The sequence below is a fragment of the Rattus norvegicus genome, chromosome 6, assembly GCF_021556685.1.
Source record: "Rattus norvegicus strain SHRSP/BbbUtx chromosome 6, alternate assembly SHRSP_T2T, whole genome shotgun sequence".
NCBI classification, from domain to species: Eukaryota; Metazoa; Chordata; class Mammalia; order Rodentia; family Muridae; genus Rattus; species Rattus norvegicus.
Window position 1 is genome coordinate 22220827 of NC_141539.1, and position 72089 is coordinate 22292915.

Below are 72089 nucleotides of genomic sequence, written 5' to 3' on the forward strand. Positions count from 1 at the left end.
ATGAATCACAGCAGTGACCAGCACGGAGCTATCCCTGAGTGTGCAATAGTGACACTCATAGCTAGACTTAAGGCCCACTCAGCAGTAGGAAAATTCTTCCCGACAATAGAAACTTTGCCAACTATATGGGATTAACGAGATGATGAATCTTAAAAAGGAATCTACCACCTACCAATCTAGTCAGCCAGAAAAAATCCTAACTTCATTCTATACCTTAACATTACAGCCATAGACAAATGTAACTCACTCCTCATCAAAAAATTCCTCTTTACAGCAAGCAGACATCACCTCAGAAAACCACAACTGTTCAGAATGCAAACATTAATAGACTGTACAGACACAACTCCTGGACCTAAGGCTCAGGGAACATCCCAGAATATGGGGATGGGAGAGTGTAGAATGTGAGAGATAAAAGTTCAGGAGATCTGCTGTGAGATTTTTGTCTGCTAGAAATGACATAAAAGATATACCCATGACACCTCAACATTGCAACTGCTTAAATGAGACCTGAACAATGACAATATTGACAGACGTGCTAACAAAAGGGGGAATCTCACAGGCTCTCACTTCTGCACCAAGAATTACAGAACTACTAGTGACTGCTGACAGAGCAAGAGTTAGCCTCTCCCAGGGATGAGACCCCTAACTGGTTAACCAGTACGAGGTGGTCAACCCCAAAATTATAGACACACAAGCAACAAAGATGGACTCGTCAGGCTGTATGCATTGACATATGTAGGTATGTATGTGTGTATGTGTGTATGTGTGTGTGCATACATGTATATGTATATATGTATGTATATGTATATATGTGTATGTGTATGTGTATATGTATAAAATCAAAAGGGCCATCAATTTTAAAAGGAGTGAAGGAGATTATGGGAGAGATTAGAGAAGGAAAGGGAAAGGAGGAAGTGATCTAATTATATTTTAGTTTTTAAAAACAGGAACTGTCTAACAGGTTTGTGCTCCCTAGAAACCAAAGTATAGGAAGAAAGCTTATGACTAATACCTGAAAGAGAAGGTCCAGTTTCAGAGAAGTGAAAGAGAAAGGAATAGGAAGCAGACGAGGAAGAAGAGGAAAGCCAATGCGAGGTATGTTCCCGAGGTGTCCAGCTTTGCATCAGGTGACAACTGGTTCTCCATATCTGTCTCTTCTAGAAACACCACTTCTCAGAGCAGACCGTTGGAGGGAGGTCTGCAGCTAAGCCTTGGTCTCCCCATAGAGCTCGTGTATTTATTTAAGTGCTTTATAAAAGGCCTGTATTTCTGAATTGTGTCACCTGGACCCTTTGGGCAGCCTCTGGAGAAACCAGATCCTTCTTCAGTCCAGTTATGTCAAATTTGACTGAAAGAAAGGTAATAATGTAGAACAAAAAAATCCAAAAGCTGAAGACAAAATTTATGGTGTTGTTGATTTCTTTTTTTTTTTCTTCCAAAGGACACAAGTTTATTTCTAACACTCACATGGTGACATAACTATATACAACTTCAGTTCCATGGTGCCGGGGTCCAGCCTTAACCCAGGATCAGAGATTTAAACTGGAAGCAGGGATATCTAGAAGGCGCATAATAAATATACACAGACTATTCTTTGGGTACAAACTGACAGGCAATTTCAAGGCTTAAAGTTTCTCTCTCTCTCTCTCTCTCTCTCTCTCTCTCTCTCTCTCTCTCTCTCTCTCAGCTTGATGCTGCACACACTCTGCATTCTCTTGCTCACTCTGCTTTTCTATTGTGGTTTTCCTTTCTTGAACTCCCACACTCATGCACACCTCTGTTCATTGCCCTTTCATTTCACACACATTCTTCATACATACCTCACACATATCTCACACACACCACATACACTCTCCTTTCACTCACACACACAATCTTCATACAAACCTCACATTCTCTCTTCACTCACTTGTCACATGCTCTTCTCGTGCTCTCTTACTTGCTCTCACATTTATTCTCAGACTTGCTCTCTCATTCACTCTTCACATTGTCTCTTCACTCACTCTTCACATGCTCTTTCTCATTCACTCTTCACATGTTCTCTCTCATTCACTCTTCACATGTTCTCTCTCATTCACTCTTACATTCACTCTCTCATTCACTCTTCACATTCTCTCTAGTCTTTCTCTTGCCCCAGTCAAGATTATTTTACTGATAATCCAAAGCAGGTAGAAAATGACATTGTATTATCACTGCCAAATCAAATTCAAGGGAATAACCACATCCCACAAAGAACTAAGAACTACAATTTTTCCCCAGTGTTTCAGGCTTCCCCTATTCCAAGGCCTGTGGCCAAAATAATAATAATTGTAAACTTATCATTATTTAAACTTTAACTTTTAACTTATTATACTTCAGAGCTCAAAGCTCTGAGGTCAGCTCCTTGCGTTTTCCTGTGAAGCTCTAATGATAAATAACATAGGACAAGCTGCCAGGTAGTCGCCAGAAAGAATCAAGTTAACCCTTAACTCAGTAATTCCGCTATATAACTTTCTGTTCCTTACACACAATGACTCGCGTAAGAGTCCCAGCATTTTGACTTAGTTTTACAAAATTATACAAATATATAATTTTTTTTATTAACTTGAGTATTTCTTATATACATTTCAAGTGTTATTCCCTTTCCCGGTATCCGGGCAAACATCCCCCTCCCCCCTCCCCTTCCTTATGGGTGTTCCCCTCCCAACCCTACCCCCATTGCCGCCCTCCCCCCAACAGTCTAGTTCACTGGGGGTTCAGTCTTAGCAGAACCAAGGGCTTCCCCTTCCACTGGTGCTCTTACTAGGATATTCATTGCTACCTATGAGGTCAGAGTCCAGGGTCAGTCCATGTATAGTCTTTAGGTAGTGGCTTAGTCCCTGGAAGCTCTGGTTGCTTGGCATTGTTGTACATATGGGGTCTCGAGCCCCTTCAAGATCTTCCAGTTCTTTCTCTGATTCCTTCAACGGGGGTCCTATTCTCAGTTCAGTGGTTTGCTGCTGGCATTCGCCTCTGTATTTGCTGTATTCTGGCTGTGTCTCTCAGCAGCGATCTACATCCAGCTCCTGTCCGTCTGCACTTCTTTGCTTCATCCATCTTGTCTAATTGGGTGGCTGTATATGTATGGGCCACATGTGGGGCAGGCTCTGAATGGGTGTTCCTTCAGTCTCTGTTTTAATCTTTGCCTCTCTCTTCCCTGCCAAGGGTATTCTTGTTCCCCTTTTAGAGAAGGAGTGAAGCATTCATATTTTGATCATCCGTCTTGAGTTTCATTTGTTCTAGGCATCTAGGGTAATTCAAGCATTTGGACTAATAGCCACTTATCAGTGAGTGCATACCATGTGTGTTTTTCTGTGATTGGGTTACCTCACTCAGGATGATATTTTCCAGTTCCATCCATTTGCTTATGAATTTCATAAAGTTATTGTTTTTGATAGCTGAGTAATATTCCATTGTGTAGATGTACCACATTTTCTGTATCCATTCCTCTGTTGAAGGGCATCTGGGTTCTTTCCAGCTTCTGGCTATTATAAATCAGACTTCTGTGATCATAATGGAGCATGTGTTTTTGTTGTATGTTGGGATATCTTTTGGGTATATGCCCAAGAGGGTCCTCAGGTAGTTCAATGTCCAATTTTCTGAGGAACCTCCAGACTGATTTCCAGAACGTTTGTACCAGTCTGCAGTCCCACCAACAATGGAGGAGTGTTCCTCTTTCTCCACATCCTCGCCAGCATCTGCTGTCACCTGAGTTTTTGATCTTAGCCATTCTCACTAGTGTGAGGTGAAATCTCAGGGTTGTTTTGATTTGCATTTCCCTTATGACTAAAGATGTTGAACATTTCTTTATGTGTTTCTCAGCCATTCGGCATTCCTCAGCTGTGAATTCTTTTTTTTTTTTTTTTTTGTCTCAAGGTTTATTCAGTACAATGACAAGAATCAGTCCACAGCACACGCATGAGGTACCTGACTCAGAAGCAAGTGGCAGAGAGGCTCACAGGCCAGGTTCACAATCTGTCTGTCCCTCAGCGTGTCTTGGGTGGTGGCTCCTTCCTCTGGATCCTCTATCTCGATGCAGCCAGGGGCAGCAGTAAGTTATCCTCTGGTCAGAAAGCAAGACAGCACAAGGGTCTTCATTGTCACAGCATCAAGGTCTGCCTGCCTGCGGCAAAGGGGCCATCACAATCTAGCCAATCACGCTCTAACATTACATCATTAAATGGTACTTCATTCTATCTGCTACACACGGAGCTGACAGGAGCTGGCTGCTGCTTGCTGTTAACATTCACCTCAGTTCTGTTCTTATTTCCTATTTACCTGCTCTCTACAGTGGTGAACACACTTTGGTCTTCCCAGTCCTTGACTTGTTAACTAGCTGAATGGGTAAAGCAGCTTGGGTATCTGTAGGCATGATGTTTTTTGGACACTGTGGCTGTTGGGTGATGTTTTTTGGACACTGTGTAACGTTGGCTGTTGGGTTCTTCAAAGGCTGGTTTCTTGGCCCTCATCTCTTCTTTCAACCTGAGCATGGCACTGTAATGCTAATACCAAGAATCTCCTGCCTCGTTTGTGTAAATAGTTCCCATCTTTTTTTTTTAATTTAGAGAATACTTTATTAGTTTTTGTAATCAAACCCACGTATATAAGACCTTACATATTTAATACAGTGTGTTACCCCTGTACAAATGGAAAAAACTTAAGTTCAACATTTCTAGACCAATATGGCTGTTAATTTCTGTACAGTGCCAACTCAACACAGTAAACGGGGATACTTTTTTCCAAAGTTGACAGCACAGGTAAAGTTTCAAAAAATTCAAATTATATATCTGTATATATATATTTATATTTATATAAAAAGACCAATAATAGCAGTGTGTTATGCATCAACAGCAGCAACAGCTTTTCCAGGTTCTGCAGTCATCTGAACAAAACTGTAGAGACATCCAGCATACTCCATTAAAAAAAAAAGTAAAAAAACAAAACCCGAGAAAACAGCACAGTTCTGTTACTCTTGTGGTACCTGGCACCATTTTTTTTTTAAATTAGCTTCTCAATCATCATCTGGAAAGAAAACATTCTGAGCAACATCATTAAAAACAGCTCTGATAAAGCACGGTCACTACTACGTATCATAAAGCAGGTACAAGCTATTTTACATCCACAGAGGTATGATACAGTACATACATACATACAGTACATATCCTACATCTATAATACTAGAGGATACAATTTAAAAGGCATTATTTGAGACTTGATTCTACTTTTCCAGCAGAGGGCCCAAAGGATGGTGTGACACAGCTTTGTAAAGAAACATACTCTAGACAGGATTTCCTTTCACTAGTGGCACACTTCTAAGGATTCATTCTCTCCATGAATGTCAGCTAAAACCGTTATTAAAAAAATGAAATATCCCTAGAACAAAACCGTATAACCACCGGATTCACATGAAGATGACCTAGTGGAGACAAGCTGGACCTCACCTTACCAACAAGCTATCAAATCTGTTATGTTTAAACAGTGAGACCTCCAAGGAAGGAGATGCCAAGTAGTGCTTCAAAGCTTCGGACCACAATCAAACACAGCATCCTTTTCAACAGAAGCAGAAGCTCATCTGAATATGCTCATGGATGCTGACATCAACATTTAATCATCTCCTCACTCATCCAGGAAGAGGGGGAGATCAGTTACTACTGTACTTTATTGTGTTCAACCAAATCACCATGTTACAAAAATAGCAAGCTGCCATAATAAAAAATAATGCTCCTCTATCCAGCACCAGATAGCATCATTTTACTTTCAAGCCTAGAAATTGCACACTTGTATATAAACCAATCGAAGATGAGGATTGAGAGTTCATCTTGGTGGATTTTTCCTTTGATGAATATGAAGTGTCCTTCCTTATCTTTTTTGATGACTTTTAATTGAAAATTGATTTTATTTGATATTAGAATGGCTACTCCAGCTTGCTTCTTCTGACCATTTGCTTGGAAAGTTGTTTTCCAGCCTTTCACTCTGAGGTAGTGTCTGTCTTTGTCTCTGAGGTGTGTTTCCAGTAGGCAGCAGAATGCAGGGTCCTCATTGCGTATCCAGTTTGTTAATCTATGTCTTTTTATTGGGGAGTTGAGGCCATTGATGTTGAGAGATATTAAGGAATAGTGATTATTGCTTCCCGTTATATTCATATTTGGATGTGAGGTTATGTTTGTGTGCTTTCATTCTATTTGTTTTGTTGCCAAGACGATTAGTTTCTTGCTTCTTCTAGGGTATAGCTTGCCTCCTTATGTTGGGCTTTACCATTTATTATCCTTTGTAGTGCTGGATTTGTAGAAAGATATTGTGTAAATTTGGTTTTGTCATGGAATATCTTGGTTTCTCCATCTATGTTAATTGAGAGTTTTGCAGGATACAGTAACCTGGGCTGGCATTTGTGTTCTCTTAGGGTCTGTATGACATCAGTCCAGGATCTTCTGGCCTTCATAGTTTCTGGCGAGAAGTCTGGTGTGATTCTGATAGGTCTGCCTTTATATGTTACTTGACGTTTTTCCCTTACTGATTTTAATATTCTTTCTTTATTTTGTGCGTTTGGTGTTTTGACAATTATGTGATGGGAGGTGTTTCTTTTCTGGTCCAATCTATTTGGAGTTCTGTAGGCTTCTTGTATGCCTATGGGTATCTCTTTTTTTAGGTTAGGGAAGTTTTCTTCTATGATTTTGTTGAAGATATTTACTGGTCCTTTGAGCTGGGAGTCTTCACTCTCTTCTATACCTATTATCCTTAGGTTTGATCTTCTCATTGAGTCCTGGATTTCCTGTATGTTTTGGACCAGTAGCTTTTTCCGCTTTACATTATCTTTGACAGTTGAGTCAATGATTTCTATGGAATCTTCTGCTCCCGAGATTCTCTCTTCCATCTCTTGTATTCTGTTGGTGAAGCTTGTATCTACAGCTCCTTGTCTTTTCTTTTGATTTTCTATGTCCAGGGTTGTTTCCATGTGTTCTTTCTTGATTGCTTCTATTTCCATTTTTAATTCCTTCAACTGTTTGATTGTGTTTTCCTGGAATTCTTTCAGGGATTTTTGCGATTCCTCTCTGTAGGCTTCTACTTGTTCTCTAAGGGAGTTCTTTATGTCTTTCTTGAAGTCCTCCAGCATCATGATCAAATATGATTTTGAAACTAGATCTTGCTTTTCTGGTGTGTTTGGATATTCCGTGTTTGCTTTGGTGGGAGAATTGGGCTCCGATGATGCCATGTAGTCTTGGTTTCTGTTGCTTGGGTTCCTGCGCTTGCCTCTCGCCATCAGATTATCTCTAGTGTTACTTTGTTCTGCTATTTCTGACCGTGGCTAGACTGTCCTATAAGCCTGTGTGTCAGGAGTGCTGTAGACCTGTTTTCCTGTTTTCTTTCAGCCAGTTATGGGGACAGACTGTTCTGCTTTCGGGCGTGTAGTTTTTCCTCTCTACAGGTCTTCAGCTGTTCCTGTGGGCCTGTGTCTTGAGTTCACCAGGCAGGTTTCTTGCAGGGGAAAAGTTGGTCCTACCTGTGGTTCCAAGGCTCAAGTTTGCTCGTGGGGTACTGCCCAAGTCCTCTCCGCGGCGGCAGCAACTGGGAAGATCTGCGCCGCTCTTTCCGGGAGCCTCCGTGCACCAGGGTTCCAGATGACATTTGGTGTTTTCCTCTGGCGTCTGGATGTGCACAGAGTGCAGTCTCTTCTGGTTTCCCAGGCGTGTCTGCCTCTCTGAAGGTTTAGCTCTCCCTCCCACGGGATTTGGGTGCAGAGAACTGTTTATCCGGTCTGTTTCCTTCAGGTTCCCGCGGTGTCTCAGGCGCAGGGATCCTGCCGCTCCTGGGCCCTCCCCTACGGGAACCCAGAGGCCTTATACAGTTGCCTCTTGGGCCAGGGATGTGGGCAGGGGTGGGCAGTGTTGGTGGTCTCCTCCGCTCTGCAGCCTCAGGAGTGCCCACCTGATCAGGCGGTGAGGTCTCTCTCCCACGGGGTTTGGGAGCAGAGAGCTGCTGCGGGCCGGGATCCGCGGGTGTGGGACTTCCGGTAAACACAGGAAGTGCCCGGTCCTAGAGGAATTTTGCCTCTGTGTGTCCTGAGTTCTCCAGGCAGGTTTCTTGCAGGGGAAAAGTTGGTCCTACCTGCGGTTCCAAGGCTCAAGTTTGCTCGTGGGGTACTGCCTAAGTCCTCTCCGTGGCGGCAGCAACCGGGAAGATCTGCGCCGCTCTTTCCGGGAGCCTCCGTGCACCAGGGTTCCAGATGACGTTTGGTCGGTGTTGTTGATTTCTAAGGCCAGTTTTCAGCTTCGACAAAGTTAGATTCAGTCTGTGACTAATGGTATCAATTCAGCTCTGCCCCTGCAGTGGTTTGATAATGACCTTAATGACCTCACTCATCCATCTACATCAGCTTGATAACATTTATGGGCATCTGGAGAGTGCTGTAAAAAGTAGGTATTTTTGAAGTTAAGAGGTAAAATACTGACTGAACTAAAATTTTGAACAGAACTTCTGGACTAAAACACTCATAGTCAACAAGTCTTTCCCTCATGAGCTGACTGACCCCAGTCTTCAGCTTTCTAGACTCCCAGGTGTCAATGGTGTCTGGAAGAGGTCTCCTCCGTCACTGTCAGCTTCCTGTGGCAGGGAAGTTCACCTTTGTTGGTGCACTCTTCAGGGTCCTAAATTTTTGAACCTCTACAAACTGGGATGTTGAAAACTAGTCAACATTCCTTATTGATGATGTTGTGGGCATAGAGGTAGAAAAATTCCTTGTTGTATATTGTCCTATGTAGTCAAGTACCCTCATGCTCCAACACACACACACACACACACACACACACACACACACACACACGAGAGAGAGAGAGAGAGAGAGAGACAGAGACAGAGACAGAGACAGAGACAGAGACAGACAAAGACAGACAGAGAGGAGGTGGAGGGGGGAAATCTCCTGAGCCAAGGACTTCTATCTCTAGATGAAAACAAACACATCAGAACCTTTTTCCGATGCCTTTATAACCAACCTAAAAGTAGCTATGCCATATATGGGGAAATTGAAGTCCTTAAAATCCAAACATAGCATCAACAGAGAAGGATCCAATTTCTGTTTCTTTAGAAAAGGAGGACACTAATACCAACATCATGGGTAAGACTTTCAAAAAGTACGGCAATAAGTTACTTGACACGACTCTAACGATCTAAAATAGATTGTTGACATTCTTAAAAGAACTAGTTAAATACCTAATTGCCTTTGTTTTATATAATTTGCCCCCCTAAAAGAAGTGAAACCCGTAGTCTTCGTGGTGAGTTCTTCCGTCAGCAGAAGATGGTAGTGAGAGACAGAACTCATGCATCCATCATTATTCTATACTTCTTGTCTCCAGCAAGAACAGCTAACTTGGGGGAGAGATGTGGGATTCATTTTAACAAGGAAATGGGCCCAAATGCACCTGCGGCCATCATATGAACAGCAGTGAAATCGATGGCTGGGAGTTAGTCACAGCTCTACATGGATTGGTCCAGTAACATAACTCACTACATGTCAGTCAGCCTTGCTTAGCCGAACCCACAACTATTAAATCCACGCATGCTAAGGACCTTTTTGTGCCCGCAGTGTTAAGTAGGTGAGAGGCAGAAACATTTCCTGGGTTATTCATAAGTGATGTTGTCTATATTTTATCAGTTTTAAATTTTACTTTTGCTACCTCTGTAGTGTTCGTAATGTTGAGGGGTTTTTTGGGGGGGGAGGGGAGGTTGCTTTAAGCTACTTCTCTTTCTCTTCTTGTCTAGTATATGGTCTTAATATTGATTGTCAAATAATCTAAACTCCCCACTGGCAAATTTGAATATATCGGGAAGTTGGGCCATGTTCCATGTGTGGCCTTTGAAATATGAGCCCAGTGCAGTGACCTCACATTGCGTGAGTAGGCCAACCAAGTTGAAGCTGAGGGATCCAGCCACGACAGGCAGTCCTTTCATCCAGCATGCTTTAAAACCATCATAAATTATTGCTGTTGGATGTTTTGCCAGGATTCTGGAGGCAGTTTTCATGGGTAAGAGGATTTGAGGAGTATCCGCTACGACCCTACTACCCAATTAGCTAGCCAATATCTCTCCTCTCTGTGACCGTGGATTTATACCATGGCTTCTGCCTCATGCGCAGAACAATCATTTTACTTTTTGAAGACTGGAAAGGATTAACTGTGGGTGTCAGAGCAGTAAAGCTAACGGCGGAAATAAGTCAAACCACTTCAAAACTACTTCTAGAGTTTCAGGCTATATAGATGGAAGCCCCGAAACTGACAGAAACCTCAGTCTTCTTACTTTCAGTTTGGAAGCCTAAAGTAGGCAAGAAGCCTGACTGTGAAGAAGACCTATGCCTTCGTGGATAGCAAATGCAAGTAACATCCCACATTAGCTTGACTTTAAGCTAATGAATAGTTTCCCTTGATTCCTGTGATCCCCGTACCTTCAGTCCCCATCTTCCAATGAGACTCAGAAGTTCTCTCCATCAGAACAGAATAGCACCAGTCCTCACATTACAGGGTAGAAGAATCGAGAGCCCTGTCCTCTGCCCCTTTAAGTAAACACATCTCAAACAGTTGGTTTGATGGGGCAAACGTTCAGCTTTTCACGTGATTTTTGCTGGAGCACCATGATCAGTGCATTTCTTTGATGCATCAAAGAAGTTTCACAAAATGCACTCATTGAGGAGCTGGGGCCCAGGCTGCAAACATGGTCTGCTTTGTTCTTCTGGCAACTGGTTCCTGTCTAAAACATTTCTCCATTGTAAGGATCTGTCTTTTCTCCTCCAGCCACAGCCCTCAAGCTACTGAAGTTATGAATACACTTCTATGAATATTTCCCTTTGAACTCACTTCTCTTGAAGCAGAAAAAGAGCCGTATGTATGGCGAGGTTATCACTCATAGGCAAAACATACAAACTGTTCCCTTAGGGGCTGTCAGATGCTCCAAAATGCACATTGAAAAATCCCAAATGAGGGAGAGTGTGTATACCTCTCCAGCTGCAGTTCTCAAAAAGTAATGTTTCTGACTGGCGTGAATTACACAAAACATATTTCAGAGATTGCTATCAAAATCCATGCCCCAAATGTCTCTCTTTATGACATCATGGTTGCTTCCCTTTGATCCAGGCAGACTCTTGGTAAAATAGAAGGGTGACTCCCGCAAAGCAAGGAAGCAAGCCTTTGCTGCATTAACCTGCTTATGTGTTTGCTCTCCCCGTATCTCATTTCAACACATCCTCCAACCCCCTCTAAAATAATTCTACGAATGCCAACTCAACAGATTATAGTAGCTCTCCTATTAATTTCACTCTGCCTCAAAAGGAGCTTAATCATTTTGAGGTAGAATTCTGCATGCAGCAATGCCAGCTCTCGTTCAGACTCCTGACTAGATTTATTTTCCTGCTGCCTATTAATTGCTTAAACCATGAACCATCCATGCAACGATTTATTTTCTGATGTAAAAAAAAGTATCTTCCACAAAGTCCTTTTAACTATTTTTCTGTCATATTAAAAAGAATTAGGGGGCTGGGGATTTAGCCGGGGGCTGGGGATTTAGCTCAGTGGTAGAGCGCTTACCTAGGAAGCGCAAGGCCCTGGGTTTGGTCCCCAGCTCCGAAAAAAAAGAACCAAAAAAAAAAAAAAAGAATTAATCTGGAAAACTCAGCTGCCTTTAATCCTGCTTTATGGCTTAGATTCCTTAGTCCTGGAGCCGCTCACATTGATATCAGTCTGTGTTCAGGCTGGTGCAAAAATAGCTCTCGTGAGGCCGGGAAATAAATCTGCACAGAGATGACATGCCTTTGATGGCTAACACTGTGAAGTGAATCTTAGCAACAAAGCATTTGAGAACTGTGACCTGGGCTGAGGGAATGCCCTGTGAAATGTTCAACAGGCAACTGTCACTTTGTCTAACATGAACAATGTTGTGGAAAGTTCTAGACCACAGAGTATGTATGAGCATTAAGGCCAGATACTAAATGTCTGGGTTCAGATTCCACTGTGGCCATATACTGGTTCCATGACTTTGAAGAATATACTTAGCTGTTCTGTGCATAAAATAATGGTAATGATACCACCCACCTCTTGAGGTGATGTGAGGATTGTATTGGCAAGCACATGTGAAGTACTTTTAGCATTTTCTGTCACACAGAATCATGTCACTCAGTAACTATTTGCTCTTGATGGGGAGGTAGCTCGGTTGACAGAGTACTTGCCTAACATACCCTTGATGTTCCATCCCCAGCACTTCATAAACTACATGCAAAGAGGCATGTCTGTAACCTCTGCTGTAATCTCAGTTGGAAATAGGATAGCCAGAAGTCCAAAGTTATCTCACGTACATAGTGAGTTCAAGGCCAGCCTCACATACATGAGACTGTCTCAAAAAAAAAAAGGAAGGAAGGGAGGGAGGGAGGGAAGGGGGGAGAGAAAGAGAGAGAGAGAGAGAGAGAGAGAGAGAGAGAGAGAGGGAGAGGGAGGATTAGGTGGGGCTGGATTGCTCAGTGGTTAAGAACACTTGTTCTTGTTGAGGACCCAGGTTTGGTTTCCAGCACCAACATGGTAGCTTGCAAACATGTGTAACAGTTCCAGAGAATACGATGCCTTTTTCTGACCTCTAGGAGCATCAGACACATACATGGTGCACACGTACACATGACAGGCAAAGAGTTGTACACATAAAATAAGTAAACTAAGAAAAAGAACAAATTTAAAGTTAGGTTACAGAGGCGCAGTATCTCTTATAACCTTAGAAACAGCATTGCAAGAGAAACTCTAGAAAAATTTAATGGTGTAAAAAATGAAATTCCAATGTTTTATATAGCATAGTAATTATATCATTGTGAATAATTATGTAATCACATAACTAAAATTATATACTTTCTCTCCTGCCTAGAACTTATATTTCAGCAAGTAAATCACTTTCCATTACTTCCACTGTTATTAAACTTAAAACCAAAAATATTTCCAAACGTATCCTGTTCCTGACACTCTCTACCCACTCTTAGAAGAACAACTATTCACTCCATTTCCGCCCTGAATGTAGGGAACAGTGGCCCCCAACTAACTTCATTTTTATGAAATGATCGATTTCCCTAAGTGTTCACTTGCTCAAGATTGATACATAATAGATAATTGTTTTCTGTCTCTGAAGATAACTCAGGATGCCTATGTGTCTCCAGGAAAAAAAAATGCTATTATCTACCAAACTAGAACACCAGAAAAACACACACAAAAAAGTTTCATAGTTTATGTGCTATTGTTATGATTTCTTAATATTAACTCTTGAAGGTATACTCTGTGGTCTTTTTCTGTTTTTATCTTAACCCAAGATACAAACAGGAAATACATGTCTTATAATTACATTAGAGGGGGAACCCTCCAAATTAGAGATATAGCTTGATTCTACCTATTAAGAAATGTGTGCAGTAAAGCATGAGACTAACCAAAAAGGCAATAGTTATTCTGTTAATGCAATGGGATTATACCTTGTTTGTAATGGTTTTTGTCACCAACTATACCATCTTTACAAAAGTAAATTAAAGGTGCAAAAGTCTAGAAAACTGGACCATGCACTAAAACGTACACTTTCTCATTTATGCACAAGAAAAACAAATTCACAATATACAATTTAATTTAGACTTTAATTCCCAAGAAATAAACTCCACAAAGCTTTTCTAAAAGAAACTTTAGGACTGTCAAAGTACATGTCTGTGTTTCATTACATATTATATAACACACTATATAATGTCACATATAAAACTACCACTATACAGTACAACGTCATTGTACTTAAGAATTGTTTGCAATTCTATGGCATTGGTAAGTGAATCTAATGTCATTTTAAAGTTTTCATCCAAAAGAGTTTCAAAAATTATTTTTTATTTCTTTACATGTTTCTTGTCTCTAGAGGAAACTTAGTGAGGGCATCATAGAATTCTACAATTTGCTGACCGCATATTCAAAGACACCTACAGAATGAATCTATAGGACACACAACATTTATCTGGCGTCAGATGGTTTAAACGATGTCTTGAAGTTGTTGCAGAAGCAATTACCAGAAACTAAATTCACATATTACAAGTGAAGATATTCCAACACAAAGACCTGAATGATTTTGTTGAGATTGTCAATGGTTGACGAGTGCAGATTTTCTTCATTGTCATCCATGGTGTGCCAGACTTCAGGGAAAGGAGAAGCTATCAGGTGAAGAACTGGGACACCTGTAGGAGAGGAGCAACTCATGAGTAAGAATTCCCAGGGGGTGAACTAGAAAGTGACATTTGCCGGTAAAGAAAGATCCATAAGCCACTCGGTAATTCATTGCTTCACAAGCACATTAAGGTTTGTCAAACAAAGGTCAATTAATCCAGTAAGGGAACGATAAGTCACCCATTGCCTGCAAAGCTCTTGGTTCAGGAGTGGAAGGCAAGACCTTGCCTATGTGGAGTCTATATTCTAGTGGAGAAACAAATGGACACATACAAGACATAGTCATAGGCGATGCTAAAGCTTTTCAAACATCACAAAACAGGGTATGAGGATAAGGATGGAGGGCAGGCAGGGGGACTGGATGAATAAGGAGCTATTTAAAACCAGGGAAGAGCCTCTCCAGAAGCTAACATTTGGATAGAAGCACAAACCCAAAAGAAAGCAGGCCAGGCACAGATCTAGGAATGTAAAGATCTCAAGGTTACCCTGAGCACGGAAAGAGCACAACAGCCAATGTGGCCAAACCACAGAAAGAAGTGAGACACAAATGAGAGATGATTTTGAAACAGAATCAGAAAATGGAAGTCTTTATTAGGCCATGATAAAGCTTTCCGTCTTACTCTATATGACAGCAAGCCAGGAGAATTAAAACAATTAAGTATTAACATAATCTGATTTACTGTGTTAAAAGATAATTCTATTTTATGTGCAAAAAAAAATGAGAAGCAATAGTAAAAATTTAGAGACCAGTAGGAAGGCTACTTAAAAGTCACTAACTTAATTTAGACTTTCACATTGTGACACAGGATATCTTTCTCTTTTTTAATAATTTATTTGGTTTTGTTTCATGTGCGTTGGTGTTCTTCCATGTGTGTCTCTGTAAGGTGTTAAATCCCCTGGAACTGGAAGTACAGACATTTGTGAGCTGTCACATGGGTGCTGGGAATTGAACCCAGGTCCTTTGGAAAAACAGTCAGTGCCCTTAACCACTGAGCCATCTCGCTAACCCCCCCAGAATATCTTTCTTACCAACCAGGCCACATCAAAGTTGAATGAAGGGCAAGAATATAGCTTAACTTTATGCAAGGCAAGGCAGGATGCCAGAGGATTCTGGGGTTTCCTAACTATGTTACGGTTATGAAGAAACAAAGATGCTGTCAATATTTCAGAATGTCTGTCATGAGAAAAGAGAAGCCATGAATGGATGGCATCGTGGCCAAACTAACCAATTCATTTAATGATTCCTATCACTCCTAGATTGCTGCAGATTGGGAGAAATGGGAATTATTGTGTAAGTTCAGCATTGTATATAAGATTCAACCTAAGTGACCATCATTAAGACTTAAACACCCACGAGTGCACGATTCAGAAGTGGAACTCAGAGAAACTCAGTGGAATTTAAGACAGCTCCCAGCATGCTGACTTGAGCAGCCGGATAAATGTAGATCATTTACTGATAAGGGCAAGATGAGGAAAGGGACATTCCATGACACATATTCTTCCATATCAATGAACAATAATGGGCTCTATCATTTCATCTGATAATCCAAAGAAAGGAGCTGATAAAGGAATGGTCTTTTGTTTCATTTTATTTCATTTGTATTTATTAGCTTTAATTTTTCATAAGATATATTTTGATCATTTTTCTCCCTTCCTCAGCATCTCCAAGATCTCCCCCATGTCCCTACCCTCCCAATTTCATTCTCTCTCTCTCTCTCTCTCTCTCTCTCTCTCTCTCTCTCTCTCTCTCTCTCACACACACACACACACACACACACACACACACACGAAATGGAGTACATTTTATCTTGATTAATGGTTAACATACCCAGGGTCACTCCACTGAGGAAAAGAAATCCCCTCTCTCAGTGGGTATAAATTGCAAATAGCTTCTTGGCTAGGGATCGGACTTTTTAGTTAGGGGCATGTCCAAGTACCTGGCAAGAAGATGTTAATGAACTGCAAGCTGCATTTGAATAGTACCTTCTATCAATATAGACCAGGTGATGTCTCCTTATCACTTAATTTGTTTAATTATCTAACATTTATCTTATAGATATAAATTCATAAGGCACATGTTGGTCAAAACTTATTTATAGCAAAATAAGTATTTTCCTTTTAAAGATGGGCTTTCATTCAAATTAATTTAGTGTCTATTTTTGATCTTTTAAAATAATTTTATGTGGGTCAAAACATTAATATATAAATTTCATTCATTCAACCTTAAGGAACATGGGCTTAGTGATTCAAAATATACCAATATTATTCATGATTAATTTCTCAACTATATGCAGCGGTTGGAGACCTGGAACCTTTCACCATTAAAGAAAGCTATCTAATGGCACCAGGTTGCTAAATAGTTTGGGGAATAGGAAGATTCTTTATACATTAGGTAATGGTGACTGCAAAAAACTGGTTAAAGTGAGGAAAGTGACTGTTGAATGGTAAGCCATGATATAAATTAGGCATTTATATTATGTAAGTCTCGGGGAAGCATTAAGGAAAAGGTGATAAAGATGGAAGGAAGGGGAAGGACGGGAGGATGGTGTGAAATGCTAGCATGACGGGAGAATGGTGTGAAATGCTAGCATGACGGGAGGATGGTATGAAATGCTAGCATGACGGGAGGATGGTGTGAAATGCTAGCATGACGGGAGAATGGTGTGAAATGCTAGCATGACGGGAGAATGGTGTGAAATGCTAGCATGACGGGAGAATGGTGTGAAATGCTAGCATGACGGGAGAATGGTATGAAATGCTAGCATGACGGGAGAATGGTATGAAATGCTAGCATGACGGGAGAATGGTATGAAATGCTAGCATGACGGGAGAATAGTATGAAATGCTAGCATGACGGGAGGATGGTATGAAATGCTGGCATGACGGGAGAATGGTATGAAATGCTAGCATGACGGGAGGATGGTGTGAAATGCTAGCATGACGGGAGGATGGTGTGAAATGCTAGCATGACGGGAGAATGGTATGAAATGCTAGCATGACGGGAGAATGGTATGAAATGCTAGCATGACAGGAGAATGGTATGAAATGCTAGCATGACGGGAGAATAGTATGAAATGCTAGCATGACGGGAGGATGGTATGAAATGCTGGCATGACGGGAGAATGGTATGAAATGCTAGCATGACGGGAGGATGGTATGAAATGCTGGCATGACGGGAGAATAGTATGAAATGCTAGCATGACGGGAGGATGGTATGAAATGCTAGCATGACGGGAGAATGGTGTGAAATGCTAGCATGACGGGAGAATGGTGTGAAATGCTAGCATGACGGGAGAATGGTGTGAAATGCTAGCATGACGGGAGAATGGTGTGAAATGCTAGCATGACGGGAGGATGGTATGAAATGCTAGCATGACGGGAGGATGGTATGAAATGCTAGCATGACGGGAGAATGGTATGAAATGCTAGCATGATGGGAGAATGGTATGGAATGCTAGCATGACGGGAGAATGGTGTGAAATGCTAGCATGACGGGAGAATGGTGTGAAATGCTAGCATGACGGGAGAATGGTATGAAATGCTAGCATGACGGGAGGATGGTATGAAATGCTAGCATGACGGGAGGATGGTATGAAATGCTAGCATGACGGGAGAATAGTATGAAATGCTAGCATGACGGGAGGATGGTATGAAATGCTAGCATGACGGGAGAATAGTATGAAATGCTAGCATGACGGGAGGATGGTATGAAATGCTAGCATGACGGGAGAATAGTATGAAATGCTAGCATGACGGGAGAATAGTATGAAATGCTAGCATGACGGGAGGATGGTATGAAATGCTAGCATGACGGGAGAATAGTATGAAATGCTAGCATGACGGGAGGATGGTATGAAATGCTAGCATGACGGGAGGATGGTATGAAATGCTAGCATGACGGGAGGATGGTATGAAATGCTAGCATGACAAGGCTACTGCGCTCCTGAACTCACGACAGCTGTGACCTTTACAGGATCTTTGTAAGACTGGGCCCACAACATCATGTCATGGAGAGTAGAAGATCTCACGAGGCCTCACCCCTCCCTGAGCATTTGTACACAGTTACAATGGTTGGTGTGGGAGGGAGAGACATAGAGTGGTGAACATACTAGTAAGATGCCCATACTTCTATAAATAAACTCTCATCCACTCTGCCCCTGTAAGCAACCCTAACAAAACCCACTGGCTCATTAAAAAAACACATGAAAGGGGCGGGGAGTAACAAGAGGGAGGGGTCAACAGGGCAAAGGGAGAGGAATATGATCAAAGTACATTATATACATCTATACAAAATGTCATAATGAAGCACTATATACAATTAACACAAAATAAAAATAAAAGATAAGAAAGAATGTGACAATAATATTTAAAATTTCAAAATGCGGGTTGGGGATTTAGCTCGGTGGTAGAGCGCTTGCCTAGCAAGCGCAAGGCCCTGGGTTCGGTCCCCAGCTCCGAAAAAAAAAAAAAGAAAAATTTCAAAATGCACATAAAATATACAATAAATACAGTAGCCACAGTAGAGAAAACACAATGCACAACAATACACACACACACAAACACACACACACACGGTTACCTTTTCTTAAAAATGGAATGTGGTCATCCTGGATAATATTTCCATAACCAAAATTCTGAAAATATTTCCTCTCCAAAGAATGATCCTTGAGTAAACCCAACTCAGAGAGCTGCTGTTCTGTAGACGGAAGTCAGACGTTAGATGAGCATCTCATTGTCTCTGTTCAAGACTCAGAATACGACCTTATTTAGGGAGCTTGAAATCTTATCACGCGTGGAATTTTTCTCTAGATATGTATCGGCAAACACAGCCACATCTATGACAGTAAGAGTCTACACTGCACCCATGACAGTAAGAGTCTATTCTGCACCTATACATCACTTTGGAGTAGAGGAGAATAGAGACAAAGAGTCACACATGACACTGGCGGTGCTGGTGAAAACCTCTTTAAGAGTTGATGCTCAATAGAAAAATGGAGATTGAGAATGAGAAAGTAAGAGTCAAAGGTGTTGGGAAAACTCAGGTGCAGATGTTCATAGAACCAGGTAGTGCATGGGGAATGCCTATGGAGGGATGTGGGGCCTATGCAAATGGAGTAAGATGAAGTCTATCATCCTGGCCACTCTGTGGGGAGACTACTGTGACGTCTGTCAGTGATTCTCAAGGTGTGGTTCCTTATTGGCAGCTTCAGTATCACCAGAGAATAATGGAAAGATGCAAATTAGCCACCATGACCTCTGACCTAATGAATCAGAAATCCAGGGTACAGTCCAGTAATCCATGCATTCGCATGAACTCAGGGGATTCTGATGTGTGCTGAGATCTGAGAACGACTGACCTGCCTACACAACCCATCACTCCTGTCTTGTTGCATATAACTCATGTACATAACCCATGTGCTGCTTGCTACAAAATGGTCAGATATCATGAGATGATAAAACAAGGAAATAATTCCAGGGATCACTGTTCATTTTTGTGATAGTTAAATTTCAAGGGTAAAACAGTATCAACTAGGAAGCAAGTACAATGGGATTTTAAGAAAACTGAAAAAGCCCCAACTACCACCAAATATAGTATTCTTATCTATCAATACTTATATTTCCTTATCCATTGGTTACTTTTTTCTTATACAATTAAAGAAATAGTTAAAATGTAAATTCCACAAACAAGGACAGCGCAATAGATTTTAATCACACTTAGGTACAATCTATTGATGTGTGCGTTTCAGAAACGGAATTAAGGGAAGCACACGGACTCCTTGGTGGGGAAAGACAAAGGAGATGAATTTGAGATGGAAAATTAAATTAAATTCCAGAGTATCTTTTGGCATCATTTCTAAGAATCTATAAATGGAGTGTTTTGACGTTTGCATTTCAAAATAGAATTCCACCTAAGAAACTAAACTGGGACTGCTGAAGAATTAGGAATAATAAACTAATTGGTAGGGCAAGACAAATGCCAGCGAGGTAGGTTAAATATTTAAATAACACATTTAAATCATAAATTGTGAGTTTTAAGGTGTGGTGCTTGCCAGTAGGAAGAAACGGCGCTTTGCTCTTTAGTAACTGTGATGCTTACCAATTGCTTGAAGTCTAGTAAACCATCTGGTAGTCTTGGGGAAAAAATTAGGAAATGTTGGATTTGCTGCTCCAATTAAATCCAGTAAGACCAACAGATCCTAAGAGAGAAAAATACTGCTCTGTCATAGTCACCCAAGCATGTTTCAGACCCATCGGCAGAGAAAAACAGTCAAAACTAAACACATTTTAATAATCAAGAATCACACAGAGAGCTTTTTAAATGAAAAGGGGGGTTAGTAACGCTATTTGCTAACCATTTTAGAGAACACTGCAGATCTTGCTTTCGCAACATGGTTAAATGGGGATGTATTATGCATCGAAAGAGCATAAGTAAAATAAACTAAAAAGGGAGATTTGAGGCATATTTTACAGTTTGAGAAAAGGATACGGTTGCTCTGTGTTCGCGTGGGAGTTCAAACCTGTCTAATCTATGCCATTATCATTGGGCATTTTTAACTTTAATCTGTAATGATAGGTGAGCATGACAGAAACTATGACTCATACAGGGATGTAAGAATTCCTTTAAAGGAAACTGTATACATCATGCTACCGGATCGCTATTTCCTTGTATAGCAAACAAGGAGATCCATCTGGCTACTCTCTGAAGTCTCCTAGCTCTAGCCTGCCAAATTAAGCCAATTTCTCTTAGCTCATTTTAGCCATAAAACATCAGCAGGTGTGAGGACTCACTTCCTGAAGACCACCACCTAGATTAAGGCCTCCAGAATTAGCAAAATAAGTGAAATACTGTGTGGGTAACTGCCTACTGTGAAACCTGACATATAGTAGATCAATGTTTTCAGGTTTGAAGATTCCAAAGACATGGTATACATGAATGATATACACATACACATATGTGCAACTGAAATATATATTCATTCATTTGGGAAAACACTTGTTTGAAATAGGAACAAGTTCATGAGATTGGCTAGGTCTCTGTTTGAGAAATGGATGGTTCTTTCCATCACTGTGGATGGTATATCTGGGCTGATAGGTAACTACTAACTTTCTGCATCAACTCTTATTTGTCTGAACCCCTTTGAGCGGCTCAGGCACGAGTAAACAAGTGATGACCATTTGCCTTTGACTCAGAGTGAGCTGTCCGCATACCCCAGAAAGTCATGCTCACATAAGGAGCGTTAAAGAATCTAGAGGACACCGGTTGCTCATTTGATTCATAGGATGGCAATCAGCAGGCATGCGTGAAGGCAGGATTTAGGAAGTGTGTCAGAGCCAAATAGAGAACACTGGGAGGAATGACTTCCCGAGAGTAGCATAAGCGGTGGGGGGGGGGGGGGGGGGTATGGACTTGGTGACGGAGTGAGGATTGGTCAAGTACGGGAAGAGAGTCACAGGAGGACATTTACAGAAGGAGAATCATGGAGGTTAGAGGCTGGACCCATATTTAGTAATTGCAGCAGAATTTTAAAGCATCCTCAAAATGTCTCTACCCTCACATCCTAAATGCTACATTAATCTACCACATCAAATTAAGCATCCACACTGCAGCCACGGTAGTGCTTTAAACACAAGGGAAATTCCTCTCTGTCCTCTTTCCTCCCCTTGCCGGGGTTCCCACCCTCCTCTGTCTGGAAAGGGCTTTTCTCTCTCTCCATACTGCACACTGGTGGGGCGGCTGCTCTCTCTAAACCACACTGAATCTAATGGCTCCTTAATCTCGTTTTCACATCCTTTTAATTAAGCTCAGCCAAACACAGCTTCTAACACAGAATCGTTCTCTCTAGGTCTGGGATTCCTCAAAAATCCAGTGCTGGCCAAGGAATGTTCCACAATAAACAGTGCTCTGAGGATTTCGTGGCTCTTTTAGGTCTTTACTTGGTCTCAGCAGCCTTTGCTCTGGAGACAGGGACTGAGCTACAGAGCCAAGGAATTACTCAGACTGACCATGCCATCCAGTTGGTTGGTGCCTCTTGATCCAGGAGGGTGAGGGCTTGATGCCATCTTCTGAGCTAAGTGCCGAGACCCATACAGAGAATCTTGAGGAGACCAGTGAAGAAAGGCCTCTTCCCCATCAAAGAAAATTAGCCGGAGCGAGAGATCCGGCCTGGAACCGGAGACATCCTGGTAAAAAAGAACAATTCGAAAAAATAAAATAAAACCAATGGAAACTAGCTTCGACCAATCACAGACTCCCAGACTGTATATTCAAAAGCACTTAGTGAGGACATATTGACCTGGGATTGTCCTCAGGGACCTCTATGAACAGTACATCCTGAAAGATGGGTTCATGACGATCATCAGTGGAAACGAAGGGCAAAAAAAATGCTCCGGTCGATTAAAAAAGTAACTGGGCAGAAAGACAGACGTTCCATGAAGAGAAGAGGTCTGAGCAAATGAAGATGGGCCAGAAGTTGCTTGACACCACTTCCAACGCAAGCGCCATCCGAAATGCCTTGCATGTGCCCTCACTCCCTAGCAAGCTGTTACACTGTGGGGCTGCTGTGAGGAGCATGGTGACTTGCCACTGAATCTCCCCCTCGGGTGGATATGTTGCCCCAGCTGCAGCCTCTCCTGGGATGCACCTTCTGGGAGCATCCTTTATCCCATGACTGCATATTCAGACCCCTGAGCCTCGCTATGGGCCACCACCTCCATGGCTTCCCAGAAGTTAGCTGAGGCTGTGGTAAAACCAGAACTGCAGCTCCACTGCTTGCTCCTCCTAATCCCTTCTCACTCCTCTCCCTGCTGCCAGTGGTGATCCAAGACCACTCCCTACTCACTGACCTGAATGCTCCTCCTCAGGTGATGTTCAGCCTCGGAACGTGCTTCCTGGGAACCCAACCTAAAACAACTGGGTACCTTCTCACCTCACTGGAGTCTGAAATTTGTGATTGGATCTAAGTTCAAGAGTCTGCCCTAGGAACACTGTAGGGACAGACAGAAGAATTCTAGTGTTTCTCTTGAGAGATCCTATGCATTTGGCGTGTGAGGAGAAAGAGAAAACAAATACATAAGTATGGTATGTAATGTGCCAAGGGGCTCAAGTGTGAAACATACATCCATTGAGGGTCGGGAGAATTGAGAGATGGAGTCCTTGGGACATCAAGCAAGACTCTGTGAGAGACGGTATTTAGGAAAACTAACAAGGTTTACATTTTTTAATTGGGCTATGACTCTCCTATACAGATCAGTCCGTTTGGTATTCAAATCCCCAAGCCCACTTAATCTCACCTCTTCACTGCTACACTCCTCTAATGACCCTGTTTACTCCATTTTGGGCCAAATTTCTGGCAATCACTCCAGTCCCTCCCTTAAGTACACTGTCATCTCCCTGCCTCCCTTCATAGTCATGCTTTCATGGGACAAAGTAGTAATAATGTGGAGTACCGTCCTCTACCTAGTCTGTAACTATTCTCCAGATGCTGAACCTGGCTAGAAAAAAAATGAACCACCATGCCATTTCCTAGCTCAAATCCATGAGCCTGGGGCTGGAGAGATGGCTCAGTGGTTAAGAGCACTGACTAACTACTCTTCCACAGGTCCTGAGTTCAAATCCCAACAACCACATGGTGGCTCACAGCCATCTGTAATGAGATCTGATGCCCTGTTCTTGTGCATCTGAACACAACTACAGTGTATTCATATAAATAAGTAAATAAATAAAATTTCTTTTTAAAAAAAATCCATGAGCACAAGTTTTGATACAGCCTTTCTGTACTGTGCTGTGCACACACAAATACAGTCATTCACTCACCCTGAGCATTTCACACTTTTCCTTCCCTAACCTGCAGCTCCCCAGCTCAACCATCCTTACTCCCAAGTGATGGCCTTGATTCCTTCCTGCCAGTCTCCTTAGACACCAATCTCCCCACATATGCACTAAACGCCTCAAGGGCGTTATGTCCTCAAGGGCATTGCTTTAGCAAACGCCATTTCTCCTACATCAGGTTTTCTGTCTCTGCTGGATAGTTCTATGGGTTCGCTATCTTTGTTAGCGGTTGGCCTTTTTTTCCCATTTGTAGAAAAACCCACCGGAAGAATTTTATATGTGCAGTGTTTCTGAGTCTTATTCTTCAGCACCATTTTTTTTGTTCTGGGTGTTGAACAGGAACCCCAAACATACAAAGCAATTGCTCTACCAAATGAATCATGTCTCCCTGAAGTGGTAATAAATTAATCCGATCTAAACTCCTGAAGGGTGTGTGCATGCTTCTCCTACTGCCCTAATGTTGTGGATTTGTAAATGAAAGACACACACACAGCCTTTTATTTTAATATGTCTTAAACAACTCAATGGTTGGGCACTTCCAACCCTTCTTATATATTTGGTTGTGAGCCTAGCCTTTAAAGGCTGAGCCATCTCTCCAGCCCACTTCCAACCCTTCTTAACACACTCTCCCTTCCAATATTCCTGAATTATTAATTACTAAAACCTATATTTTATCTTGGCAGCCATGGACCCAGGCCTGTAGCCTCCTGGGCCATGATTCCCAACTCTTACATGTTGGCAGTTTCTCTGTCTCTCTGTCCTACGCTTCTCAGGCTGGGACTTTCTCTTTCCTCAGCAATGGTGAGTCTCCTTCTCCCTCTCATTCCTTGTCTGGGAACCTCAAAGTCCTGCCTCTGTCTCCCTGCCCAGCCACTGGCTGTAGACAAGCAAATGTCGGTGTAATTTGGGAACCCATAATATGAGCTTTAAATCAAATCCACATCTCACCCTTTTTGTCCATTAAAAAGGCCTTTTCTCTTAGATATACATTGAACATAGTTATAACAGTTACGTAAACCATAAGGTATGATATACACTAATAACGTCTAGTTTATCAATTTTGTCAATTTAGGTACAGTACTGTAACATCTATCCAAACCTCCCCCAGGATTTTCATGAAGTCTGTTCTTAAGTCTATCCCTCCAGGCTTCATCTACTCCATCTACTGAAAGCTGTGCCAAGAACACCTATGATCTACACATCTCTAAATTCAAAGGTCAACTCTCAGTCTTCATCACCCCTGACTTACTGACAGCATCCAGCAGAACTGATGCTCTATTCTGGGTAAAATCCCTCCATTTGACTCCTAGAATAACACGTTCTGCCTCCCTCCTTCAGGAGATGGAATTTAGTGCATGTGTGGGGAGCTTGGCATCTAATGAGACCAGCAAGAAAAAATTGAGTCTATAACTTGGGAGTGGGGATGGGCAAGGTAAGGAACTGCAGGTTAGGGAGAGGTGGAGTATGAAATGTGAGAGTGAATGGACAAAGATTCCTTCATGTTTCCTCCCTCTGAATGGCAAAGAGCACCAGGACTTGCTCCCTAATTGTCTTATCCCTGCTGGCATCTATTCTTGGATACCTATTCTGAAGTGTGTGTGTGTGTGTGTGTGTGTGTGTGTGTGTGTGTGTGTTTTCTCACATCTGATCTCCAAACCAACCACATATCAGCTGGTAAATTAACATCTCCACACAAATGTTTAATAGACAACTCCCACACATGTGAGCATGCATGTACATAACAGACGCTACAATTTTTCAGGCACAACCTCATTGTTTTCTAGTTTCTAGGGTTTCTACTGAGAAGTCCAGCACCACTTTCAGCTTTTTATATGACCTGGAATGATCCTCCGAAGAAACATTGATTTATTTGGTTTTTTTTCCTTCTTTCTAGAAAAGATATTTCCTCTACTTCAGAGTCCTATGTCCTTTGTGCCTTTCTTGAAAATAGTACTTTTAATTTCAAATTTCCAAGACTTCTTTGCTATGATGTGATTACTATGTTATTGAAGACTTTTATGAATATAAATTCTCTCATCTGTAAGGATGTTTAAATAGCATCTAGCTATCTTCTGCTGCCCCTTGTTGCATCTATCCTATTCCCTCCAATTTCTTGTTCCAATTTGCATAATTAGTTTTTTTTTTTTTGTTTTCTTCTACAGTGGAAACTGTTCTCCAACATCTGGCCACGCCTGGTGTGTGTTTGTCCTGAAGAACAAGGTACTAAAATGTTCACTGGAGACACAAATTGGTTGGCTCTACTGTAGTCACTTTAGAGTAATCTGGTGTCTATTCACTGTTCTCATTTAAGATGGCCAAATGTCCCCCTTGGCATCCTTGTCTGTAGCATCTGCATTCTCTGGAGACAGATTCTCCAGTCCTCTGTCTGCTGCTGGTTTTCTGGTGTTAGGAATGGAAGAAAGCCTGAAGACCTCGCTGTTCAATCTGATAGTTACCTAATAATCTGCTTGGTCTCCCTAGGGTTCCTCATCATGGCCCTTCTTTAAAGCTTGTCCTCCCAAGTCCAAAATACCCTTGGTTTAACTTCTTTAGACATTTTCTGAGAGCTAAAAGAACATTCACCTCCCTGCCTGGCACGAATTGGGAATCTATACATCTGTATGTTTCTTATACACACACACACACACACACACACACACACACACACACCTTCACGTCTGCCTTCCTAAGTGTACCAGACCTCTAACTACCTCCCCTTAGGGTTTTGGTACTTTCTGAAGCTTTCCCATTTCCACAAGGAGTGTGGCTTTCTCCCCATTCTGTTGTGACATGCACTTGTCTCCATATTGTGGTTCCTACTAACACACGTTCCCTAGTTTCTTCAAAAACAGTTTCCCTGGTTGCTTTAGAGTGGTACCAGATAAAAGAAAAAATAAGGGCTTGGGAGGTTTGTTTCTTTGTGTATTGTTTTGTTTTGTATCCCTGGCTGACTTGGAACTCTGACCTAAATTAGGCTAGCCTTGAATGCCTCCCAAATAGATTAGGAAATTTGATGCTTTGTATTCCATAATAGTTGAGCCTTTATAATATCATCAACAAAACCTTCAAAGCCATGTTGGTAGCACATTCCCATAATCCCAGCTACTCAGAAGGCTAAAGGAAGACTGCAAGTCTTATTCGACTTCTGAGAGGGTCAGGCCAGTCTGAACAATTTACTTAGATACTATCTTAAAATAAAAAAGCAACCTAGGGCTGGGGCTGTAGAACAGGCACATTTACCCACACGCAGGAGACCTTGGCTTCAACCCAATTACTGAAAAGAAAAAATACTAAAACGTCAGGCCACAAAGATCTTCCTGGTATCCAGGCATAAAGCTAAATTAGTAGAAGTTGCAGGCCATGACTCTTTTCCCACCACTTGTAAAAAGAAACAAAAGAACAGCTTGCCTCAAGGGACTTCGAATCAGTACTCACTAGAGTCTACTCCTGTCTAAGTAAACTAATGCTGAGAACGGAATGAATCAATGTAAGTCATTCCACTGCTTTTAGGTGTCATCTGGCTGTTGACTTTCCAGGGTCAGGCGTGGGCCCTTACGCCTGAAGAAAATGAAAACTACCTCTTATTGGACAGAACATCTCTGGCTGGGCTTGGCCAGAAAGCCTCTGCTTTGGGCATGCACAGAATGCTTTGGTACCAAGCAGTCTGGTTCCACCCTCTTGCTCCATGGCTATGCTGTTTTATTTGGAGCATTAAATTTATTTGTGACGAGAAGGAATATGTCTTTAAGTCTCACCTCACTCATTCCATGTCTTTCTTTTAGAAATGAAAGTATTAAAAAAAATGGCATGCCTGCTTATGAATTCCCTCAGGAATGGTTACCAGTTCAAATGAGGGCAGGTCCTGGGACAAAGGCATTACAGAAGGCTCAGAAAAATAAAACAGAGCTGTGAAAAGGATATGAAGAGGGTATAAACAATCCTTGCTTTCTTCAAATTCAGTATATCCAGCAAAAACAGAACCAAATATCTCTATTACTTCCATTACAAGATAAACCCTCCATTTCTTTACCTTCATTGTATCAAAAGCTAAAGCCCAGGGTAGTGGGGAAGCATTGGTTGCCTGTGAACCAAGCTTTTGTATTCGCTTTGTCATGTTTACTGAGCAGTATCAGAATAATCCATCCTCATCTAGGTTAGCACCCCCCCCCAACGCCTCCCACCCCGTGTACCCTTAAGAACACAGTCGGAAATCAAACCTGAGTTTCCCAAAAGCATTCTGAGCTGCAGGCATAACAAAAACTCTGCTACGCTGTGTAAAACTGAGCCCTGATTCACAGGTACAACCACAACACAATTCTGCCATGTGCTTTTCATCTTGGTATGCCTGATTTAGCCACACACTGGAGATCTCCCATAACTCTACCCCCCAAACTCCAGAGTCCCCCTCTCTCCCAGCAGGAGGTGATGATGTTTCTCGGCTGTGTAAACAAGAAGAAGTATGCATGACTCACTAGAAAACATAATCCACACTTCAGCCAGCACCATTTTCTTCCTTATTTCATTATTTGAAAAAAAATTATGTTCAGTTTGCTCAGTTTAATATATATTCAAGTCTGATATATATTTATATATATGTGTGTGTGTGTGTGTGTGTATGTATGCATATATATATATATATATATATATATATATTGAATCAGTTAATGAACCCATTATCATCTATCTGTGAATTAATGCCCATGGTAAACACTTCAAGTCATGTATGTGATCTTCCAAATAATACCTCTTCCATTTCATAGTTTTTTAACAAATTATTTTAAAATGTACCCCAAAGTTTCCAAATGACCTTCTCACCCCAAGGAGTCTAGAATTCATGGAGTTGGTGCTGACTTTGTTTGTTTGTTTGTTTGTTTGTTTGTTTGTTGTTTTATCCTAGGAGTCAACAAAAAGAAAGCAGATACCTTCAAGGAATGGAGTTTCTTGTCTAAGGCACGAGCGAGTTCCAACATCATTGCGCACGGCACGGCTGAATCAGTGGCTCCCACAAACACTCTGCTGTCCCATTGAGGAAAGTATTTGGAGTCATAGTGGCAGGCAAGGACCAGGTGTCGTTTCGCTTCCGGATTAAGGGTGCTGATGATATTTGAGAAGGACCGATATCCGTAGGGCGTCCTACTGAGGAAGGTGTCGACTTCCACGACCCACTCAGCCTGAAGTCTCTGAATTCGCTGCATGATGTGCTGAGCAAAACAAACAGTTCCCATTGGTTAGCTGTGTCTCTACAATCAAATGTGATGCCTTCTTTTGTTGCTGTTGGAACAACAGCCAGCCCAGGCTAGACTGAAAATGAGGATATGGTGAGGCCCTAGGCTAGAATTGAATTTGTGATCATTCTTCTTCCTCATCATTCCAAGTGCTAGTAGTAATGGCATGCATGCCTTGCATGTTTATTGATAGTAATAGCATTACTACATAGTTGTTATTTTAGTTAATAGCAATTCCTCCTTGAAAGAAGAGGTCGTCTCCCTCTCTCCTAACCTTTAGCCTACTTATCCATCCTGTTCAGTTGTCAATATTTACCAACACTAGCAGTCAGATGTGGATCTTTCTACATACTTCTCTTGGATTGCACAAACCTCACCAGCATATAACCACATATATTTGAAAGAGGAGTGTGTTCTTTTGTAGGAAAAGCAGAATACTTTTTATACCATTCTACCCTTGTTTTGTCCACTTAACAATCTGTCGTGGCCACATCTACGACTCAGGGAGCAAACTCAGCTCTGCACTCCTAAAGACTACTGTTAACATTTGTAAGAAGCCAAGGTGCTCTGTTTGAGAAATCAACATATCGGATCTATGAACTTCCAGTCTAAGCTTTCAAGGAATTACAAATGGCCTCTGTGGGTGGATGTGCGCATGTGCCAAATTACAAATGGCCGCTGCGGGTGTATGTGCGCATGAGCATATGTGGTCTAAGTCCCGAAATGCTTCATGAGTATTGAACACTGGGGGAATATACTAGCACTTGCCTGCTGAGAGCTTTAGAGAAAGTTCTCATAGCAACTGATGGATGGGCATATGGTCAGACCCTACCTACAGTAAGAATCAATGGGCAACTCTAATCTCAGATTTCTTTCTGTATCCAAGGTAGGTCCAGATCTGTAGTCCAGAGGAATCGCTCAGCACTGCCTCAAGGCCACTTTGGGCCTCCCGGGCAGCATGGTGACTGGCAGGAAGTAGGAAGTGAAGAAAGGACTACCATGCCAGAGACTGAAAGCGAGCTCACTGCTGTCTCATTCTGCTCTTTCTCTGTCCTTATTTTTCCTTGGACTTGTTTCTCTCAGTCTATCTCTTCCTTTCCCTCTGGTGTTGTTTCCATCTTTGTAAGGTACCTTAATAAAAAAACATTCCTAAACCTCCGACCACAAATGAGCCATTATAATCACTGACAGTTTGTCCCACAATTAACATCTAGACAGGAGAGACCTTGAGATAAATGAACAAATAACTCATAATAGCTGGAAACAAACAGGAGGGTTTCTTTTTCCCTCCCAAAGAAATACAGGATTTTCTATTCTGGCCAAGTCTTGTGTGGCCTGCAGCCTGCTGATGTAACATGACACACAGGCACAAAGAGCTCTGCACAGATTCCAGCAGGAAGCTTCCAAGAAGAGGGGAACTTAAACAGAGTGGGTGGAGGTTCTGTGGCACATCATCGATCTTGAAAAAGGCAAATAGACAAATCCCTTTGGTGTGTGCAGTTGAGAGACTTTCACCTAAACAGTGCTCTGCATCCTTCACCTTGCTTTTCAGATGCTGCTCTATAGGCACGCTTTTTCCATTCATCAAAAGAAACGCTTAGAGTCTTTTCACAACCCGCTCTCATATGTCCTTTACTTTGTTATGCCCCCACAAGTCCTATACTACGTTTTGTTCACAGTAGTCTATCATAGGGAACTTGAATTGATGTGAGTTAATGTAATAAGGATATATAAAATCACGTGGTATAGAACATTCATTGTTTCGCTAGAGAAAGAAAGCACTGTGATCCAAGATGAGTTTTTCTGAAGAGGATAAAAATGAGTTATCCCTAGACTTTGTTTAACTCCAGCACATCTGGTGTCCAGATGACAAACCACTCCATAAAATGGCTTCTTAACACCGATAGTAGCCTGAGAGATGCATTGGGATTTTAAAGGATCTGTTAAAGGTTATCTGTTAGCATTGTTCAGAAGCTTCACCCAGAACCTCATTCTTCAACTCAATTTCCCCACGCTTGGCCATGATCCTAACATCTATATGCATAACAACTTCCACAAAAAACAATCAGCAAGAGCCCCAAATAGCTGTCGCTGAAGTAACCTTTTGTATGCAAAATAAATATTTTCATTTATCTTAGTAACTAGGATGAAATTAAGACACCAATGTTCAGTGGTGTTTTTAGCTTCCAGATTTATTTAGTCTCCAAATCTCCACCAGAAGTCTCTGAAGGAGGTTCCCCAAACCACTGCCTTTATCACAATATTTCTAAGGTCTAAACAGCAGTTCACACTTGACTCTGAGGGATCAAAGGCTGGGTCCTACAGAATGATGAAGGGTCGAGATAGAAAGACTATCGTTTGGCATTCTGATTCTGGGTGAGGCCGTAGAGGAAGCTATTCTAGGTTAAGATTAATATATGGTCCTAGATCTAATGGAATTAAATGTCAATTCTAATTTTGAGAATCTGAGGAACTGTGCTACCAGCAGCAGATCAGGATTGTTCTGGGGACTCTCCAGTACTTGCACTAAGTCTGCAAGTGTACTATTGTGAGAATTCAGACCCTGTCAGTGTGAACTCCCAGTTAACTCTCTTCTAGGCTATCCCCTGCACAAGCCTCTGGGGATCGAAGCTGAAGATACCCCACACAGAGTTCTCCATTGATGACTGTGCACCAGCAATAAACATGCCTACACACCTTTCCGTGAAATTCAGTTTTGACTTTCCACACACTCTTGCTTCCCTGATTTCTCTAGCTTGTCTCTTTTAGAAAAAGATCTTTATTGTCCCTCATGAAAATTGGCTACCCTTGTGGCTTGGCTTACTTTCTGTGTCTACACTGAAAATCACTGAAATGCCCACAATTTAATGCCTTCAATTTATTTTTTATGAATAAGCTATATCTTTAAATTTAAATTTAAATTCAATAGTCAGTTTGGGCCTTGCTGATCAAAGGTCATAAATGCAAGTTTTAAGACACAACTCTCTGAAATACATTCTCTCCAAAAGAACTCATAGAGATGTGCATCTATCCTGTAACTATAAGAGTTAACCCACAAATCACTTTGTATCTAGTCCTCAGGGTTCGAAAGCTGAGAATCTTCTTAAATCAAAACTGTGTGTCTCTATGAACTACAGAGACCTGACCTAGTTCCCAAGAGGCCTAAAGGGAACAATTTTTGTTACCAGGGCTGCTTAAATTTGGCTCTGAATGAAAGGCTGTGACCCTACTCAATACAAGATTCTTAACAAGGTGCCCTCACAATAATTGTCTCTTTTTCAATTTCAAATGAAGAAGCTTTTTCTCTTCCACAACTTAAGGGACATCATAGATTACGAATAACAATTTTCTTAGTAAAAGTAATAAGACTTAGGTAAAATTTCTTTTGTATTATTTGTTTAATTGATTATTTGGAAATCTCACATTGTGCATCCAGATAACACTCACTTCCCTATCTTCCCATTCCCAACCCTCTCCTCAGTGGTCTCCCCATTAAAAAGAGGAAAACACAAGTCCATTTTGTGTTACCCATATACTCCCTGGGAAATGGTCAAATTCCTAGTGGCCAGCACCCTAGAAGAGGATGAGTCTTTCTCTGCTTGTATCCCTCACCAGAAGCCATCAACTGAGGAGAGCCAAAGGTGGTTGGGGAGGGGCAGGGCCAGCTCTTCCATAAGGGGCAAGGTAAAGTAAAATTTCTAACATGATCATCCTGTTATTATCTACTGCTATGTCAGTCAGGCCACATACAGGCAGTCCTGCCTACTGCCCAACACATTCTAAAAATGCTACCAATTCATTTGCTTCTACCCCTTCAAAACAGTGGTCAATGCTACTGTAGACTCGGGAACACTTAGATGGATATTTATCTTTCTTTCTTTAAACTTTTTATTTTTTATGCATGTGTCTGTGTGTAGTTATGTGCATGTGAGGTCAAAGCTGTTGAGTTTCCCTGGAGTTGGAGTTACAAGCAGTTCTGAACCACTCAATGTGAGTGCTAGGAACCATACTATGGTTCTCTGCAAGAGCAGTTTGCTCTCTTAACTGCTGAGCCATCTCTCCAGCCCCTGGATCTTTTAAATCATAACAATACCTATGCGTACTGTCTATGCTATATATCCATAGAAGACACAGTTTCAACAATGTTCACTATGTTTATGGCCTTCTAGGAATAAGGAACTTGGGCCTCCAGTATACATATGTGCATCTCTGCATGTACATAGCCTTCTGAGTCAACAGAGTTTGAAAATGGGAAAGGTTAGGTCAAGTGAGTATCATAGACCCAGATTGTTTCCAGATGAAGAGCTGAGGACTTTGAGAAGCAAACATTCTGACACGTTCAAGAAAATTCTTAGGACATGAGGCCTTGAGAAAATGTGAGATAAATAATGTGTACCTCACTCTCCAGTATGCTACGGGAAGACCCAGAGCTGAAGTTATTGGGTTCATTTATCATTGATCTAATTCCTCCCAAATCTCTAGTGATAGAAAAATCAAGCAGATCTGAGTTCATATTGCTAGCATACACATAGCTGCAGATAGCTAAGCCTCAGATCTTTTTAAATAAGTATATTGGGATAGGAATGTGGCGTTGTTGTGGGAACTAAATGTGTTGTTCGAAAGTTAGCCATCATCCATCCAGGCATGGTAGTTCACAAATGCAATCCTACATCCTGAGAGAATCGGACAGAAAGATTACCTCAAATTTAAAGCCAGCCCAGGATACATCGTAAGTTCTAGGCCAGCCTGGATTATAAAGTGATACTGTGTATCAAAAAATATATATTAATAAAAAGAAAGAAAAGGAAAGGAGTTAAGGAGAGAAGTTGGCCTCATTATCTTCCTTCTCCTCCTCCTTCTCCTCCTTCTTCTTCTGCCCCTCCTCCCCCTCCTTCTCCTCCTCCTTTTCCTCCATTACTACCACCACCACCATCATCATCATCACCATTCTTTAGTGTTTCTGAATGTTAAAATAACCAAGTCTGTTAGGGATTTGTTGGGGATTGGTTCCAATTATGACCACTCCCCCTCCAAAAAATCAGAAATCTGCATGTCCAAATGCTGAAGGTCCTTGTCCCCAGTTGGTTTTTGATTGATCAGTAAAGAGCCAATGGTTGGGAAGGTAGACTGAGGAGGGACCTTTAGATTTGTGCAGGCTAGGGACTGAGAGAAAGGAAAGGGCAGAGATAGCCATGACAGGGAAGAAGAAAGACCAGCCCCAAAGGCCTGCTGACATGTGAGACTCAGGGAAAGTGGCCACACAGGCCACTTCCCTAATTGTGTTGGGGTAGCAGAGAGGAAATACAGATTTGAAAAGGTGTTAACTCAGGAGTAGAAACATCCAGCCATTGAGCTAGTCAAGGTATATTAAAATTAACTGGTAGGGGGGGTATCTTTCATTCAGGAATCCAACCTAACCCTTGGGTGGGTGCACATGTGTGACCCATCTATTCAAATGAAAAGAAGGGGATTAAAAAAGCCAACACATACATCTGTCAGGGGTACACTCGGGAGGCAGAAGCTACACAGAAGAAAAGGAAGAGCTAGGAGCCGGGTAGATGAAGCATGCTGGTCTCTAGACATAGTAGTGGTTGCCAAGGTTTTTGTCTAAGAAGTTGAGCAAGTAGAATGTTTAGTAAGAGGCATTGAGAGGCCAGTCCCATTCCTTCCCAAGCTGTCCCCTCGATGAGATGAGTTCAGAAAAAAGCAAACATTGAGAGGTAGGATTTCATGTGGTTCAGGCAGATTGACAAAGAGAAATTCAAGGTCTACCCCTGCTTATGGCTTATTCTTCCCTCTACAGCACTGTCCTCCAAGCAGCAGTGGTAAAAATCAATGAGCCTAGAAATAAGGTAGAATTTACAATATCTAAGTAAATTATGGACAGTAACATGAACAATTTTCCAAAAACATTTGTTACAGCTAAATATATTGTTAAACATCTTCGTCTGTAAAATATAGCATATGTTTTTACTGTGGGTCAAAGTAAATGTTTGAGAAGCTCAACTGTAGACAGAATCTAATCATTGGCCTCTTGCCCTGGAACTGCTATGCAAGCACGTGAAAAGCTGCTGAAGTCTGAATTTTAGAGTCCACAAAAATTGGTTAGTAAGCTAGGAATGTGTCCTTGAAGTGACCAAGAGCAGGGACCTTAGTGTCCTGAACTATTCTTGCTGTGGCCAAGACATTGATTTCACACATAGAGTAATTTTGAATAAATATGTATCACTCAATTCAGAATAGACACTCTCAGGTGTTGGCCTTTCTTGGTTACCTCTGATAGTGAGTAATGAGATAATGTCATACGTGACTCAGAACTTAAGCAGCCATCTTATCCCTCACGGGAAAGCAAAGTATTTAAAACCTCTTGGTGTGCATTGTGTTCTCACCTGACGAGCAGAATAGCTTCCGGGCGATCCAGGATATCGTTCTATCAGCAGTGGTCTCAAGTCATTTTGCCACATCTCAGAAATGCTGGTGGCTTCTGCCACTTGTCGAAGAGATGAAGAATTCAGATGTGCTGGTTGGTGGTAGTTCTGTGATCAAATAAAAAGCACTTAGGTCTGATTGCATGTGTTTAAGGCTTAGCACGGTACGTTTGTGATTAGTAGCTTTAAAAAAAAAACCTCAAAATAAGGGAGTAAGGTTTATGTCGTAGGAGATAAAGGGTGCAATTGTAAAACTGTCCCCTTCAAACTTCAGGATTTTGGCGGCATGTTTTAAAAACAAAATTGAAAGGCATGCTTTCGTGGTAAGACACACTTACAACTGGTGTGACTTCAGATGACCTTTCTGAATAATTGCATTGTAAAGCTGAGGTTTAAAAATAACAGTTATGGGCTGGTGAAATGGATCAGGGGATCAGCACTTGCCAACAAGCTTGGAGAGCTCAGTTCTATCTCTGGGACCCACATGGTGTAGGAAGAGTAATGATTCCAGCAAGTTATCCTCTGACCTCCCTACACACACCATGGTATACACACGTATACACACACACACACACACACACACACACACACACGTGCGCGCGATTTGAAAAATGAATAGCAACTGTACAGAGTATCAACACTAAGGAGGCAGAGGCATGAAGATTACAAGTTCAATGCCAGCCTGGACTACACAGAGGAAACCTATATCAATACATCAACATTACAATAACAAAAATGGAACAACCTTGAGACTATCATCTGGAGAAAATTTAATACTAAGAAAGCTGGAGACAGCAAAGAAACGCACTGTTAGCGGGGCTGCTTTATAACGGGCAGTGAAGTACTTCAGAACTACAAACAGGGAAGCTAGAGCAAGAGCTCCAGCTCCCATCTGCAGACTCGGTTCTCGTCATTTCTCACTTCCCAGGAAAAAAACCAGTAAATAGGGTTGTTCTAGATCTGCACTGTCCAATACAGGAGGCTACGAGTCATTCGTGACTATTAAGACTTGAAAGGTAGCTAGAAAATTAAAGTGTACTTCAAGGCTTGGGGGGGTTGGAATTTTTATTTTTTGCTTTTGTTTTTGTTTTTGAGACAGTGTCTCACTGTGTGTCCTTGGCTGATCTGGAGTGCATTATGTAGACCAGGTTGGCCTGCAACCACCAAGCTCTGAGATTAAAGGCATGCGCTACCACACCTGGAAAATATTTCACTTTCTAAGACGTTTTTATAAAAAGAAGAAATTACATCATTCGTATATTTCTGGTTACGTGATGAAAAAAATTTTACTATGCTATAAGTGAAATATTTGTTAAAATTAGTTTCACTTTTAACCTCTCAATATAGTTACTAGAATATTTTAAATTATATCCCTTGGGGCTGAAGAGGACTGACTGCTCTTAAACAAGACACAGTTTTAATTCCCGGTGTCTATATGGCGGCTTACAACCATCTAAACCTTCAGCCTTGGGGAATCCAATGCCCTCTTCTGGTTTCTGTAGGCATCAGGCACACATAATTTACAGGCGCTTGCACACATACACATTGTGCTGGCTGGTTTTATGTCAACTTGACACACGCTGGAGTCATCTGAGAGGAGGGAACCCCCACTGAGAAAACCCTTCCTAAGATAGGGCTGGAGGCAAGCCTGTAGAACATTTTCGTAATTAGTGATTGATGGAGGAGGGCCCAGCCCATTGTAGGAAGTGCCACCCTTTTGCCGGTAATACTGGGCTCTATAAGTAAGCAGGATGAGCAAGCCACAAGGAGCAAACCAGTAAGCAGCACCACTCCAAGGGATCAGCTCCTGCCATGTTTGAGTTCCTGCCCTGACTTCCCTCAGTGATGGACTATCACCTGAAAGTGTAAGCTGAAATAAACCCTCTCCTCCCTCCCCAAGTTGCTTTGGTCACAATGTTTCATCAGCAACAGTAACCCTAAGTAGGACATACACAATATAAAACAAAAAAAACGTTTTAAAAATAAAATGATATGCATGCATTTCTTTATCTATTGCATTTTAAATCTCAGTGTGTGCACGCATTGTGTGACATCATGTTTCTATGGAGGTAAAAAGACAACTTCAGGTCTTGGTCCCCACCTTCCACTTTGTTTAGGACAGTGTCTCTCTGCTGTTTTGTCCACTGAGTGTGTACAGCAGGCTCACTGCCTACATGCTTTGGGGCTTTTGCTGTCCCATTCTCTCATCTCCCCATAGGCATTAGGATTACAGAGTTCCTACACTACTCCCCTCACTCTTGCATGGACTCTGAGGGTTCAGACTCGTGTCCTCATGCTTATACAGCAAGCACTTTTACACAATGAGCCTTCTTTCTAGCCTTCAATTGCTATCAGTGTGGACTTGGGTAATATTCCTCTCAACATGAGTTTGACAGTTGCAATACTGGCTAAATAGAAACTCTTGTAGAGCATCGACTTAATAATCTTATAATACTCTTTAGTACATTTATATATTAAAATAAAACTTTAAAATTTAAATAGACCTAATGTTCAAATGCATATCGTAAGTATGTCTTTAAACATGCTGAACTTTTCTAGTGACACTCAAAATGATGAATCAGACTTTCATTACAAGTTTATCAGACACTCCAAGGGGATGTAGCACTCCTCCTCAAAGGAAAATGAATGGTTGATCAAACAAGTTCTTCCCTAATGGGAATGAGGAAACTGACACAGGGACATTGAGTTCTTTGGAATGCAAAACAGAAACTGCCCATCCTACAGTTGCTTCCAGGATTAGTGTTAACTAGATATGTGAAAATAATCAGGCAGGTAATTCTCTCCATATGAACCACCCACGCAGCTAATGAGACACTGTAGAAATAGAGACCACTGCTGCCTCGTTGCTTCTCTCCCTCTGCACTTTGGGATGTAACTCTCCAGTGTTTACCATGCAAAGAGCACAGGCTGTTGGACCAGCTATAGCCTCTCAAGTCAGCACCCACCACTAGCTGTGACTCTGGCTGTGTTGCTTAACCAACCTCATCAAGGCTCCATTTCCTTGTCTGAAGAAATGGAGGTGATAATACCCACACCCAAAGGGACTTAGGACTAAATGAGCCTAAGTGCATGCAGATTGCCTGGTAAATATCCAAGGCGCTAGTTTTCTTCATTGTACGGTAAAGCAGTGCAGAATGTGAGACCTGGATAAGTCACTTAGTAATCTAGTCCAACCCCCTGATATCCACCAATGGAAACTGAGGTCTGTAAAGCCAACTGTAGACAGCTAAAGGTAAATCCATAAAAACAATGCGGCGGGAGGATTTCCAACCCAGTGCTCACTCTTCTGCCTCATCTCCACACTTTGCCTTTACTCTTGAATACTAATACTGTGCCCAAATATATTAAGGCCTTGGTTTTTCTTATTGGGAATAATACATTTTAAAGCATATTTCTAGGGGACAGGGAGATGACTCAATGGGTACAGGCACCTGCTGCCCAGTCTTAGGAACCTACGTTCAATTCTCCGAACCCACATGGCGGAAGGAGAAAGCCATCTCCTGCATGTTGTCCTCTGACCTCCACATAGGTGCAATGGTACACACACACACACACACACACACACACACACACACACACACACACGTTAAGAAGTGTATTTCTTTCATATGTCATTCACTGGAGGGAAAAGATTCGACTAGAAACTTTATAAACTTATAAACTCATAAGATGACTTGAGAGAGGAAATCAAACTGGGGGACAAAGGGGACTCTGCGTGTGTCTGGGAGGAATGCTTGCACAGCACAGCATAATGCTTGAAGGGCATTGCGCACGTGCATGGAAATGGCCTTAGGTAGCTCTGTACAATAGATAAATGTATTTCTTAAACAAACTTGTTATTGAAGGCTTTAGACTCCTTAGTACCTCCGGTGTCTAAATCCTCAGGTAGATATTAAACAGCATAGGAAGAAAGCTGAATCTAAAGGACAAAAGAAAAGTGTGAAACGGGAACCAAAGAAAATGGCGGCAGAAAGGGAGATCTGCATGGTTGGTCCTTCTCAACAAATAGCCGTCTCTCCCACTGCCTGCAAGCCCCGGTGTGTGCTGCAGGCTCCCATTCATCTTGCTTTGGTCACCCTAGCATCCAGGCACTTCGAGTTCTACTCCTTAGGGTCTTCGCATCCCAGCAATACAGTCTGCCCTTCAAACTGTTTCCCTCCCTCTTCACCTTCAGAACTCCTGTCTTCTCCATGCTCCAGCCTGAAGGCCATCCTCAAGGCGCCGTGTTTAATATCTGGATTCCACATAAGTCGTGAGCCCTGGGAGAGCTACTCTTTCCCATTTACCTGTCTCTCTCCAGAGTCACAACGGTGTGTTTCACATTGAGCGCCTGGTAACTACAGGGTAATTTCAAGTAATGGACAGATAAGGCATTTTTCTTGGCGATAAACGTGTTTATATAGTAAAGAAGTAAAAGTCATGTCTCCGTCGGCATAAATGCTAAACTAGGTGAATGCGTAGGCGGGTATAAAAGACAGAAGTGACATGTGGCTGCCTGGTACAAGGGGACAAGACACGTCCTGGTTCCAGGTAGCTACCAGTTGCAAGAAATCAAGATGTCCTAGTTCCGTGCTTGCGATCTTTGCCCGTTTTAAATTTCTGCACAATGCTTCTGACAATTCACAGTTCATCAGCCCAGAACAGTAATGGTGACAAATACAAACTTTCGTGTCAAAATCTGTTTCAGGGGCCAGCAATATGTCTCGGCGGTTAAAGGTGTTTGCTGTGGAGCTTGACGACCTGAATCCAATACCCAGAATCTATATTGTAGGAGAAAACCGACCCCAGCAAGATGTCCTTTGTCATCCCTCCTGCCACACACACCTCATAAATAAATGAACCAATATCCTTATTTACACAACTACCTTATCAATGGCTCCTTTTCTAGTCATTGCTCACTGCCCAAACCCCAGAGCCAACCTAGTCCCTGTGGGAAGAGTCCTTTACTTCATGCCCACAGTGAAAGGAAATCAAAGTCATGTTTAAATGCCTGCTCTGCAGAAGCTTGAAAAAAAATCTCAAAAGACTTAAGAAAAGCAAGAATGAAATAAATAACCCTTTATGGTCTCTGTGTTTGCTCCTTTCCAGTTGCTGTTACCATACAGTCACAATTTAAGGAAGGAAAGGTACAATTTGCTCAGTTTGAATGCTCTGGATACAAAGTAAATGTGCCCGGGCTCCCGAGACAGCTGCTCACAGCACAGCCCGGAAGCAGGAGATGAATGCTGCTGCTTCGCTTCTTTTTGCCTTTTAGTCATCCTGTCTGGGATTCTAGCCTATGGGCTGGGGCCACCCACCTGGAGGATGTGTCTTCCCACCTTTTCAACCCAATCTAGAAATTCTCCCCAGGGCATACACAGAGGTTTGTCTCCTAGGTTCTAGAGTCTTGTCAAATTGGCGTACAGTATTTAAGTATCACGGTTGCCAACTGCAAATGATACTGTGTTATGAAAGCTGCCTGTCAGATGAGGTTTTTTAAAAATTCTCAGTAGCTGATAGCAAGTGCAAGGGACAGACCCACGGACACTCCTGAATAAGCACTTTTAAGTTCTCCTCCACTCTTCAACCTCCTGGGCTATACAACAAAAATGGTCAATTTCATAAGCGCACTTCCCCCATCTTTCTGGACCAGATGAATCTGAAAAATCACAAAAATGACAGACTTCCGAGTTGGTGAAGAGCATTGAAAGCAAAGTGACTAGAATCAGTTGTGCAAACCTTCCCGATTCACAAGTAAGTCCTTGCAGAAAAACATACAGCCTGCACAGGCTAAACAGCATACAGTCAACAAAAGCAGTGTTTCTCGATCCCCTCTGGAGGTTCAACCAACCTTTTTATAGGGGTCACCTAAGTCCAACTACAAACAGATATTTACATTACAGTTCATAATAATAGGAAAATTGCAGTTATGAAGTAGTGACAAAAATAATTTTATATGGTTGGGAGTCACCACCACGAGGAAATGTTATCAAGGGGTCACAGTATTAGGAAGGCTGAGAACCACTGAACTAAAGGACTCTTACATTCAGAACTCACTAAGAACAAAAACCTGTTTCAAAACAAGAATGAGAAAAACAAAAGTGGGAAAGATAGGCTCGGAGGACGGGTGCTGGACCCAACACAATACTGAACCTGGACATGGGGGTGCACACCCGTGGTTCCCAGGACAAGAGCCAGAGACAGGAGACTCACTCCAAGTCTGGAATCAGTCTGACCTACACAGTGAGTTCCAGTCCTACAACAGGACAGCACAGTGATACTCTGGCCCCAAACAAACAAAACAGAACAGCATAAAGCCCAAGGGCAAGTGAAAAATCCCAGGCTTACTCTAGGTACTCAATTGAAAGGTACTTCGGCCTTTTCTGTTGGTGCCAACGTTCTCAGAGGAGAGAGGCTCTGTTACACCCAGGGCCTTGTCTTTTCATCCAGGCAGAAAGGACAATTAAGTCTGCTCTAGGTGACAAGCATCAGCTAAAAAACAAACCCGTGAATCAGATATCCCAAAGCATCTCCCGTCTAATCACCTGGCCCCAGGCATTTCATTACATAATTCGGAAAGGCCAAAAAAATGGGTGTAAGGGAGACCATGGCAGAGACACAGCAAATTCACACTTCTTTTATGAACATTCCAGACGGTCCTCAGATTAAACTTTTGCTACCTGCAAGTTCCACTCAGCCAACCTTTACTGAAATGTGTGTGTGAGCCATGCACAGTGTAGACACAGCAGGGAAAGGAGCAGGGAACTGACCTTTTTGTCCAGTGCAAATAGGTTTCCTTCTTAAAATCAGAGCTGAGAAGGAAACACAACAATTGAGGGACCAGCCCCAACTCCTCATTGAGTAGTTATGTCAGAGAAACATGTCCTAATGGGTAAAACGGGTGCCATGTTCCTAAACCACAAGATAGTAGAAACTCTGAGATGAAGCTGGTTTTCTCCCTACACTAGAGGTCTTCATGGACCTCTCTGTCCCTGCATTGGACTCTCCAGTTTCCACTCACAGGTAGAAGCGTGGCTAAGTAAAGGTAGTGAGGGGGAAATCTGGGTGTTTAGAGAAGCAAGTGCTTCAAAAGCAGAGAAACAGGAGGTGTGGCAGATAACCATTTACAGCTTGTGAGAGCTTCCTCTGGGCCCTTCCAAGTTTTTGCCTCTCCGCCTCTAACATGTCTTGAGTTTTCCTCCTTCAGCACTGTCACCGTAAAGGGAAATTCTTCCAGTCAAAATGCATCATGTCTCAGTTTTATTGGTACAGATTTGCAAGCAACCTCGACATTCAAGACAAAGAAATGTTATCAACTGATGATGGTTTTGCAATCACCAGGTTATGCTTTCAGGGAGTGTTATCAGCTTACAGTAAGATTCATGGCACACTATTAATCACACGGAACTGTATGCACAATGCTGACTGCAAAAAATTAACATGCATGGAGTCTTTAATGTAAGCCAGCCACTGTGTTGTTTTACATACTCATTCAATCCCTATAACAAGCTGAAATGTCTGTAACTCTCTCTCTCTCTTTCTCTCTATCTCTCTGTCTCTCTCTTTTTCTCTCTCTGTCTCTCTGTCTGTCTGTCTCTCTGTCTCTATCTCTGTCTCTCTCTGTCTCTGTCTCTCTCTGTCTCTCTCTATCTCTCTGTCTCTATCTCTGTCTCTATCTCTGTCTCTCTCTGTCTCTCTCTGTCTCTATCTCTGTCTCTCTCTGTCTCTGTCTCTCTCTGTCTCTCTCTATCTCTCTGTCTCTCTCTGTCTCTATCTCTGTCTCTCTCTGTCTCTCTCTGTCTCTATCTCTGTCTCTCTCTGTCTCTATCTCTGTCTCTCTCTGTCTCTGTCTCTCTGTCTCTATCTCTCTGTCTCTCTCTGTCTCTATCTCTGTCTCTCTCTGTCTCTCTCTGTCTCTATCTCTGTCTCTCTCTGTCTCTATCTCTGTCTCTCTCTGTCTCTGTCTCTCTTTGTCTCTCTCTCTGTCTCTGTCTCTATCTCTGTCTCTCTCTGTCTTTCTCTGTCTCTATCTCTGTCTCTCTCTGTCTCTATCTGTCTCTATCTCTGTCTCTCTCTGTCTCTCTCTGTCTCTATCTCTGTCTCTCTCTGTCTCTGTCTCTCTCTTCCTCTCTCTGTCTGTCTCTCTGTCTGTCTCTATCTCTATGTCTCTGTCTCTCTCTGTCTCTCTGTCTCTCTCTCTCTCTCTCTCTGTGTGTGTGTGTGTGTGTGTACATACATTGAGGGGAGCAATGAACACCCAAAGATTAAAAGGAATTATCTGAAGAATGAGATTGGGGGTGATGCTTGTTTTCTTTTAAGAATACACTGATTTGTGTTTTTGTGTAACATGTACTCATGTGTAACATGCGTAACATGAGTACATGTTACATTCACAACCAGAACATGTCAAGTGAGGCTGCACCATTTAGTTCACTGGAGCTAACATTCCTTCTAAAACGTAGGGAGCACTTCCATAGCCAGCGGTTCTCTAAAGGAGAACTAATTTAATAAGATTTCAAACAAACAAACAAACAAACCACTAAACCAAAAGAATGGGTCTGTAGCAAAGAGCCAGGACTGAGGATGAGGGAGAGTGGGATTCGGGACCAGTCATTCTAGATACAGATCACCCTTCAGCATAATGATAACCTGAAAACTGGAGGAGAGAGGTCAAGGAACTGGGAATCTAGGAGTGTGGGGAAAAAAATCCCACACAGATTCACACACACACACTCCTGGGCTATCTAGACACTGTTCCTCAGCCAGCCAATATTTATCTACCTTAAAAAAGAGAGAGTAAAGCAGAACTGGAAGATCAGGGTTCCTGATTTCCAGTCTGTAACAGAGATAAGCACACTCTTCTCCACTACCGTGAGATTCACGTGAGGCCATATTATCTATCTGGCAACTTCATGCCAATATCCTTCCATATACACACACGTGGGCCCAGTCAGGACTGTGGTCATTTGTTTCTGTGGAAGGTTTCTTGGCGTCAAATCGTGGTTCTAAAGACAGCCATAAAGCAGGATTGGTGTGCTTTGCTCATCGGATGCTCCAAGGGACACGCCTCTGTTTCCAAACACAGGTAATGGATTTCAAAACCAACGCTTTCATTATCATACTTCTGTTGGCACACCAGTGCACCAAGAGCATGCCTTGTCTGATTAAACAGTCAAACGTCATAAAAGGCAGGAAGGTGTGCATTTAAGTGTAGGCTGATTCATCTCCCAGGCTGTAAAGTGTAGCTGGCCTCCCAGAAGACTTTATGGAGACTTTTAGAACGAGGAGGAAAGGGGGAGCTATTAACTGAGAAACAGTCATGGCTGACTGTCATTTGCTCCTGCCACTTGAGAGCATTTGCTTTCCCAGTGAAACAGTTGTTAGAAGCGTCTTAAGATAAAGAAAACAAGAAATTCATATTTCAAAAGACAGTTCTCGAAAGTTAAATCTGGATTAGTTTAAAACATTTTAAGAGCACTGCAAGAACACGGCCCATGGAATCAACTGACCAGAACTCAAGTGGGCTTAGAGATCAGGGAGCCTGTCTGACCTAGGACCTCTGCGTATAGGATATGGTGTTCTTGTGGGATTCCTAACAGTGAGGGCAGGAGCTATCTCGGACTCTCTTGCCTGCCTATGGGACACTTTTTCTTCTACTGGGTTGCCTCATCCTGCCTTGATGTGGGACTTTGTGTCTGGTCCTAATGTAGGTTTTTATGTCCTGTCTGTTAATGTCCCTAAGAGACCTGCTCTTTTCTGAGGAGAGGTGGAGGAGGGGGTGAACCAAGAGTAAAGGGGGTGGCAGAGGGAGAGGAAATTGTCATAGAGATTAAAATATGAGACGAGAATAAATCAAAAGGAAATTTCTTTTAAAAAAAAATCACAGAATGTTCTCCCACCTAGAAATACCTCTGCCTGTTACATATGCCCACAGACAGGCCCTGTGTGTACTCATTTGAAAGTGTCTTAAAAGATAAATTTGGTGGTGCCACATTCTGGTTTTAAAGTCCTTTCTCGGTGCTTGAACTCCCAGGTACCCCAAAGCCTTTCAGGAGAGGGTTTGCTCAACTTCTTGAGAAGAACTTCCTAGCCTCTGAGGAAGTGGTTTTTCTCATCCTGGAGGGACTGAAGTTGTGCGGTGTTGACTCCCCACACCCACTCCAGACTCCCCTTGTAAATGGGGATCTGTTGTGAGTCCTGAAGAGAAGCTGGCTGAGCCTGCACTCACCTGAAGTGGGCCATTCATACACAAGTGCGTGAGACAAACTAGGAATGAGCATTTTGGACGTGCGGAAATGCAAAAAGCATTTAAAATACTCGTTTAGTAATGCTGTCGGAAGTTTATATCCCGAGACCGATGCTTTTCTTAAGTTTCTTTAAAGACATGCCATTTTATTCCAAAACCATCATCAGTTGCACAGCTCGTAGCAATTTCGTGATTTCAAAACTGTTGCACAAGAAAAGGGAGTAGTTGTGAATCTATTTCTTCTCACAAAGCGACTTGGCAAATCATTTTTATCCTGAATTCCTTAAATGAGATTTCCACAACTGAATTCATTTATCTGAAAACAGTGTGTGTCTCTTTTAAATATTTAACAATGCGCTGGCGCCGAGTCCACAAGGAAACTCAATTCCCCATGGAGCATCCTTGAATGCAATTGCTGGGGATCCGCGGGGACACACACCCCTAGACGCTCAGTCTAGGCACCCAGGAGCGAACGCGTGTCGCGCGTGCCTCGCGGGTCGCGATTGGGCAGTGGCGCCCCCAATGTCCCTGTTCTTCCACGGCCAGTGAGACATACTTCCTGCGCCTAGCAGCACCCCCATCAGAGCGCAGCCAAAGGGAGGCTGGTGACATCACCCAGCCCCCAGTCTACTCCAGCGCAGCCCCTAGACCAGCCCTGGCGCCCAGACTTGGGAGAGAGAGCTCTGGCTTCCCAGGAGCTGAGTGAGGACTTGGTGCCTGGCCAAGGGGACAGCATCCCTAACCCACCTCCTGCTAGTCCAGGGGAAGGTGGCCGAGTCGCAGGTTCTGGCACCCTCCAAAAGCCACTCAGGTACAGAACGCAGCAGCAGCCCCTCACCTTCTCCTGCGTCCAGGCAACAGCGGAGACCGGACTCAGAATCCCGGCTGTCAGGGACAGGATGGTCGCCAGCAGCAGCAGGTGGCGGGTGCCCACGACGCGCCTGTCTTCGCCGCCTGCCATCTCTGCAAGAGTGTGTGGGCGCGGATTCCCGGGGCCGCCGGCGGTCACGAGCCCGGGAACGCGCGCCGGTCGCCCTGCCTTCCCTCTTCTCCACCCCTGGGTTGACTGTCTGCCTCCCAGTCGCCTCCTGTGGCCTCCCGCTGCGCTGCGCTAGCACAAACCAGCACTGCTCCTCTCCGAGAAGCCTGCAAGCCAGGGGACTGGGCTTCCCTTGGTGACACGAGCTTTAAAATCCAAGGAACAAAGAAAGCTACTTCCTTATTTCAGAAAGTATGGGAGGGAGGGAGGGAGGAAGGAAGGAAGGAAGGAAGGAAGGAAGGAAGGAAAGAAGGAAGGAAGGAAGGAAGGACAAGGAAAAGCCTTTGTGTAGTCCCCAATGCCATAGATGCGAAAAGGTTTAACAGGCCCTGAGGGCTGTAAATAGTTTTCTGCATCTATTCATGGATGACACTTGACAGAATCAATATTTGTGCAACGCTCTGTACCAGGCACTGTCCCAGGTTCTAAGTGGTCTAACTGAGACCTAGAGGAAGGGGGCCCTGGACTGGAAGCCCCTGGGAAAAGAGTTTCCTCCAGAACAGTGGTTCTCAACTTCCTAATGCTTTGATCCTTTAATACAGTTCCAAATGTTGTGGTGACCCTCAACTATAAAATTATTTTTGTTGCTACTTCATACTTGTAATTTTGCTACTGTTAAGAATCGTAACGAGACTCTCCGATAAGCGGGATATCTGATATGTGACCTCCGTGAAAGAGTTGTTGGATCCACAGGTTGAGAACCACCTCTCCAGAAGCTACCTACCATTTTCATCTTGTGTTTCTTTTCTCACAAATAGTGACCTTTCCTTTAAGAGACAGAGCACTGTATGACCAAACTGACAAGTAAGGTCGAAATAATTCCTGAAATATATGAGATTTACAATATTGCAGTGGTCCCCAAGGTAACTCTTTCTTATGGCTGTCTCTAAAAGGAAAAGCCCAAGTCACATTTTAGTGGGTCTTCTTCCACAAGCCCTTTGCACCGGGCAGTCAACGAACCACAAATCAGAAACAACAGGAATTCGGATCGGTGCTGTACCCTAACAACCCACACACACACCATATTCCTTAAAGAATTTAATACTCCTTGCATGGCATTAAGCGTTATAAGCAAGCTAGGGATGATTAAAGTCTGTGGGAGGGTGTTCATTGTATATGTAAATGCTATGCCATTTGTGTATAAGGGATTGCAAGTTCATGGATTATGGTATGGATAGGGTAATACTAAAAACAATCTCCCGCAGGCAACTCTGGGTTTGGTTCTTTTTTCTTTCTTTCTTTTGGTTTGGTTTGGTTTTTTTCATCATAAATCGTTATTATCTAGACAATCCCATCTTAAACATAAAAATGAACAAATAAACTGGCTGGATCTGGGTCTCAATGTAAAGTACACGTCCCAGTCCCCAGCACAGCAGAGAAGGGGGAGCAACCAGAGCTGGCAGGGTAGTTCAGTGGTAGGGTACTTTGAACCGTGGCTCGAGTTCTCAGCACTGAAGAAAAGAAAATTGGGGGGAGGGGGTGTGTTGTTCATAGATTCCTGGCCTAAATTTTGAAGGTGGGTTCTTCATCCACGGTGAGGATAAGAGTTTCTTCTGCCCCAAGTCAGCTCCGGGCTACACAGAATTCCTAGAAAAATCAGAACAAAGACACATGGAACTGTTTCCTAAAAACCAAAGTTAAGAGTATTGAAATCTTTCAGAAACACACGCACCCACGCACGCGCGCGCGCGCGCATGCGCCTTCCTTGGCTTGGCTACTGAGTGTTCTTAAGGAGAGCTAGGAACACAATGTCCTGTCCCCCATCTGGACCTGCAAGGGATAACAGAATGGAAGCGTATCTCTGCTAGTCTAAAAGATTGCTATAACTCTATTCAGGTCTGGGGTTCGAGTGGCAGTTTAAATATCTAGGCCTAACTAATGTTAGGTGGGGTTGGGGGACCGTGCAGGGACAGTTCTCACAATTAGACCACTTTAGACGGTGTTGTTGTTGTTGATGTTGCTGTTGCTGTTGCTGTTGTTCAGTGGTCAGAATAAACCATGATCTTCCTCTCTGTGACTAAGCCAACCTTGAATGGTTAAGAAATGAAGACGCCATCTCGTTTTCTCTATTGGCCTTTTTATGTTTTCACAGTATGGCTCTGAGAGAGAGGGGGGTGGTAGAAGTTTATGTGAAAGAAAATGTTTACCACAACAGCATGCTAAGGAAAAGCCACTCAAAATACAACTGGAATGACTCGAGCTAGAAACGTTTATACATCACTTGGCAATGGTTGCTTTCCCCAGAGTTCTCTGAGCTGGGTCATATTTTTCAGTGAAGTGTTCTTGCAGCTTGGCATCCACAGGAAGCAGGCTCTGAAGCTGTTTAGAAAGTAGGATGTGTTTAGGGAGTGCCCTTGAGACAAACCCTCACGGGAGAAACAGGAGAGGGCGGAGGGGGACCCGGGCACATTAGGGAGCTGTGGAACGGAAATAGCAGTCTTGGTTGTCATGGGTCAAAATGGCTGGGGCTTTATCAGCCTGTCCCGATGGAGGGAGTTCTGCAAGAGACCCTGCTGTCAAGAAAGCTGGAGCCAGCAGCCCTCCAACAGCTGGAGCAGACCTTCCCTAAAGCGAGATCGAAGCAGCGTATCTCTATACACCCGAAGGCACTCAAGTGCATTTGAAGCAAATATTAAAGCTTGTAAGCATTAAATAATTTATGTGGTGACTGATTTTGACCAATTGAGTTTTTATTCAGGTAAAAACTTTTCTCACAACTTCCCATGACTCTACAAATCCCTACCTTCCACATTCACGGCTCTTGATTCCTTTGGAGGTTGGGGCGAAGGTACTTTACTGATGGTATTCAAGACAATAGAGCCCCCAAGCCCCCTCCCCTTCTCCTGGGATCTAGAACAGAAACTAAAAAGAGTGCTCAGTGTGTTGGGAGTTGAGTTGAGACAGGCGTTCCTCAGTAATCAAGAGCCTCTGTTTTCTTGCTCCGTTGGGGTCGATGATCTTATTCTTTGGAAGTCGTGTGGACCATGAGGCCCAACCCGCTGTTGCTATAGCGATATTTGTTGCCATATCAGGAAATGAGCTTTACAACATTGTCACTGAGAGCAAGGCCAGCCCCTACACTGGTCCTCAGTGTAACCCAGGATGCCGTTTAGTCGGCCCTCCAATGCCTGTGTTATTCTTGGCAGCTGTCACCAGATGGCACATCCATGGTGGATACCCTGAGGACAGAAACATGGCGTGCTGGGGAGATGGCTCAGCAGTTAAGAGAACTGTTTGCTCTTCCAGAAGTCCTGAGTTCAATTCCCAGCAACTATATGGTGTCTCACAACATTTGCTAAGGTATAAATCTCATCTCAAGATTTGTAAGGCTATTATGTGAAATTTCCATAATCGAGATTTGAAAGCAGGTTGGGTATGATTAAAAATCTGCAAAGTCTACAGGATGTAAAGTGAATAAGGAAAAAAGAAAATAAATAAAATAAAAAGAAAGACACACGGAAGGCCATGGTGAGTTTGCTGTTCAGTTCTGGGATGGCCTTGCCCATAGGTTGGCAGTGTTCGTGGATACAGGATGACTTTCTGGGTAGCTCCAGAGCCATCATCACAGAGATCCCCAGAGGGCTCATCCATAATCTTCCGGGTGGCAGCGATGACATGGACTATGGTCGTGAATCCCTCTGTGATGTCAAAGTTATCATGGATAACCTTGGCAGACAGATGGGGGTGGGGGGAGCTAGGCTGTTGGTGGGGCAGGAAAAAGGCTGATAATCTTGACTATGTTGTCACATGCCTTGTGGTTGCCACTTGTCACATGGGGTCATCAGCAGAAGGGGTGGAGATGAATATGCTTTTGACCCCACCCTTGAACTGAGCCCTAGCCTTCTCCATGGTGGTGAAGACACCAGTAGACTCCACAACATACACAGCACCAGCATCTGCCACACGATGTTGGTGGGATCTCACTCCTGGAAGATGATGGTGGCCTTGAGGTGATGGCAAGCTCCCCATTCTGTCTTAACCGTGCCTTTGAACTTGCCATGGGTACAGTCATACTGGTCTACATGAACATGTAGAACACGCAGCTGAGGTCAATGAAAGGGTTGTTATGGCAACTACATCCACTTTGCCAGAGATGAAGGCAGTCCTGGTGACCAGGCACCCAACATGGCCCCACCTGTTTATTCCAACCTTTCCCATTGTGCTTCAGTGCTCAGTCTGGTGCAGCACAAGAAGGTGTGCTGTCTCTGGAACAGGGGTGGGAGTAAAGAGCCTTTCTTGACTCTGACACAACAAATATTCTTCTTCTGCCTTTCTTCACTCATTCTTCCATTCCTATTTCATTCTAGAAGCTTCTGAAAATCCTTGACCTTTGCACTTTTTTTTCTCGATGGCACGTTTCCTATTTTCAAACTCTTCCTATGGAAAATAACTAGTGAGTTTTACATTTTAAACGTTGAAGATGTTGTACATAATGAGACCTTTCCGCAAAAGCAGAAGTAAAAATAATAGAAGAACTACACAGGGCTGGAGCAATAGCTCAGTGGTTAAGAGCATCGACTGCGCTTCCAGAGGTCCTGAGTTCAAATCCCAGCAACCACATGGTGGCTCACAACCATATGTAATGGAATCCGATGCCCTCTTCTGGTGTGTCTGAAGACAGCTGCAGTGTACATAAAATAAAATAAAATAAAATAAAATACATATACATAAAATAAAAAATTTAAAAGAAAGAAATACACAAATATTTAAATATATATAATGAAAAGAGATGCTGTAGTCACCTCTTTCACTGCAGTGCACAGAGTTAAAGACGTAAGAGGAAAAAGTGAAAATTAAAATAGCTGGTATTACTTGAGAATCCAGCCAGGGACTAAGGAGACAGCTCAATGGTTAAGAGAGCCTGCTCTACAACCATGAAGACTGTAGATTGGATCCTAGCAATCACATAATAAACAGGGCATTTCCCCAAGTGTTTAAATCTCATTTCAGGGGCTGGGGATTTAGCTCAGTGGTAGAGCGCTTGCCTAGGAAGCGCAAGGCCCTGGGTTCGGTCCCCAGCTCCGAAAAAAAGAACCAAAAAAAAAAAAATCTCATTTCAGATGAAATCTGAAATAGAGTCAAGGGGGCTATAAGGGCTTGTTCGAAGAGAGACACTTCCTCAATTGAATAGTAGAGTCATAGAAGAAGCTATCACAGACTCTCTCCAAGCTTCCACATACAAACTAGTACAGACACATACACACACACACACACACACACACACACACACACACACACACTCTCAAATAAATAAGTAAAAAATTTTTTTAATTTTTTATGGATGACACACTAGGAAGCACTATGTTTATTAAATCTCAACTTCCAAGTGCACATGTTTTAAATAACAGCTATAATTATGATGTATTAAACTGTACATTTTAGATATAAGCTGTGATTGGTTTTAACATACATATACACCTGAGCTCATGGCCAGAAAAATGAAATCTTTACTACCTCCAAAATATCCCTTTCCTTGGTAATCTATACCTGCATTACCTCATCCCAGACAGCTGCCCGTCAGCCACTCTGTCTCCTAGAGTCGATACACAATGCAGATGCAACTTTGCATTGCATGAGAATTTCGGCTTCTCCACATTCCCACCGATGCTCCACATGGCCGGTCTCTAATTGTAACCATAAGGAAAGATGGCTGATGTCGCCGGATTTTCTCTGTTCGGCTTCTGCTTCATTTTCTATTCCATTCATTTCTGTCCTGGTCTTTATTGCCTCCGTTCTTCTTGTTTCTTTTTTATTTATGTTATGGACTGTGTAAGTTTAAGTCAGCAACCTACCACATTTCGATTCTCTAACAAGAGGACTTTGGTTATTATAATTCGCCCTTAAATGCTACTTAGTTACTTTCCACATGTGGCATCCAATTCAATTACTTCATGGTTTTCCTCTTTACACAGTGCATGTGTGTGCATTTGCCACATGTATGCAGGTGCCCATGGAGGCCAGAAAACGATGTCAGATCTCCTGAAGGTGGAGCGGTGACAAGTTGCCTTGTATTGGTGCTGGCAACGAACTCTGGTCCTCTGGCAAAGCAGCAAGCCACCTCAAGCCACTAAGCTACCTCTCCAGCCTCCTACCCATTCATCATTTAAATAGTATTACCCAAATTTCAAACAGTTAAAGGTTTTCCCTGCTGACTTCGTGTTGAATTCCATCATATTCAGAGAATATATAAAGGTTTTTTTTTCTTTTCCGTTTGAGGACCGTTTCATAACAATTAGAGCTGTCTTTGTCAATGTTCCTGGTGTGGGTGAAAAGGATGGTGTGTTCTGTTGTTATAAGGAAGAGTGTTCTACTAGTGCAGTTTAGGTCAAGGTGGCTGATGTGTTGCCAAAATCTACACAATACCTGGCCCTTTGCCTACTTCTTCCATCAATTACTCAAAAAACTGGCACTGGAATGTCTAATTACAGTTGGAATTTGTCTTTTTCCCCTGCAGCTCTATAAATTGTTACAATATTCATTTCTAAGCTTTCCTAGTGAGCATATAATAGTCATCTACAAGTATAATGTCCTTTTAAAAATCATCCCTTATCATCGCTAAATGGCTCTGTAATTGGTAATACTTTTTGCTCTGGAACCTATTTTCTTCAAATGGTAGTATAATTCTTTGAGGTTTCTTTTGATAAATATTAATATGGTGTATTTCTCATCTTTATACTTCCTTTTAAAAGCAAATTTTGTAGAAGCACAAGTTCCTTTAAAAGATTTTTTTATTATCTTTTAATGGGTTCGGCAATTAAGAGCACTGGATACCCTTCTAGGGGACACAGCTTTGATTCCCAGCACCCACATAGCAGCTCATGACCACCTGTGATGCTGGTCCCAGGGGATCGGATGCCTTCCTCTGGCCTCTGACAGCACCTGATATGAATGTAGTGAATAGACATGCATGTAGACTAAAAGATGTGTACACATTGGATAAAGTAAAATGTTACTAAATTCACTTCACTAGGAGGCAGATCATGCTGCTTTTGTGGAGGTCAAGAAATAACCTGCTGGATTCAGTTCTTTCCATCCCCCATGCGGAACCTGGGTATTAAACTAAGGTCGTCAGACTTGGCAGCAAGCACCCCAGCCACTGAGCCATTTTATCCAACCCCTTTCTCCATTAAATATTGAACTGTAGATGGCTTTTAAAAGAGGTGCTTATAATCAACATGGATATTGACATGATCAGATCTCCGTGTATTACTCTACCACTTACATTTTATGTATTCTGTCTGGCATTTTTACTACCTTTTATGATTGCTGCAATTAATTGACTTTTAAAGACTATTTTGTTTTATCTCTTTCATTGACTTACCTGGCTACAACTTGGGGTGTTTTGTTTTGTTTTGTTTTGTTTTGTTTTGCTTTGGGGTTGTTGGGTTTTAGTTTTAGGTTGGTGTGTGTGTGTGTGTGTGTGTGTGTGTGTGTGTTAACATTTTTATTAGTCTTACCCATAGCTACCAAATATGGCTGAGGCAAAACATGCATACATCATACATATGAAGGCATCATTTTGCCATTTTAGTACATTGATGAGCTTTGCTTATCATTCATAGAAGACACCACTCTTGGGCTGGAAAGATGGCTCAATAGTTAAGAGTATTGATTGCTCTTCCAGAGGTCCTAAGTTCAATTCCCAGCAACTACATGATGGCTCACAACGGTCTGTAATGGGATCTGATGCCCTCTTCTGGTGTGTCTGAAGACAGCTTCAGTGTACTTATATACATAAAATAAATAAATGTTTGAAGAAGAAGAAGAAGAAGAAGAAGAAGAAGAAGAAGAAGAAGAAGAAGAAGAAGAAGAAGAAGAAGAAGAAGAAGAAGAAGAGAAGAAGAAAAAGAAGAAGAAAAGAAGAAGAAAAAGAAGAAGAAGAAGAAGAAGAAGAAGAAGAAGAAGAAGAAGAAGAAGAAGAAGAAGAAGAAGAAGAAGACGATGATGAAGAAGAAGCCACCACTCTTGTGCCTCTGTCTTACTCAGAATAATACCACTCAAAGGTTGGAAATTTTCTTTACCTTGTTTACCTGTACTGCATGGCTAGGGTGCTAATGATTGGAAGACAAAGGGATGTGAGCAATCATCCACACACCACATAATTTGACACCCATGTTCACAAGTACTTATGCTCACAGAGATTCTCTAGCACTTATAAGCAGTACGAATAACAATCTTTGGATTCCAGAGTCATGGCTCTTTTCACTTGGTACGTGCTTCACTTCTCCAACTCATATCCTAGTACTGAGGACTAAGAATGTAGAAGCTAATTACCCACTATTGGGATCTTTGGATATCGGAGGGGGGAAAAAAGACCACTTGCTTTCTTGCTTGGACTCTCATTCTGTGTGGGATTCACTTTGTTGATGACAAGGGAAGTCACTGTTTGTAGGCGGTGGTTCTGATGTTAATGTCTGTTCCCCGATTGGTTTTTGATCTCTCAGTAAAGAAATTCATGGGCCAATTGCTAGGCAGAAGGTACAGGCAGGATGTCCAGGTCCCAGAAAGAGCAGAAAACAGTAGCCATGTCAGGTCTCTTGAGGAGCTGAGCCCTGTTGCCACCATTACAGACTGGTGATCATGGATGTTTGGCAGGGGCTAGGTGGGACTAGCCACTGAAGATTAGGACTTTCATGCCTTCCAGAACTTCAAACAGTGTTCTTCAATTATTGTCTTCCCAATTGTAGCCTATAGCAGTGAGGTTCCTGTAGGTCTCCAGCATCACGGTTTTGTACAGGGCTTTCAACAAAGCCCATTCTTCCCGAGTGAGGCTCACAAGCACCTCCTCATAAGTTACTGCATGCACGTTGAGAAGATTTGCTGAGCTTCCTCCATAGGACCCGGCAGCAGCGATCAGAGGACATCACAGCAAATGGTCAGTTCAAGTCCCCACTCAGCTCTGAAACTCTGGGGGTTTTTTTGTTTTGTTTTGATTTTGGTTTTTGGTTTTTGTTTGTTTGGAAGAGATTGGAGTTTGTATATATGTGTTTGAATTTATAATAAGTCTTAGAATTTCTACATTTCTAGTGTGTTACAATCTTAAAGAATCACTGGTGTTGTCATATGTGAACCACAACAGACTTCCATGTTTCTATTTTTGGAATTCAGTCTTTGTATTATTTTAGTCATATGTTAGGTGACCCCCCCCCAGTAGATTGTCTTTTTACCAAGCAATGACTTTTAGAAAGAGTGTTAAAAGGAGTGTGTCTGAGTCTCTTATAAACATATTAACAATTTCTAGTTACTATTCTTTCTTTGTGTAGATGTGTACAGCCATCTGGAGCAGTTTTCTTTGTGCCTGAAACATATCTTTAATATTTCTTGTGTTTTAGGTATAATAGCAACTGGTTCTCTCTCTGTGTGTACGCTGAAAAGGTATTTTTAATCATCATTAATTTTTAGTATTTTCCCGAGTATAGGATCTATGTTGACAGATTTTTTTTTCAGTGTTCTAAGTATGATGCTGCCACACCACCCTCTTGATTTGTTTTACGTTGGAGGAGAATTTTGCCACCATCCTTATCTTTTTGCTGCTGTATATAATGCCTATTTTCTAACCTAGTTTTTTATTTTCTTTCTTTCTTTTTTATATTGCTGCTGCTGTTGATATATATATATATTATTGTTGTGACAGAATCTCTCTATGTAGCCCTGGCTGCTCTGGAGCCCTGGAATTCTCTATGTAGAGCAAGACAGCCTTGAACTCTTAGAAAATCTATCTGTGTCTGCCACCTGCATTCCTGAAGTTGAGGACAGATGCACACCACCATGCCCAACTTGCAACACTCTCTTTTTTAAAAGATATTTTTGAAATTTATGTATGTATATATCGGTGTGTCTGCTTGTGTGTGTGCATAGAAGCACACAGGTACCTAAGAAAGTCAGGAGAGGGAGTTAGATCTCCTTGGATCTGGAGGTGGCACCCTATGTAGGTGCTGGGAACCTAACTCCAGTCCCCTGGAGGAGCAGCAAGCGTTCTCACAAGTTTTATATTTAATTATGTAATTCATTAGTAGAATTTTCTTTATGTTCTTGTGCTTCAGATATACTGAGTTTCTTTGGTCAAGGGATTTTAAGTTTTCATAAAATTTGGGAAATTATCAGCTATAACCTCTTCAAATATGTCTATTCTCTCCCTGTTCCTACATATTACACACTCCTTTGGGACTATTACGCGTAGTAATATGTTTAAGGTTCTCCAGTAGGTTCTTGGGGGCTATGTGTTGATCTGTTCTGTTCTTCTTCCTTCCTTCCTGTCTTTCTTGCCTCTTTCACTTTTATTTTCTTTCTCTTCAAGTTCACCACTCTTTTCTTTTGCACTATTTAGTCTGCTCCTTGTCTCTTTAATGCTATTTTTCACCTCAGACAATCCACGTTATGATTGCTGCAGATTCTCTTTATACCACCACGGCTTGCCTTGTGTCTTCATATATTTTCTTCTGCCTTTCTAGATGCGTGGACTCTAGTTAAAAGACATGCTCATCCACCTCTGCTCACGTATCATCTGTATCATCGTCACAGGTAGTATTTTCTCACCTTCCCATGGACTGACTATGTCTATCCCTTTGCTTACCTAGTCATCTTTAATAGAGAATAGGCATGGCAAATTTAATTTTTTAACGCTGGAAGTTTGTTTTGTACTCCCTTGAATAGTTTTCATCTTTGTCCTAGAATACAGTTGATTAAGTTGGAAGCATTTTAATCTTTCAGAAAACTGCTTTTTTTTTTTTTTCTGAGCTGGAAACCGAACCCAGGGCCTTGCGCTTGCTAGGCAAGTGCTCTACCACTGAGCTAAATCCCCAACCCCCAGAAAACTGCTTTTAAACTTTGCTAGCCGATAGGAGAGAAGTGAGCAGTCTGGGGCTCATGTCAACCACAGCTGAGGCAATACTCCCTTTGACATTCTAATTCGTTATTTGGTTATGGAGGTTTTGCCAATGAATGGCAGAAACATGAAATATGCCTGACTCTATCGGCACCCAGGACTTGTTACTTCTGCTCCATTTCCAGTTTTTCCTCCTGCTTTGAGCAGCATCTTCGTATGTGTTGTTGGTCAGTACTCAGCTGAACCCTTGCAGAATTAAAAACAAACAAACAAACAAAAAACAAACCTTTGCTGATTTCCACGATGCTCTTTCTCGTCTCCTCAACTGTCTTTTGCAAATCTAACCACCTGACTTCCTAGGCATTCTGTTTTCCCGTCCTGTGGAGACCATTTGTCTCTGTGTAGAGTCGCCCCAAGTGCACTGCCTCCTGGAAAGTCTCGATCCCCTCAGCTAGGAATGCCTCAGTCTTATTTCTCTTCGTTCCTTCTCCATCACTTCCCCCACAGTGCTTGTCTTCGGCTATGGAAGCATCATGTCTGGACGGGTTCTTTTTCAAGATGAGGTGATCAATGCAGGCACGTCTGACTGGCAGCACGGGCGTGCTCCCTTTGTATACAGGAAGTAGAGATGAAGCATTTCTGCCACAGGCTGAAGGGGCAGTCCTTATCTCAGCTGTGCCATTGTTTGAGATGCATTGTGAACCATTTGCTTTTTTTTTTTTTTCATGAAGTACCACTTTCTAATTGAAAGAACAATGGCTAATAAATTATGAGTATTCAGACAGGTACTTGGCAGACATTTGGTTGAAAATGAACAAATGGTGTCTATCCCCTCAGGACAATAACTGACAGTTTTTGTTGCCAATGATAACATTGGATCTTTCAGGTAAAAATTAGACTTGGAGAACTTTTTGTTATCACTTTTGCTACCGTAAGCTCAAGAGTTTCCTTTTGCACAGTGTTTTTTCCTGATGAAACCAGTGGTTTTTAAAAGCATAATTATAATATATAATGAAAAGTTCGACATTTGAAATATCTGTTTGATTCAGAGAATCAATATTTATCAGATGCCCAGCCGATTGTTTTGTGTTATAAAATCACAAAGAAATGATGCATCCAAAGTTAATGGGACCAGGAGCTTTTACCAGAGTAAAGAAGTTCACCCACGATTCCCCATGGCAACTAACTTTTAGGTTATCTTTGTCGTATTTCAAATGAACAGTGAAGATTTTCAATAGTTATCTGAAAATTCTGTTAAAACACTTTTCCTTCTTCTTGCTACACATGTGTGTGGGGCCAGGTTTTCTTAATATACTTCAACAAACAAGAGCTTGAACCTATCAGTAAGTTTCAGAATCTTCTAAGAAATTAGATATTAAAGATTTTTTTAAATGTATTCAACAAATGCCACTGCTCTTACAAAACCTTTTTGGTTTTGGAAAAATCTAGTTGTTTGTTTCCTTTTTCATTAAAAAAAATGTGCTATGTAATGTGCAATGCTTTCATTATTTTTAATGAATCCATGTTTAAATATTAATAAAGTATTCACTTTTCAACGCAACAGCTACTGACAGACTATAGTCCACAGAAATAAAAGCTACTTGTGGTTCTTCATATTGTTATTAACGTTAGGGCTCTTGAGACCAAAGCATTTACGAACCGTTATTCTCAAAGCTATTCTACTTGGGAGAGATTACACATTAAGCCAATGGTCCCAACTGTGGATCCACATTGGAGTCGTTCGTAGCGTGTGGTCTTACATGAGCTGGTCTAGAAGCTCCCCCAGGTGATCCCAATGCTCAGCTAAGACTGAGGAGCACTGCTTTGAGCCACGCGCTTTGAGAGACCCATTAGCAAAAGTTCCACACGTCAGATTAACCAAAACGTTAGACAACATAGTAGCTATGTAGTAAGGTCTTGGGGGTAAAAGTACAAAGATTAGAAACGGGACATTCATGAACAGACTATGAAATAAGCAACTTAGACCCGAAAGTCCCCACTCAGTGGCTCTGTCCCTCACCACTTGGGCCCCTGTTCCAACCCCAGCCTGAAGCATGCCTTCCTTTGTTCCTTTGAGAGTCGTGAGGAATGAAAGAAACCCATATCATATCTGCCCAAATCTGTCCACTGTGGCTTTCAATAATGAAAGGGAAATGAAACTATTTCCTCCTGAAGTACAGTGAGGCGTTTGCTTTGCTTTGCTTTGCTTTGCTTTGCTTTGCTTTGCTTTGCTTTGCTTTGCTTTGCTTTGCTTTGCTTTGCTTTGTTGCTGTTCCTCGGAAATCTTAGGAGTCCATGTTTCATGTGAATCTTCCCAACACCCTTCCTAAGACCAGAGATAAGCCCCAGATAGAAACTGAAGTCAGGACAAGGGGCCCTTGGTCTCTGGTTTTCCTGTGTCTTCTCACTCTGTTAGAACGTTCACTCTTCTCTCAGAAAGGGGGAGAGTCACATTCCTGTACCCTCCTTTCCTTCTGTTTCCATTTGGAGACAGGGTTTCACCTAGGAGTCCTGGCTAAGTGACCTGGAATTTGTGACCTAGACTAGGATAGCCTCAAACTCAGACACCCACCAACCTCTGCCTCCTGAGTGCTGGGATTAAAGGAATGTGTACCACCATGCCCGACTTCACATGTGCAAATGCAAATCTTGAGTTTCCAACAGAATTTCTTGCATCTTTTTATAACTGTTGCTTTTTTTTTTTTTTTTACTAAATTTTCTCTGAGGGCTCTGAAAACTAAAAATATTCGAGATTAAAAGAAACTAATCCCTAATGAGGAATGTTTATGCACTCAAAGAAATAAGCATGGACAGAATCAAAGATGAAGAACTGAAAAACTCAATTTCTCACAGAACAGACAGCTCTGAGATGCACAATGTCAAGATGATCAAGTGAAGTTTCAATCAAGTGGTTGTCATGAGAAGAACCCATCCATATAGGGTATGTATGTATCTGGTGTGTGTATGCTTACAAATACACATATATTGACTGTTTTTTCAATTACCCTATATATTTATTATCCTCAATATGTATATATGTGTGTGTTATATATTATAATATATAAGCATATAAGCATATATTTATATATTACATTTATATATGCCATATATAAATATGTATTGCATCTTGTGAGATCAATGGGATGGCAAAACACCAATTTCTACTATGTTGAAGATAATTCATAAAAGATATGGAAGTTCTAGATTAAGAACTTACCTCCAGTCAGAAATAGTGGTCCAGGGGTTGGGGATTTAGCTTAGTGGTAGAGCACTTGCCTAGCAAGCGCAAGGCCCCGGGTTTGGTCCCCAGCTCCGAAAAAAAGAAAAGAAAAAAAAAAAGAAATAGTGGTCCACATCTGTAATTCCAGAGGGAGGAGGATTCTGCAAGTTCAAGTCCAATTGTGGCTGCATGAAAAGTTCCAACCCAGCGAGATCTGCAAAAAGGAATTTACTTACATTCGGTTTTATGATATAACTGAAAATATGGCCAGGGATGTTAGGTGTATCAACAACAATATACATTTAAAGACCTTTGAACTCTGAAAAATGGTATACTGGTGATACCATCATTTTCATTGTGAATCAAAAATATTAAAGCACAGAGCAGTTACTTGTCAAAGGCCAAACAGAACTAATTAATCTACTTTAGCCTACCCTTCTCTTAGACTATTTTCTGTTGTATCAAAATCCTTGAGGCTGAGTAACTCCAAAGGAAAAGAAAGCTTCTTACAGTTCGGAAGACATCTTGACCACATCACAAAGAGACATTATGATTTTCTCCCACCTGAGGGAGAAATCCCACATCAAGGCAAACCCAGAGCACAGCAAGGCCTCACTCACCAGAGGCCCATAAGAATGACAGTGAAGGCTGACACAGCACATGCTCAACAGGTGCACAGCCTTGGGTTTGATCCCCGGCATTGCACGCAACAAAAACAAAGCAAAAAAGTTATCCAAGGCTAGCAATTCCTTCCTAAGCTACTACCCTCACCAGAGCTTAATCACCTCAGACTCGTCCAGTTTCTTAAAGGTCCACTCCCTCTCTTATTGTCACACTGGTAGCAAATCTTCAGCACATGAGTCCTTGTGGAACAAATTATATCTCAAACAAAGCAACTCTTCAAATGAGAAAACTTGAGAAGTCATTAAAATGCAATTTTCATATGCTAAGTTAAGCTTTGACTTTGAGACATCTTTAAAATGATTTTGTTTCCAGGTTTTAAAGCAGAGTGTTTCTTGTATTGTTTTCGCTCTTTTTGATTAAGCAGCTTATATAGCAGTTAGAAGAGGGGCTTAAAGAATATGTTTTTTTTTAATTCATACCAAAATATAACTTAGTCAAAAGTCGGGCTGACACACTCAATTCCCTTGTGCTTTGGAACAGTTTGTGAATTTTCTAAGGAATTATACTCTATTTGTCTGTGTTGTAACACTATGACATCATGAAGTTTTCCTACTGGTCAGGCCACAAACAATATAATCGGTCTTTATTGAAAAAAAAGTCCCCTCCATTTTATATTGTTGGAATAATGTTAGCTGTGATTATTAATTATCTCCTCCTAAGTTTTCAAAGAACAGTCTTTCCATGAGTAATTTTCAAGGTATATGTATGAAAGTGAAAGAACCCCAAATTGGGGAGACTCTCGCTCCAGTCTCGGGATGGCATGCCCCAGGAAACACGAGAAGCCGATCTTGATGTAACAACAAGAGGCAGCTTTATTAATGAGATCTTGGGCCGACACCGAGGTCTCGGGCTGACACGCATCTCACGCAGGAGATTGAGGAGCCAACCACAAGCCTCTAAAGGCAGGGGTTTATATAGGGAAAGCCAGGGGATTTCAAGCGGTTACACATGATTGGCTGATTCAAATGGTGCAGAGTTACTTTTGGCTCGGAGTTACATCAGCAAAGCATAGGTGCAATCTAGTATCTCAGCAATGTGGGTAGGGTGACTCATCTCACTCAGCATGTATTTGATCTGGCCAGGTCATGGCAAGTGAGTGAAATCTCCTTCAGGGAGACAAGCTCCCCCTCTGGCCAGTGCTTTCTACTCTCCCCAGGATCAGATTTCTCAGGGAAGTTTCCATTCCTTTGCGAGATCCATTGTTTCAGTAATCTGATACTTTGAGAGACTTAGATGTCTCTTTATTTCTGCCACACTATTCTAATTCCCCACTTTCTGTTTTGGCACCTTAATCTTGATGTGGAAAATGTCTACATCTGAAACAAATAGAATGCAAGGAGGGATCAATGTGAACTCGGGCGTAAGAACTGTTTGTCATAAGGGTTCTGGGCTTTTGGGAGAGCCGACACATGTAACTCTGTCTTGTTGGATTGATACAGGATTTCATTATGAAACCTAGACTGGTTCCAAATTTAATATCCTCCTGTTTCAGCCTCCCGAGTGTGTGGTTTCCACTTCCACGTCCAGCATGACTTTTAGTTCTGACAACTTCCCCGTGCCTCTGAACAATATCCTCTGAAGACATTGCTGATGAACCATCAGCTGGTTTGTTCTCCGTTGTCCCACAATGCCAGGAAAAGATTTGTCCTGGTTGGTCTGATTTGATACAGGGTAGTGGTGGGGGAGTGAGTGAAAGATATCAAGAAGTTCATGCCAACACACCCTTTAGTCCCAATTTTAAGCAGTGACTCTTAGGTCAAACCGACTTGAAGAATGTTCTGATTGTCCTTTAGGTAATGTCCTAGCATCTCAAAATTCTCAAAAATCATGAACAAAAAGTTCAGGTTCCTTTCTCAGAAGCTGTTTTTCAGGAGATAAACTTTCTTGAGAATCCAAAACAAAGCCCAGCATATGCCTTTGTTTCCCAAGTAGAGATAAAGCAGCTGGCTGAAGAGGAAAGACAGGAAAATGTCTCTGGAATAAAATGACTCCAGCAGTGGATGAGAGCTCCCATCTTTTCTCTCCACCCTTGGTCTGCTCACTGTGAATGGCAAACCCCACTCCCCCAAAAAACATGTGTCATTACACCTTCATGAACATCATTTTGCTATTGTGCTGGCTAGTTTTGTGTCAACTTGACACAAACTGAAGTCATCTAAGAGGAGGGAAGCACGATTGAGAAATTGTCTCCATAAATCAGGTTGTAGGCAAGTCTGTAAGGCATTTTTTTTTACTTGTTGATTAACGTGGGAGGACTCAGCTTCTTGTGAGTAAGCCACTTTTGGGGTGATGGTCCTGGGTTTCATAGAAAAACAGGCTAAGCAAGCCATGAGGAACAAGCCAGTCAGCTGAGTCTTTCACTCCCTCTGCATCCCGTCTCCAGCTTCCTTTTTGAGTTTCTGCCTAACTGTACGGAAGTGTGAGTGAAATAAATTTTTCCTCCTTGAGTTGCTTTTGATCACAGTGTTTTGTCACAGCAATAGTAGTCTTAACTGAATCAGAAATCGGTACCAGGAATGGGGTATTGCAGTGAAGAATTGAATAATTTGTTTGGGGGAGGACTGTGGAAGGAAGAAGCTCTGAATTTTGGACTAGAAAATACATTAAGAAAGTTCAACGGGCTTTTCTGTAGGAGCTTGGGAAAGAAGAATGTTGAGAGCAATGTGGATGATGGAGGACTCACTTGTGAAGTTTCAGAGGGAAGTTTGAGAGGGAAGCATTAAAGATCATTTAACGAGAAACATGTCTGCTCTTGACAGTTCTTTCTTCACAGTTCAAAGAAGAAATTGAGCATCAAAACCTCTATATGGAGTTGCTCCAGTTATGACAAGGTAGCCACTGGACAAAAATTGCTTTAATTCATCTACAGACAAAAAAAATACTGTCCAGGAAAGGACACACAATGCAGGGCAGTTGACAGCTCTGCCAAGACAGGGTAAACCAATACTTCATAATTCCTGCTCCATTCAAGGTCTGTCAGATGATTCTGAGCTAGAAGGCTGAAAACCAATGTTCTGACATTTTGAGGAATAGGGGACTGTCCAAGTAGTCAGTTAGCTCTACAATTTGTTTAAGTTTTAGAACCTATGTTTTTGCTCCCCAAATATTCAGGTAATAATTTAATTCATTCTTCGGCTTCTGACAAGATCAAAGACTAGTTATAGTCTCATGATTAAACTTAAGTTGTTTAACATCGAGGAAGATGATATAGATTTGAAAGGATGGTTTTTCAGATGGTAATGCAAGTTAAAATCAAAACATAATTCAAGGCTCCCGTGGGGGAGGGCCCAGGAGCGGCAGGACCCCTGTGCCTGAGACACCGCCGGAACCTGAAGGAAACAGACCGGATAAACAGTTCTCTGCACCCAAATCCCGTGGGAGGGAGAGCTGAACCTTCAGAGAGGCAGACAAGCCTGGGAAACCAGAAGAGACTGCTCTCTGCACACACATCTCGGACGCCAGAGGAAAAAGCCAAAGACCATCTGGAACCCTGGTGCACTGAAGCTCCCGGAAGGGGCGGCACAGGTCTTCCTGGTTGCTGCCGCTGCAGAGAGCCCGTGGGCAGCACCCCACGATCGAACTTGAGCCCCGGGACCACAGGTAAGACCAAATTTTCTGCTGCAAGAAAGCTGCCTGGTGAGCTTGGGACACACGGAAGCAGAATTCCTCTAGGACCGGGCACGTTCTGTGTTTACCGGAAGTCCCACACCCGCGGATCCCGGCCCGCAGCAGCTCTCTGCTCCCAGACCCTGTGAGAGAGAGACCCAACCGCCTGGTCAGGTGGGCACTCCTGAGGCTGCAGAGCGGAAGAGACCACCAACACTGCCACCCCTGCCCACATCCCTGGCCCAAGAGGAAACTGTATAAGGCCTCTGGGCTCCCGTGGGGGAGGGCCCAGGAGCGGCAGGACCCCTGCCTGAGACACCGCCGGAACCTGAAGCGAACTTGAGCCTCGGGACCACAGGTAAGACCAACTTTTCTGCTGCAAGAAAGCTGCCTGGTGAACTCAAGACACAGGCCCACAGGAACAGCTGAAGACCTGTAGAGAGGAAAAACTACACGCCGGAAAGCAGAACACTCTGTCCCCATAACTGACTGAAAGAGAGGAAAACAGGTCTACAGCACTCCTGACACACAGGCTTATAGGACAGTCTAGCCACTGTCAGAAATAGCAGAACAAAGTAACACTAGAGATAATCTGATGGCAAGAGGCAAGCGCAGGAACCCAAGCAAGAGAAACCAAGACTACAGAAACCATCGGAGCCCAATTCTCCCTTCAAAACAAACATGGAATATCCAAACACACCAGAAAAGCAAGATCTAGTTTCAAAATCATTTTTGATCATGATGCTGGAGGACTTCAAGAAAGACGTGAAGAACTCCCTTAGAGAACAAGTAGAAGCCTACAGAGAGGAATCGCAAAAATGCCTGAAAGAATGGCAAAAATCCCTGAAAGAATTCCAGGAAAACATAAATAAACAAGTAGAAGCCCATAGAGAGGAGACACAAAAATCCCTGAAAGAATTCCAGGAAAACATAAATAAACAAGTAGAAGCCCATAGAGAGGAGACACAAAAATCCCTGAAAGAATTCCAGGAAAACACAATCAAACAGTTGAAGGAATTAAAAATGGAAATAGAAGCAATCAAGAAAGAACACATGGAAACAACCCTGGATATAGAAAACCAAAAGAAGAGACAAGGAGCTGAAGATACAAGCTTCACCAACAGAATACAAGGGATGGAAGAGAGAATCTCAGGAGCAGAAGATTCCATAGAAATCATTGACTCAACTGTCAAAGATAATGTAAAGCAGAAAAAGCTACTGGTCCAAAACATACAGGAAATCCAGGACTCAATGAGAAGATCAAACCTAAGGATAATAGGTATAGAAGAGAGTGAAGACTCCCTGCTCAAAGGACCAGTAAATATCTTCAACAAAATCATAGAAGAAAACTTCCCTAACCTAAAAAAAGAGATACCCATAGACATACAAGAAGCCTACAGAACTCCAAATAGATTGGACCAGAAAAGAAACACCTCCCGTCACATAATTGTCAAAACACCAAATGCACAAAATAAAGAAAGAATATTAAAAGCAGTAAGGGAAAAAGGTCAAGTAACATATAAAGGGAGACCTATCAGAATCACACCAGACTTCTCGCCAGAAACTATGAAGGCCAGAAGATCCTGGACTGATGTCATACAGACCCTAAGAGAACACAAATGCCAGTCCAGGTTACTGTATCCAGCAAAACTCTCAATTAACATTGATGGAGAAACCAAGATATTCCATGACAAAACCAAATTTACACAATATCTTTCTACAAATCCAGCACTACAAAGGATAATAAATGGTAAAGCCCAACATAAGGAGGCAAGCTATACCCTAGAAGAAGCAAGAAACTAATCGTCTTGGCAACAAAACAAAGAGAATGAAAGCACACAAACATAACCTCACATCCAAATATGAATATAACGGGAAGCAATAATCACTATTCCTTAATATCTCTCAATATCAATGGCCTCAACTCCCCAATAAAAAGACATAGATTAACAAACTGGATACGCAACGAGGACCCTGCATTCTGCTGCCTACAGGAAACACACCTTAGAGACAAAGACAGACACTACCTCAGAGTGAAAGGCTGGAAAACAACATTCCAAGCAAATGGTCAGAAGAAGCAAGCTGGAGTAGACATTCTAATATCAAATAAAATCAATTTCCAACTAAAAGTCATCAAAAAAGATAAGGAAGGACACTTCATATTCATCAAAGGAAAAATCCACCAAGATGAACTCTCAATCCTAAATATCTATGCCCCAAATACAAGGGCACCTACATACGTAAAAGAAACCTTACTAAAGCTCAAAACACACATTGCACCTCACACAATAATAGTGGGAGATTTCAACACCCCACTCTCATCAATGGACAGATCATGGAAACAGAAATTAAACAGTGATGTCGACAGACTAAGAGAAGTCATGAGCCAAATGGACTTAACGGATATTTATAGAACATTCTATCCTAAAGCAAAAGGATATACCTTCTTCTCAGTTCCTCATGGTACTTTCTCCAAAATTGACCATATAATTGGTCAAAAAACGGGCCTCAACAGGTACAGAAAGATAGAAATAATCCCATGCGTGCTATCGGACCACTACGGCCTAAAACTGGTCTTCAATAACAATAAGGGAAGAATGCCCACATATACGTGGAAATTGAACAATGCTCTACTCAATGATAACCTGTCAAGGAAGAAATAAAGAAAGAAATTAAAAACTTTTTAGAATTTAATGAAAATGAAGGTACAACATACCCAAACTTATGGGACACAATGAAAGCTGTGCTAAGAGGAAAACTCATAGCGCTGAGTGCCTGCAGAAAGAAACAGGAAAGAGCATATGTCAGCAGCTTGACAGCACACCTAAAAGCTCTAGAACAAAAAGAAGCAAATACACCCAGGAGGAGTAGAAGGCAGGAAATAATCAAACTCAGAGCTGAAATCAACCAAGTAGAAACAAAAAGGACCACAGAAAGAATCAACAGAACCAAAAGTTGGTTCTTTGAGAAAATCAACAAGATAGATAAACCCTTAGCCAGACTAACGAGAGGACACAGAGAGTGCGTCCAAATTAACAAAATCAGAAATGAAAAGGGAGACATAACTACAGATTCAGAGGAAATTCAAAAACTCATCAGATCTTACTATAAAAACCTATATTCAACAAAACTTGAAAATCTTCAGGAAATGGACAATTTCCTAGACAGATACCAGGTATCGAAGTTAAATCAGGAACAGATAAACCAGTTAAACAACCCCATAACTCCTAAGGAAATAGAAGCAGTCATTAAAGGTCTCCCAACCAAAAAGAGCCCAGGTCCAGACGGGTTTAGTGCAGAATTCTATCAAACCTTCATAGAAGACCTCATACCAATATTATCCAAACTATTCCACAAAATTGAAACAGATGGAGCACTACCGAATTCCTTCTACGAAGCCACAATTACTCTTATACCTAAACCACACAAAGACACAACAAAGAAAGAGAACTTCAGGCCAATTTCCCTTATGAATATCGACGCAAAAATACTCAATAAAATTCTGGCAAACCGAATTCAAGAGCACATCAAAACAATCATCCACCATGATCAAGTAGGCTTCATCCCAGGCATGCAGGGATGGTTTAATATACGGAAAACCATCAACGTGATCCATTATATAAACAAACTGAAAGAACAGAACCACATGATCATTTCATTAGATGCTGAGAAAGCATTTGACAAAATTCAACACCCCTTCATGATAAAAGTCCTGGAAAGAATAGGTATTCAAGGCCCATACCTAAACATAGTAAAAGCCATATACAGCAAACCAGTTGCTAACATTAAACTAAATGGAGAGAAACTTGAAGCAATCCCACTAAAATCAGGGACTAGACAAGGCTGCCCACTCTCTCCCTACTTATTCAATATAGTTCTTGAAGTTCTAGCCAGAGCAATCAGACAACAAAAGGAGATCAAGGGGATACAGATCGGAAAAGAAGAGGTCAAAATATCACTATTTGCAGATGACATGATAGTATATTTAAGTGATCCCAAAAGTTCCACCAGAGAACTACTAAAGCTGATAAACAACTTCAGCAAAGTGGCTGGGTATAAAATTAACTCAAATAAATTAGTTGCCTTCCTCTATACAAAAGAGAAACAAGCCGAGAAAGAAATTAGGGAAACGACACCCTTCATAATAGACCCAAATAATATAAAGTACCTCGGTGTGACTTTAACCAAGCAAGTAAAAGATCTGTACAATAAGAACTTCAAGACACTGAGGAAAGAAATTGAAGAAGACCTCAGAAGATGGAAAGATCTCCCATGCTCATGGATTGGCAGGATTAATTTAGTAAAAATGGCCATTTTACCAAAAGCAATCTACAGATTCAATGCAATCCCCATCAAAATACCAATTCAATTCTTCAAAGAGTTAGACAGAACAATTTGCAAATTCATCTGGAATAACAAAAAACCCAGGATAGCTAAAGCTATCCTCAACAATAAAAGGACTTCAGGGGGAATCACTATCCCTGAACTCAAGCAGTATTACAGAGCAATAGTGATAAAAACTGCATGGTATTGGTACAGAGACAGACAGATAGACCAATGGAATAGAATTGAAGACCCAGAAATGAACCCACACACCTATGGTCACTTGATTTTTGACAAAGGAGCCAAAACCATCAAATGGAAGAAAGATAGTATTTTCAGCAAATGGTGCTGGTTCAACTGGAGGGCAACATGTAGAAGAATGCAGATCGATCCATCCTTATCACCCTGTACAAAGCTTAAGTCCAAGTGGATCAAGGACCTCCACATCAAACCAGACACACTCAAACTAATAGAAGATAAACTAGGGAAGCACCTGGAACACATGGGCACTGGAAAAAATTTCCTGAACAAAACACCAATGGCTTATGCTCTAAGATCAAGAATCAACAAATGGGATCTCATAAAACTGCAAAGCTTCTGTAAGGCAAAGGACACTGTGGTTAGGACAAAACGGCAACCAACAGATTGGGAAAAGATCTTTACCAATCCTACAACAGATAGAGGCCTTATATCCAAAATATACAAAGAACTCAAGAAGTTAGACCACAGGGAACCAAATAACCCTATTAAAAAATGGGGTTCAGACTATACATGGACTGACCCTGGACTCTGACCCCATAGGTAGCAATGAATATCCTAGTAAGAGCACCAGTGGAAGGGGAAGCCCTGGGTCCTGCTAAGACTGAACCCCCAGTGAACTAGTCTATGGGGGGAGGGCGGCAATGGGGGGAGGGTTGGGAGGGGAACACCCATAAGGAAGGGGAGGGGGGAGGGGGATGTTTGCCCGGAAACCGAAAAATTAAAAATTTTAAATTAATAAAAAAAAAAGAAAAAAAATGGGGTTCAGAGCTAAACAAAGAATTCACAGCTGAGGAATGCCGAATGGCTGAGAAACACCTAAAGAAATGTTCAACATCTTTAGTCATAAGGAAAATGCAAATCAAAACAACCCTGAGATTTCACCTCACACCAGTGAGAATGGCTAAGATCAAAAACTCAAGTGACAGCAGATGCTGGCGAGGATGTGGAGAAAGAGGAACACTCCTCCATTGTTGGTGGGATTGCAGACTGGTAAAACCATTCTGGAAATCAGTCTGGAGGTTCCTCAGAAAATTGGACATTGAACTACCTGAGGATCCAGCTATACCTCTCTTGGGCATATACCCAAAAGATGCCTCAACATATAAAAGAGACACGTGCTCCACTATGTTCATCGCAGCCTTATTTATAATAGCCAGAAAATGGAAAGAACCCAGATGCCCTTCAACAGAGGAATGGATACAGAAAATGTGGTACATCTACACAATGGAATATTACTCAGCTATCAAAAACAACGAGTTCATGAAATTCGTAGGCAAATGGTTGGAACTGGAAAATATCATCCTGAGTGAGCTAACCCAATCACAGAAAGAGATACATGGTATGCACTCATTGATAAGTGGCTATTAGCCCAAATGCTTGAATTACCCTAGATGCCTAGAACAAACGAAACTCAAGACGGATGATCAAAATGTGAATGCTTCACTCCTTCTTTAAATGAGGAAAAAGAATACCCTTGGCAGGGAAGGGAGAGGCAAAGATTAAAACAGAGGCAGAAGGAACACCCATTCAGAGCCTGCCCCACATGTGGCCCATACATATACAGCCACCCAATTAGACAAGATGGATGAAGCAAAGAAGTGCAGGCCGACAGGAACCGGATGTAGATCTCTCCTGAGAGACACAGCCAGAATACAGCAAATACATAGGCGAATGCCAGCAGCAAACCACTGAATTGAGAATAGAACCCCCGTTGAAGGAATCAGAGAAAGGACTGGAAGAGCTTGAAGGGGCTCGAGACCCCATATGAACAACAATGCCAACCAACCAGAGCTTCCAGGGACTAAGCCACTACCCAAAGATTATACATGGACTGACCCTGGGCTCCAACCTCATAGGTAGCAATGAATAGCCTAGTAAGAGCACCAGTGGAAGGGGAAGCCCTTGTTCCTGCTAAGACTGAACCCCCAGTGAACGTGATTGTTGGGGGGAGGGCAGTAATGGGGGGAGGATGGGGAGGGAAACAGCCATATAGAAGGGGAGGGGGAGGGGTTAGGGGGATGTTGGCCCAGAAACGGGGAAAGGGAATAACATTTGAAATGTAAATAAGAAATACTCAAGTTAATAAAGAAAAAAAGGAAAAAAATTTTAGAAAGTGAAAAAAAAAGATAACTAAGGTGAAACCTTTGCTTTACTAGGACAATGGACGTTGGTTAGCTAGGGTTG

General features: G+C 42.1%; 1 protein-coding gene across 2 annotated transcripts; it reads right to left on the reverse strand.

Moving 5' to 3' along the window:
- Positions 1-13632: 13632 nt before the first annotated feature.
- Qpct (glutaminyl-peptide cyclotransferase) lies at positions 13633-46939 on the reverse strand. 2 transcript variants are annotated; one of them, NM_001399516.1, is given in 7 exon segments: positions 13633-14230; positions 18799-18915; positions 20317-20416; positions 22224-22400; positions 28971-29249; positions 35663-35809; positions 46786-46939. In NM_001399516.1, coding segments are annotated over 7 exon segments (1089 nt in total). In that variant the 5' UTR covers positions 46909-46939; the 3' UTR covers positions 13633-14084.
- Between the last annotated feature and the right edge of the window lie 25150 nt (positions 46940-72089).